This window comes from Hibiscus syriacus, unplaced genomic scaffold (genome assembly GCF_006381635.1).
Source record: "Hibiscus syriacus cultivar Baekdansim isolate YM2019G1 unplaced genomic scaffold, ASM638163v2 tig00110858_pilon, whole genome shotgun sequence".
NCBI classification, from domain to species: Eukaryota; Viridiplantae; Streptophyta; class Magnoliopsida; order Malvales; family Malvaceae; genus Hibiscus; species Hibiscus syriacus.
In genome coordinates, this window is record NW_024062890.1 from 964,244 (window position 1) to 1,032,051 (window position 67,808).

Consider the following 67,808-nt stretch of genomic DNA (forward strand, 5'->3'; position numbering starts at 1 on the left):
GTTGCTTTTATGGTTATGAGCAAGGAATCAAATTTTATTCTTGAAGTTTTTGAGTATCAAGTAAGTTAAATATTCTTTTATTTTCTCAAGAATCATAAATCTTTGGCAAGTGGTAAAATTAGACCTTTCATATCCTATACAATGCCAGAAATACAATTACTTGATCTATTTTGACCCTTACCAAATCCTAACCCTACATTTATCTGAGGATCTGACGTAATGTCTCTACCTGTTTTTTGAGACACCAAATCCAGATGCTTACCTTCTTGGGTAGAGTTGATTGGTTCTCTACCATATACACGACTAAAAAGTCACATATTTGTTCTTTATACTGGTGAAACCAACAGACCTCAAAAAACCAAACTTTTGATTGTCCGTGAATCTTCCTGCAAGAAGAAATGAGATGGGGCATCATGGACCAACTTGTCGATGAAAATTTCGGGTAATTGGGGCATGGTCGAAGTAAAAAGAAGAAAAAAAGATTGATTTAAATAATTATATCATGCATTAATTGCATTGTTTTCATATAAATAAAAGTTAATCCTAAATATTCATCCATTGGGGATACTTTTTTTTACATAGACTTCTGTGTATGAAATGATGAACGACATTCTTTCATTTATCCATTTGTAAAAGGAGAAAAAATATCTTTAGTTGTCCCCATTTGAGCCTGAATGATTTTTCTTCTGATTCAACCCTAACCAAGGATCACCCTCCACATTGGGGGGCAAGGTGAAGGATATCTGCTCACATGAATAAAAATTGTCAATCCAGTTTTATTACGAAGACAAATCTCTATGAAGTAAAGAGAGTTTTGAACCACAAGGCATGTCAAATATGAGGTGCTTGAATATCAAATCCAGTCAAGAATAACCAATGCAAGAGTAAAAGGAGATACTCAAAGCAATTGAAGTCTTATACTCATCCATCAAAAAAGAAAAAGAAGAAAAAAAGAAAAAAAAAGCGAAAAAAAAGAAAAAAAAAAAAAAAGAAAAAAAGAAAAAAAAAAAAAAAAGAAAAGAAAAGAAATAAAATAAAATTGAATCAAGATGGATGATTCATTGAACCTCAAGTTTTAAGGTTGATCAAGTTCAAAGATTCATATTCAACAAGAAGCGCAAGAAATGCTGGAAATATAACAAAATTAGCAGTCTAGAGGGATCCAGAAAAAGAAATGATGAAATACAAGTAACAAAGCAGATCCAAGTCAAGCAAGACAAGATTGAAGGCATCAGAATGAATTGATCCTTGGTTCAATTACTCTTAAACACTTGTTTGGGCATTTTTATTCATTTCTTTCATAACCATGAGCCCTGGCCTACGTTACGTCCCTGAAAAGTCCATTCTAATTGTACATGGATTTCTAAGTAAAAGAGACTATCTTCAGATTTTATTCCGCTTCTTAGGATTAATTTTTATTTATAAAAATTAGTTTTTTAAAAATCTTTAATGCATGATATTATAAAAGGGGGGTTCAATATATAAATTTTGAATAATGTCTTGAAACCAAAGGAGGATTCGAGTTGAAAACCTGAAAAGACGACTCGAATATTGAATGGTGCAACAACGACATAAAAGACGATCTTAAATTCTTGATGAAGAACCACGCATCCCAAAGATGTTCCTGAGAGTATAGAACCAAGAAGTATCTCTACGAGATGAACAATCATTTCTTCAAAATTATTGGACGCTCAAAAGGACATATATGCTGGACCAACCTGAGAGACCTTACTTTACCATAATTAACCTACACATTAAATTAGTCAATAATTTTGACATTTTGCCATAGGACTATGAGTTTTGAATGATTTAAAATAGTAGTTGATTTATTTGATATCATTGAACTCATTGTTTATGATTTGATTCAATTGTGAACCTAGAAGAAGCAATACTTTACAAAATTATTTCATTTTTTGATAAAGAAAGGAGGAAAAACATTTTCAAACAGGACGTTCTCAATTTGAAAAAGGTCCTTGAAGCAAGATGATTTCTATTCTACCTCTATTGGAAAAAAAGAATGAGCGATGCCAAAATGAGGAATCACTTCACATTCTTGAAAGCAAGTGGTCCGAAAGATCAGGAAGGCTGGAGGATAGAACTTGTAACACTCTCTTGTGACATTATCAGCAACCTGACAAGAAGATGATGATTATCTTGTTTGAAAAAAGGAGCACAAGAATGCGACCATCCAAGCAGAAGATGGCCACCTTACTCAGAAGAAGCACATATCTCAGTCATTTCTGTTAGAAAGATTGATCACTTCTTAAGTTTGTGATAATATAAAGATATTCCCTCGAAGTTACTTGACAACACTATTTTTTAGTAACACCAGAATGAGAGCATTCAAGATAAACAAATTTGAGCACAAATAAAACCATAATGATCCACAAGTGGGGAATTATCAAATTTGTACCTTGTTGGAATCATGAGATTTAAATTCAATGGACATTGAGAGTGAACCTTTTGACTTGAAGGTTGGATGTATTTTTTAAGGTCCATATTATTCATGTGAGGCATATTGAAGGCTCACATCAGCATGAAAACACAAAAGTAATCCAAGTGGGGCATCTTGAAGGCTCACATCAGCATGAGGCATCTTGAAGGCTCACACTAGCATGAAAAGGTTGGGATATTTTGAAGGTCTATTTCAACCAGAAATAGAATGTTGGGGCATTTTGAAGGCCCATTTCAGACAAAAATAATTCATGTGGGGGTATTTTGAAAGTTCATTTTGAAGGCTCATATCAGCAAGAAACAATTTTGAATGCATTTTGAACGTTCATATTAGCAAATGTTGGGGCATGTTGAAGGCCCATATCATCATGTGTCAAGATCATTGATTTGAGCAAATATTTCCAATGAGATAAAAAGATATGAAGAATGAAAATGATAAATCAGTGACAGTGGAGCTAACAATACATAATTGTTTTGTTCATCAGGAAGTTGTATTATTCTGGTGATTTGATGTTGGCAGTTAAAGTATCCTATTTGCGGTCTCACTGAGCTTTGTTCTTAAGTGATGTCCTACAAAAGATCCAAACACTATGCAAAGAGTATCAATGATTGAGAAATCTGAGTAGAAGCTACAGGAAATGATGAATGTGTTGTCAAATGCTTTACGAACCAATGATTATGGTGCTGAACCAATGTTGCGATCATTTGGTGTTTCTATTTATGAAGTTTTTCTTTTTCAACCCCAAGGTTAGAAGTGAGATATGATGAAGATTTCTTTCCATGAAAGAGGTGATAAAATCTTAACAGCAAGAGACTAGTGGTATCAACTAAGGCTGAAAGATGGGTTGTTGTTAAAAACGAGCCTCATTTGATGTGTGACTAGATGCGGTGACATGAAATTTGGATAAGTCCTCCTGATGTCGAGTTTCAAGAGTCAAATCATAATTGACACAACTCTCCTTTTGATCTTTACAGAGTTTGGCATAGTCATACGCATAGTCTTTGAAAATAGGGCAACACAGTCATATTTCTGATCGTAGCAAGAAGTTGAGAAAGAAAATGTTTTCTCCGAAATGAAGACAGAAAACGAAGATGACAAGAAGAGAGAAGAGATTAGATGGATCTTCAAAAATGAAAGTTGGAAATTATGAGTTGTTGCATGAATATTTGAGTAGACTTTGGGAATAAGTGATCAAGTAGAAGAAGACCGAGATATCCACTTTGAAGTTAAATGAAGATTGCATCAACATTTTTTGCATTCATAAAAACATCATTTGCATATAAAAAAAAGTCATGCATTACATGTTGCATTCATCTACATTTTTGCAGATCTTTCGAGAGAAGATGAGATTAAAAGACAATAAGACATTCTCAGCAAGAGAGAGCAATCATCTTCAGATTCAATATTTCCAGACAAATTTTGTCTCGCTTGAGACAATCTCATTTAATATAGAGGATTTATCTCACTGAAGATTGTTTTTCCTTGAAACAGAAGATTTTATCTCATTCAAGATTGTTTTTCCTTGAAACAGAAGATTTTATTTCATTCAAGATTGTTTTTCCTCGAAACAGAAGATTTTATTTCATTCAAGATTGTTTTTCCTTGAAACAAAAGATTTTATCTCACTCAAGATTGTTTTTCCTTGAAACAGAAGATTTTATCTCACTCAAGATTGTTTTTTCTTGAAACAGAAGATTTTATCTCACTCAAGATTGTTTTTCCTTGAAACATAAGATTTTATCTCGCTCAAGATTATTTTCCTTGAAACAGAAGATTTTATCTCGCTCAAGATTGTTTTTCCTTGAAACAGAAGATTTTATCTCGCTCAAGATTGTTTTTCCCTGAAACAGAAGATTTTATCTCGCTCAAGATTGTTTTTCCTTGAAACAGAAGATTTTATCTCTCTCAAGATTGTTTTTCCTTAAAACAAAAGATTTTATCTCGCTTGAGATAGTTTCCCTCGAAATAAAAGATTTTATCTCGCTTGAGATAGTTTCCCTTGAAATAAATTTTGTCTCACTTGAGATAGTTTCCCTTGAAACAAGTTTTGTCTCCCTTGAAATAGTTTCTCTTGAAAATTTTGAGAACATTTCCCTTGAAACGAATTTTGTCTCCCTTGAGACAGTTTCTCTTGAAACAGAGTTTTGTCTCCCTTAAGATGTTTTTCTTAAAACCAAATTTGTCTCACTTGAGATGGTTTTTCTAAAAATCCCTTGAGACAATTTTCCTTTGAAACAAGTTTTTGAGATAGTTTCTCTTGAAACAAGTTTTTGAGACAATTTTCCTTCGAAACAAAATTTATCTCAATTGAGATGGTTTTTCTTAAAACCCTTGAGATAGTTTTCCTTTGAAACAAAATTTATCTCGATTGAGATGGTTTTTCTTAAAACCCTTGAGACGGTTTTCCTTTGAAACAAAATTTATCTCATTTGAGATGGTTTTTCTTAAAACCTTGAGACAATTTTCCTTCGAGGCAAAATTTATCTCACTTGAGAGAGCTTCTCTTAAAACAAGTTTCTTATTAATTTTCATCAAGTGTTAAATATTTGACAGAAATTCAAAGAGTCAACAAAGATTTCGTTTCATGACTTCAGCAAAGAATCAATCCATATTTTTCACCATTGAAAGAAATGGATCTCAACAATTCGAGAACTTTTGGGTCAATACCTTCGGGTACTTCAAACACAATTATTACTGACACATGATAATCTCTTACAGGTCTGAAAATTTTCAAAGAGAAGATAAACATATCGACATTTCCAGTATAGAGTTCATAATGAGAATAACTCGTCTAACGAGGAAGAAGAAGTTCATAATGAGAAGAACTTGTTCGAACTCACATTAGTGTTTCCAATGGAGAGTTCATAATGAGAAGAATTCATCCAATAGAGGGAGAAGAAGTTCATAATGAGAAGAGCTTGTTTGACCTATCACTCGATTCACGGCATTTCGAATCAGTGATATCTCGCTTGAGGGATTGATATTTCCAATTGAGAGTTCATAATGAGAAGAACTCATCCGACAGAGGGGGAAGAAGTTCATAATGAGAATAGCTTGTTCGACCTATCACTCGATTCACGGCATTTCGAATCAGTGACGCCTCGTTAGAGGGATTGACATTTCCAAAAGAGTTCATAATGAGAATAACTCATCTTAAAGGAGAAAGTTCATAATGAGAAGAACTTGTTCCTTTCAAGTCCACCACAGAAATAGGTGACTCAACATTTTCAGTTGAGAGTTCATAATGAGAAGAAATCATCCAACGAGGAAGAAGAAGTTCGTAATGAGAAGAACTTGTTCAACCTTGCATCAGTATTTCCAGGGAAGAGTTCATAATAAGAAGAACTCATCTAAAGAGAAAGAAGAAGTTCATAATGAGAAGAACTTGTTCAATCCAATGCTTTACAACGAAGGATATCCAAATCAAACGCTAAACAAAAAAGATGACCGAACAAAAACTGGTTGTCTTTTTCATCTTTGCCCTATTATTGTCAACACAAGAATGTGCAAAGAGGGGCAACTATAGACACCTGTTTTTATCCGGGTCAAAAAAATATATTATTAAATTATTATTATTATTATTATTATTAATACAAATTTATATTTTTGCAGGCTACATTACAGACAATACAAGCCCAAGTGGAGATAGAACCAGCAATCTACCACTACAACATCAACCCAAACCCAATTAGGATTTTACCCTAATTGTAGCTGCCAGCGCCACCTTGCCTTAGCCATTGGATTTGGACCCATCCAATGGTCCAGATCGCTCAAAGGATAGGGTTTTAAAATACTAAATATCTTTAACAGCCATCAACACATGTTCAGCTTCCAGCCGTGAATGTAAGCCGCGCCGTCGACTCCTGAGCCATTGTCGAACACGTCCGAATCATCACCATCACTCATGTCGGCCATCGAACAGCAAAAAAACAAACAAACAATATCAGCAAAGTCAAAAGCATATCACCTAAATCATACCTAACCTGTCAATATCCTACCAAAAACAAAGAAAATGCAGATACATCCAAGGAGATTCGGTGAATATATCAACCATAAAATACGCAGAGGATGGGGAGAGAGGAGGAGCATTGGGAAAGAGGAGTAAAAATGGGGGAAATCATTCAGAAAACAGAGAGTATTCGAAAGGGGGATCGGGGAAGAAAAAAAACAAGAAAAAGAACTGAAATCGAAAAGAAGAAACTTTTGTTGTAATCGGGTATTTTGAAAACCCACATAAACAATTTGTAACAAGGGTCTTTCTCTATTCTCTTCAAAAGCAAGATCAATTGAGGTATTCTTCTGAATTTATTTATTTTTAGTGTGTCACTGTGTGCATGTTGATTTCAAAGTAAAAAACCAAAATAGATTAATCCTAACAACATGAGTAGAAAATTAAACAACCATAAATACAATAAAAAATATTCAACCTTCGATAGTTAACCCAAGGAAATCAGTGCTTTTCAAATCAAAGCAAAGTATAGAGAATATAAGAGAATGAAGCGTTTACCTCGTTGATTTGAGTCCTGTCGCCAAAGGAAAGAATTTGATGTTAGTAAATAAAATTCCTTAAATCAAATTAAGAATAGATGTGAAGCTTTTAGGATGTCTAGACCTTTGGGGGTGGTTCTTCGACCATTTTCGTTGAATATTGGTGCCAAAGAACACTGGAGTACGGCGAAAGCCATGGTGATTTTGGGTTTTAGCGTTCTTGACCGAACAAATGGAAGAATCGAGAGGTGACCGTATGGGTTTGAAGGTTTAGAGAACGGCGTGTTCATGGAAGCTTTATGAACGATGGCTTGCAGGCGATGTTGAGAAAGAGCTTTGAAGCTCTCGAATGAAAAAGAAAATTAGGGGAGAAAGAAGATAAGTTGCGCAGGAAAGGGGTAAAGGTTTAGGTTTGATAGAGTGTTGTTTTGTTTTTTAGATTAAAATTTAGGTTTTAGTTAGTACATCAAAACGGTGGCATTTTGAGTAAGGGTGATTGGTCTCTTGCCAAGTTGGGAGTAAATTGTGAGAGAACTCTGTGTAGTTTTAATTTGATACAGTTTAGTCCTCAGATTAATTTTTTTTAATTTTTTTTTTAATTTTACCTTTACATTTCACACGTCTTCATTTTAATTCTACTTGCATTTATGGGCTTATATCAATTTAAGTACATAAAATGTGATTAATTTTGTTTTATGACTTGAACTCTGTTTAATTTATGAATTTAACCTTAACTTTATTTGTTTATTTATTTTAGTCATTATGTTGCTTTTATATTTTCATTATAATATATGTATATTAGTACGAAATTTAGTGTTTACGATTAAACATGTGTTTAACTTATATATATATATATATATATATATATATTCTATATTACAGGTGTATGTAATTTATGTTATGCGTTTTTTTATTTTTGAACACTAGTTCATAAGTATTATATATATATATATATATATATATATATATATATATATATATATATATATATATTGAATATGCTTTGTTATTATAATTGTATGATGTTTCTATGTATTTTATATTACATGTGTTTAACTTTTTATATATATATATATGAATATGTTACTTTGCATAATAGCTATTTGTGTATTCTTCAATGTATATGTGATCGTATGACATTTTTTACATAAATTGTATGACGTCCTTTACATAAATTGTATGACATCCTCATGTGCATAACTCGACTCCTATTACATAATTTGATTTCTGTTACTTTTATTTTTATCATATAAGGATTTTATATATTTATTATCTTTATAATTTGGTCTATGTCGTTTATATATATTCATATTATTCATATATGTGTGTATATATATATATATATAAATTAATTTACCCTTTATATTTATATATATTACTAACGTCTATTTTATTTTGTTTGACTTTATTTATTTATTTCATTTTATAAGATGATTAATTTATATTCGAATTGCATTTTTTAATCAATGAGGAGGTAATATTCTTTATGGATAAGAAATAGTTGAAATAGTTTTTCCAATAGAGAATTGCTAATCTCAAAATTTCTTTTCAAGTTAAAGAATTTTCCCTAATATTTAATTCGAAGCAAGTTAATTAACATTCAATAAATGGATCATATTTTAATTTTGTATTTGATTCAGGGTTTCCATTGTTACGATAACGTATAAGCGACACAGTACCAATTTTGGGCGTTGTGGGGGTGCTAATCCTTCCTCACGCGTAACCGACTCCCGAACCCATTTTAATCGAATCTTTGGTAAACGCATACCAACTTTTGTCTTAAAAATGATTTTTCTAAAAATTATTTTTAAAAGACGTTTTTAGGTATTCGACCTACCTAACCCAAAGGTTGATGGCGACTCTATCAAATTTTATCCAATTTAATTCTAAACCTACCAAATTTTCCAAATTAAAAGTCGTAACAGTTTTTTAAAACAATAAACGATTATCCCACCGGAAAACGGTTACGACACATATATATTGTATAATTGAGAACTTGAGTATACAAGGTACTTTTATAAACTTAAACATGATGTGCGCATAATTATATGGCTGCCCAATTGTACTCGATTACATTTTTTAACCGAATTCATCGAGGGGTCCCAGTGATTAAAAAGAGTGTTGTTAATTTTTAAGATCTTGGGCTCGAGTAGTTGAGTCTGTAGGGTATATATGTGTTGTCAACGATTAAGAAAAATTATGAACATATACTACCTTATAATCAACCAAAACTATTAAAAAACTATATTCCTTACCAACAACAATGGTCATTAAATATTTAACTTGAAGTAGCATTTGAATATAACATGTTATACTTGTTCACAATTCTTGATCAAACCATTGTGCATGAATTTGCATCATGTATCATTTATGTTTCGTAACATGAAGCACTTTATTATAACATCATATCTTTATAATTAATGCATCATGAATACATACACACATGCTTATTTGAAATTCATACTTGAGAAGGTTTAGACTTGTAAATCATAACTTGAAAAGAATGATATATTTTCAAAAAATTTACAATAATTACATGCATCAAATCTTTATAAACATAAAAAAACCCAAAATTTTAAGCTTGACGGATCAAAAAATCAGGTCTCAAAATTAAAAAAAAAATTGAGAACAAAATCGTCGTCAACTATTGATAATTTTATCAATTATTAAAATATTTATCCATCTCTTTATCTCCATCTCTCTCGTATTTTTTCAACAAGATTATTTCCCTAATTCAACCCAATATTCAATTAAAACAATCCTAGATTTGATTTCTGTATTCTTTTCCTTTATAAAAAAATAAATCATCGTTAGAAAAATCTGGTCATGTTTGACTATATCACCTGTCTCATCGTAGTAATAATTTCAAAGGTTTTTCTTCCATGTGGTCTCATGTGTTTTATTTCACAGTGAACTTTTATTATTATTATTATTATTATTATTATGCAAAAATATGGTCAAAGTAGGGTTGATGACGGTGAAGAATTATTTCACGTTCTTCCTACAAATTCTCTGTTGCACATTAAGATCTGATTCTCCCCCTACAGTTATTATAGTTATTTTTCTAATTTGTTACAGTTATTATAGTTAAGAGTTTAGTTGGTTGGACCATATTTTATTTTGTTTTGAATGTCCCATCAAAATGAATTAAAAATAAACAAATTATGCAGCTTCTCTTTTTCCTAAAAAATTATCATACATGAACCCAATTTGACTTTCTAATGTAATTAAGTACTTTTAATTACAATCACATGGCATGGTCTTAATGATTAATTAATTAAAAATTTGGAGGGTCATGATCACAATCATCCATTGCCTTACTTCTCTCTCAAAACCTTGAGCGCCCTTGGATAAAGCTATGTCACGTGCAAGTAAAAAAAACACACACATTAATGCATTAGTATTTGAAAAAGAATATAAATATTTATGGAAATTTTTATCATTTATGGAATAATAATAATATTCTGAAAAATAAAGATAATTAAGGGTTAATTAAATTAATTAGGTTAAATACTGATAATCAATTGGTTTAGTGAGATGAAGTACTAGATTTCTTAAGTAAGGTCAGTGATTCAAATCTTAGTGTTTGCAAATGGAGCAAACTGGGTTTAAATATCACCCACATATTAGACCTCTGTAATACGTCTGGATTATTCGATTAATAGATCGGATATCAGTAGTTATAAAAAATTAACTAGGTATTTAGGTTTAAGAAGATGTGATTACTTATCATAGGGGTTAGGGAGGTGGGAATGTGCATGAATCTTTGATTGATTGCTAAAACAACCACGTTCCCTACATTTCCCTTACAACTCTGAGATTCTCCATCATTAATTTAAGGGTTTAGGATCCGATGATTTAATCCTTAATAAATGTTCAAATTGTACATTAAACAATTTACTAAGAGGAACAGTTTCACATGCAAGCATTTGGTTGTGCCAGGTGCAATGCCCCTAACGTGTTCACGTCCTAAAAACATATACAGACAAACAAAACCATCATAAATTAGGAGAGATATTACTTCCATTTTAATTAATTAATTTCAAATTTTGTTTTTACTGACCTCATCAACCATCGAATAGGTTTTACTATTTCATTCATTTAATTCATTAATTAGTGCGTATGTTTATTAAGTAATATGTCAGTGGTATTGTAATATAATCTAAATTACATATTATCAGACAAATTTAAAGTACGAAGAATTTAATTGTAAAAAAATTGAATTGAATTATATATAACTGAAATTTATATAGAAATAGATTATTTTATGGTCATATCAAACACTATCGAATCAAACACAATGTTTTGTTGAGGCATGTGTGAATAGTATCCTTAAGATAAATTTATTGTCTCCTTAAAAAAATCCGTCATCTCTCATGTGCTTGAGAACATTAAACGATTATCTCCCAAGATACAACAACAAACGTTCACCCTTCAACAACATGATCTTGATGAATAATCGAACTCAATCTTGTCTTCTTTTATCACCAGAAAAATACTTTCGAATTTGATGTTTTTTTCCATATTATTTTAAATTCGAAAGTATTTTTCTTATGCATCACTTAACCGTTTGAGTAAATATATTATTTTAAATGTCTCATGGAGTATAATATAAATCAATAATTTATTATTCAAACCTCTAGTTTATCAATAAAATAATATGTCTCAAAATTTCAAAATATTAATTATTTCCCATCAAAATATAGTTAAATTTTGTATTAATGTTAAATAATTCTATATATTTTTAATATTATTAGGTGGTTTGTAATTTAAGTGAAATGTCATGATATTTGGTGTTAGATTTTGTTTCAAGAAGTGAGTAATACTAAAGACAATTAAAATCATGAACTATGGAAATAAATCTCTCCTAACAAAAAAATACTACATAAAATAATATTATTTTAAGTGCCAAACATTTTTATTAATATTTTTGTTCTCTAAAATATTCCAAAAGCACATGTAAGAAAATATTCCAACATAAATTATTTTATTGCAGTTTATGAGCGAGTGAGATGGAAACAAAACAAAGAAAAATAAATACAGAGGAATTTTTTTTAATACAAGAAGATCTTTCTAAGCTTTTATTCCCTATTTAATGGAAATTACATAATTTAAAATAGAAAAGGCTATATTATATGTAGTCATATAGATTTCTTTATGAGATTTTATTTTTGCTGTTTAATTGGAATTAATTTATGATTTTTTTTTCAAAAGCTCTTATGCTGCCATGTGCCCTTGTTCTTTTACCTTGTAATTTATAAAATGTATGTAATTGAAATTTGGTATCTTGTTAAAATAATTTGCTAAGACCAAACCCATTTAGAATTTAATTAGGCAGAAGTTGATTATTTAATAATGACATTCACTCTAAAATCACATATCAATTTGTCAGACAGAGAATCTAACAAGTATGTTGAGGTGTTTTTAGCCATTTTTTAAATTTTAAATTGAAGTGTAAATTACTTTAAATACTACCCAACTTTAGGTTCGGGCTCGTTTATGTCATTAACGTTTTATTTTTGTCAATTATAACACTAACGTGTAAGTTTAACTGCAATTATGTCACTCCGCCGTTAATAGCTTAACAATACGATGACATGGTCTCTGCGCCGTGACGTTGCTGACGTGGCTCCCTCACCAAAACGACGTCGTTTTGGCATGACTATGTTTAGTGCTAAAAACCCCAAAACGACGTAGTTTTATTTGAGAAAAATTAGTAAAATTATACATTTGAAGAAATTTGAACTCAATACCTTTTAAAACAAAGGTTAAGACTTAACCACTATGCAAACTTAAATTTCTGATATAATATTGCAAACATAATATACATAACATGAGTTAGCATTTCAAAAGTTACTTTATTAAAAACACATAAAATTATTAAAAATTCCAAAAAAAAAAACCTTAAATTTCAAAAAATATCAAAAAACTCCTAAATTCCTAAAATTCTCAAAACCCATAAATTCTAAATTGTAATCCCTAAATGATTCATTTTTTAGACTGAATTTAGGGATTATGGTTTAGAGTTTTTGAGATTTTTTTTGGGATTTAAAGTGTGTGTTTTTGGGAGAAATTTTAATAATTCCATAGGTTTTTTAGAAAGTAACTTTTGAAATGTTGATTCATGTCTTTTATATTATATTTGTAAGATTATATTAAAAATTTTCAAGTTTAGATTATTTCAATAATTTCATGGGTTTAATTATATAATCTTGGGGTTAACTGAAACAATTCATCTTTGTCCCATTAACATGAAATTCTAAAAAGTTTAATTTGATTTTAAGCACTAAAATTTTAATTTAAAATTACAATATATTTAGATAAAACTAGAAAATGATAAATTTAGAGAAAAAAAACTAATAAAATTCAAACCTGTTATTTTTTAAGTTTTATGATTTTCTTAAAAATTATCTTATTCATAAGTTATATAAATTTCAGTTTATGCAAGTCTGTCTATCTTAGTGATACATATCCTATTTAGGGTTAAGAATTTAAGATTTATTATTAAGATTTTAAATTTAGAATTAAAGATTAAAATAGATAAATTTATTTTACAATAACTTTTATACAATAAATATATAATATAATAATAATAATTTCTTATTTATAATTATGGGAACCTCTTAGTGGCATATGGAAGTTACGTTTATATATATATATATATATATAATGATGAAGGTGTAAAAATGAAAGTAGTGGGTATGCATAAATAGTTTATACATTAGAAAATGGGAGAGAAAGGGAGATACCAATTTCTAACGAAGAACAATTATGGAAATTACAACTTCTTGCAATCTTTTGGGGCCCTCTCTTAATCATGAATTGTACCCAACCTTTTGGAATTTTATTAAATCTATATTCTTCAAATTAATATAAATAAAATACAGATATACGTTTAGTTATAGTTCTGATTTTAGTTACAAAATATTTTTTAATAGTTATAGAGATATACGGTTGGAATACAGAATAACATATTATATATGTTCATAATAAAGATTAAAAGAGTAATCAAAAATTAGTTGGTCTAGTGGGATGAGGCACTAGGTCCCTTAAACAAAGTCAGGGGTTTGAATCCTGACGTTTACGAATGAAGCAAACTGGGTTGAGAAGGTCACCCTCGCCTCTGCAATGCCTGATCTGGATTAGTCAGTCAATAATTAATCGGTTAATAGATCAAATACTAATGATTAATTCAAAAAAAAAGGTAAATAAAGAGCAAGTAGTTAGCCATTGAAATTTGATCCGTCACATTCACTCCATATAACGTGCTCTTAATAAATATCTCTCGGTCATTACTGTTGTATAGGAGTCAACATTCGATCGAGTCAAAAGATTTTGAGTTATTCAATTGATGGGTCTTATTTTCTAATTCTAATTTTTATTTAAATTTTTTTGAGTTAAGTTTAAAATATCAATTTTCGAAATGAGTTTTGCTCACCCCTACCGACTACTATGAATAGACATAGACCTGAATCCAACGAGTTTCGACCCAATTCAATCTTATAAGATCATTTTTTTTTTAAAAAAATTGAATTTAAAATGAATCAAGTTTTTTGAAAGATAAGATCAAATTGAGTTCGAGTTTAAAGTAAAAAAAATAGATACAATTTAAGATAATAGTATAATAATCTCTTATATATTTAGATATAATTATAATAATATATCCCTATATACATTTCCAATTATGTCCCTATTTTATCTAATAAAAAATGAGAGTTATATGTGTGTGTATGGGTCGAATCGAATATAGATTTTATCCTAAAAATTGAATCAGATTTCAAGTCAGATAGAGCTTATCTAAACTTAAACCGGATTAAGTGATAAATGAAAAAATAAAATACTCAAATCAAATTCAAATCAACCAAAAACTCAATAAGAACCAACTCATGTTTATCCCACAGCATTAATCATTAGTAAGTGGTTCTCAAATCCTTCATATGCATAATAATATATATGTAATTTTGATAGGAGCCGAAAAGTAGAGAGAATGCATGCATGTATTATACGCCACAAATTAACTAAAGGCAAGGGGATCATAATATCTATTCATTATAAATACCAAACTGCCAACCTTTCATCACGCCTGATTAGCTTTTTGGGTTTGGTGATATTTCTTTTTCTAATTTAGATTTTATTTATTTTATAATAGGGTTGACATAACATATATACCTGTAATGCTTAATTTTGATATGTATTGGGTGTAATGGTTTTAAAAGAATATGTGATTCCCAACCCTAAAAGTAGAAAACGTTGGGTGGTGATGATCGAACAATGCCATGCAGTGCAAGGCTGTTCACTTTGGTGTTTGGGAGCCTATGGCTATGGATTAAGGAAATAAGTAAAATTTCAATAACATGCTGCTCTCTCATGCATGGGTGGACTAAGGGCCGACAAGACCGTCATCTTCTTTACAAATTTAAAATTCACATATATTTTAGATTTTTTAATATTTTTTATTAATAATTTATTTTCGTCTCTAAAATATTATAAATTTGTCTTCTAACTAGTGGCGGATGCAAGTGTGTTTTAGGGTAGACAAGTGGCCATCTTGAAATTTGATTATTTATGTTAGTTATTCATTTTATTGATGGTGTCCATCTTATACAAAAAATTTATTGTTAATACATTTATATCCACCTTAAAAAATATTTTTAGATCCATCACTATCCTTAACATAAAATATTGTGTTCGTTCATGCTCTCATGCATGCCTTATGCATGACTATGATTAAATTTTCCAAAATATTTTTTTATATATTTCTATATTAGAATGATTTTAATTTTATGTACTTCAATATATATATATATATATACATATGTCTCTTCTAGAGTTTTATTATTAGTTATGTCTTGAGTCTCTTCAGGAGCTCCCACCTCCATTATGATCACCTTAATTATAACACTACTAATTTTTTACGAGAATTTTAACATTTGGAACCAATTCAACTATCATGTTTCATGAATGGTTTATATTTATTCGCCTTAACATCTTATCCTTATATTTGAACACTTGAAAAAAATTAATATCTAACTAATATGAGACCCACATTGGGTAGATATTTAAGACCTAATGGTATCTAAAACTCTCAAAAAAATTTTAAAAATATTTTTTATGCGACTCCTTAAACTCTCAAACTTGTAAAAATTAATGTGACTCCTGAATATTTTATGCACTCAATGTGACCTTTAAACTGAGAAAAAAAATTAATTTTATCCTTTGATAAATCAAACGTTAATCATTATGATGTTGATGTGATAATCTCTAATACTGATGTGATCCACGATGATTAATAATGTGACATAAAAGCTAAAATGATTTTTTTGTCAAGTCCGATGGTCAAATTGATTTTTTAAGGATTAAAATCTTAATTTTAAAAAAAATATTTAAAATATAAAATATAAAAATATTCATATATTCAAAAAATAATTACTAAAATACTAAAATAAAAATTAAATTATTAAAATTTTAAAAAATACTAAAACAATATTAGAAAATTTAAGAATTTTTTTTGAAAAAACATATAGTATATACATATCATGTACATGTAACCAATAGACACAAAACTAACTTAATCATATTCATATAATTGAATTAACAAAATCAATATGATTTTCATTTCATCTGCATATCGACCATAACTATAAATGTCATACGCTTTTATATTTACAGGTATACATACAAAACTTGATTCTAAATATTGTACAATCATATAATTAACACTTAACAATATTCTTATTGGACTAGTTGAGACATACGAATTTTGTATTTAAATATAGTTAGGAAGAGCTATTCATATCAATACACACATCTAATCATATTTTAAATAATTCTAAGGCTTTTCATAAACTCTTACACATCATCAATACTTAACATAAAAATGCACATTATGATGACGATACATTGATTAATTATCATAACTCGTGACTTATTTTTTGTGAATGCTAGTGCTTATCAATAAAAGAGGGCACATCTAATATGAGAGACAATGTTAAATTCAACCTTAAAAAAATATATGTGCTACAATAATAGATTAAAACAAACATGTAACAAGAACAAATAAATCATTAACTATTTTTTTTAACAAATTCTAAGTCTAATCCTAATTCTACCTAAAGGATTTAGAACCCATGACCGAAGGGAATGGAAGAGAACAAAGATGAGCAGCTTAGCCTATCGACCAAATGTGCTTGTTCGATAAATCATTAACCATACAAAAGAGAAATATTAATTAAATAAAATTATGTAACTTAGATATGTTAAACAAAAACACAATATTTTTTATGGTAAACTCCAAATAAGGAAAGAAGGAGAAAGGGGAAAAAGACAAATAAAATTTAAAGGAAAAGTCAACCGTCGATGATCAGATTAAATTGATGTTGTCAATGATAACATAAAATTATAGTAAATTAAAGAGAAATTATTGGAGAAAAAAATAGAATTTTAATGATTTAAAAAATATTATTTTATTGAAATAGATAGTTATAATAATTAACTATGATTATACATTATTATTTAAATCTTTCTTTTCATATAACATATGGTATAATGCTTTCGAATTTCACTTACCATCATACAATAATTGATAAACAATAATGTGGAATCTCAAGCACATTTGATGTTGGCCATCAAAATCATTGAAACCATCTATATAATCTCATTCACAACCTCATATTTCATCATATAATAATTTCCTCCAAAAAAAAGTTATTACTAATAATAAAATGAAAGTTATATATATAAGTATATTCACATCTTTCAAATAATAAATTAAAAAAAGAACTTTATAAGCGAGAGAGAGAATAAATAGTTCCCAAGAAAAAATATATAAATCTTAACAATTATTTTAAAAGCAAAATATTAAGATCTATTAAAATATTGCATAAACTAATAAAAGGTTATGATTTGGAACTGAGCCTTTGGAGCTATCACATGGTCCTTTTCATGCCACCCTCCCTTATTTAAGCACTCCATTGATTCATTCTTCTCTTCAAACAATCAACATTCAATTCTCTCTTCTCAATACCTTGAAAATACTCTTTTTCTTTTAACCGCCTTTACCATTAATTTTGTATCGCAATGGGGAATTTGTTTCGCCTTGTTGATCAAGATCAAGGTTTCTTTCAACGTAAATGGACTTTGGTCAATGGTCCGGTCATCATTGGTGCCGGACCATCGGGGCTAGCCACTGCCGCTTGTCTCAGGGAACAAGGGGTGCCGTTTGTGGTCCTTGAAAGAGCCGAATGCATCGCATCGTTGTGGCAAAAACGCACCTACGATAGGCTAAAGCTTCATCTTCCTAAACAATTCTGCCAACTCCCTAAAATGCCTTTCCCTGAGGATTTCCCTGAGTATCCGACTAAGGGACAGTTCATTGAGTACCTTGAGTCATACGCTAAGCATTTCGATATCAGCCCCAAGTTCAACGAGGGCGTGCAGTCGGCTAGGTACGATGAGACCAGTGGTTTCTGGAGGGTCAAGACCATTGTCACGAGTGGCTCGAACAAGACGGAGTTCGAGTACATTTGCCGTTGGCTCGTGGTGGCCACAGGTGAAAATGCCGAGCGCGTGGTGCCTGATATTGACGGATTGGATGAGTTTGGCGGTGAAATTATCCATGCTTGTGATTACAAGTCCGGGGAAAAATTCCAGGGCAAGAAAGTGCTCGTCGTCGGCTGCGGCAACTCCGGCATGGAAGTTTCTCTTGATCTTTGCAACCATAATGCTTCACCTTCAATGGTGGTTCGCAGCTCGGTAAGTCATCAGAACATTAAACATACATCAACATATACTGCTTAAAGAGAACTATGATCCTAACTCTCTTTTTCATTTCAACAGGTTCATGTTCTGCCAAGAAATTTTTGGGAAATCAACGTACGAATTAGCCTTTTGATGCTGAAATGGCTACCCATTTGGCTTGTTGACAAGCTGCTGTTGATTTTAGCCTGGTCGGTACTCGGAAACATTGAGAAATATGGACTGAAAAGGCCATCAATGGGTCCATTAGAGCTGAAGAACACTAAAGGGAAAACCCCTGTACTGGACATTGGTGCATTAGAGAAAATCAGATCAGGTGACATTAATGTTGTCCCCGGAATCAAGCGGTTCTCACGTGGACAAGTCGAGCTCTTTAACGGCGAAAAGGTTGATTTCGATTCGATCGTGCTCGCCACCGGATACCGTAGCAACGTTCCTTGTTGGCTTCAGGAAGGTGAATTCTTCTCTAAAAATGGGTTCCCAAAGGCTCATTTCCCGAATGGATGGAAAGGAAATGGTGGATTGTACGCTGTTGGGTTCACAAGGAGAGGGCTCTCTGGTGCTTCATCGGATGCCATCAACATTGCTAAAGATATCGGCATGGTTTGGAAACAGGAAACTAAGCAGCACACTAAGAGGACTGTTGCTTGCCACAGACGATGCATTTCACAGTTCTAAAAAAAAGGGATTATTGATCAGCATATAGGAAATCATCTTGTTCTTTCTATTTTTTTTTTATGTAAAAATAAAAATATTATACTATATACACTAAAAAAAAGTAGTGCAGGCTGACAGAGCCCTCTCCAATGGCCCAACTTTGATTTTCTTTGGGCATTTCGTAAACTTAGAGGATGACGAGGCTTCCTTTCTTTATATTGTTTGTACCATATTCAGATATCAAATTAAATGATACAGTTTTTAAGATTTTATTCTTAGAATTTGTTCTTACCATTAACAAATTCATGACTTTTTTATATATAACTACAACTTATTGAGTGATTTTATTGATAAAAGAAAATATTGTTATTTTTAAAGAATTCGAATTTGAGTAACTACGTTTATAAGATGTTTATATATTAACCTCTGATACATGAATCTAATTTCTTCAAATCCATGGTTCTTATTTCTTGGATTCTTGCTACTTAAGTCCTTAACCATAAGTTTTTTTACACAAATTGATACATGATACATGTCATATGCTTACAAATAACCCATCAAAAACCAAAGGGTAAAAGATCCTCTTGTTTCCGATGGTTTTTGAGACATGGAAGTTGTGTAGGACACATGACCCATAAGGCTCAATGGAAGCTATGACCCACAACACCCACCACTATCACTTTTTTTAAAAAAAATAAAAAAAAAATTATCTTTGTGGATAGCCAAGCTCCAAGATGGGGTAGGCACACACCAATATTCCCTTAAATATTATTTTCTTTTATTTTCATTGACCAACTTACTCAAATAATATGAGGCTTGGGAAAAGTCCGATGCCCTTGCACATGGATAAGGAAGAGCCTTCAAAGATTTTCATATACCCTAAGAAGTCACATTAGAATCAAATCGAAACTTGGAGACTATAAATCAATTGCAAAATAACAACATCAATTGTAATCGGAACATCACTGATATTTGGACATCACTGCTAACGACAGTGAAAATAACCACATGGGACGGCTCCCAAAATCACTCTACAAGGGACCTCATCATCATCTTCATCTTGTACAGAAACACCATAGGCTGCGATTCAGAGTTTGTTCCTTCACATGTTACTGTCCTCTACGGACTCCGGCGAGGAGGACCTGAAACGAGCAATGAATGGTTCAATCCCTTTACAGCTTGACCTTTTTTTTTCCTGATCATTGAATTGAATTGGCTTTAAATTCATATGTTTCTTATAGGTAAAAAGTCTAAGAGGATTTGCTCATATGAGCCGAAGATGAACTACTCTTTTCAGTACTGATTTCTCAACATGGTGAAAGGTTACCCGAAAGCCTCGAATTTCCGACTGCGATAGCTACAAGAGCCTCCAGCTCGATCGAGTTTGAAAGATCAGAAACCCATATTCCATGGAAACAGAACAAGAAGTTGGTTTGTCATATATCCAGGGAATGAAAAACAGCCAAACCTTCAGTTCCATGATGAGTTAGTCCAAATCTATACAGTTTTTTGAGTTTAACGCACACTGTGTAGCTAGATATGGTACAATGAGAAACTGACCTGACAAGCTTATCAGGACATGATAATATGTTGTGTTTCTAGTTTGATTGAACTTTATCAAGCGGCAGAAATTTCAAAAGTTTAAGACAAACAAAAGTGGAGAAAAGCTACAAATTCAGATGTGATAGCTAAACTGTTGATGGATTCCATATGTAAGGGCAAAAAACAAGAATGATTTACAAAACAATCAACTCCGAGAACAAATAATGTGTGCATTTTATTCTTGAACTTACAATAAAGTTCGAATTTTCAAATTTATAAAATCAAACATGATAAATAAAGAATATAAATTAAATGTTGAAATTTTATTTAAGTACAAATGAAAGATATATTAAGTGAACTAATGAAATTTAAGGTTTTTTTTAATAATTTAAAAAATGGACTTCTTAATTTCAAGTGTTGGATGTTGTTGTCAAAAAAATAATGTGGTAATAAGTAGTCAATAGAAGGACCAAATGTAATTTTACCCAAGTATCCCCTTAGATTATGTCGAATTTTCTTTAGAACATCCATCATTTGATGTTTCGAAAAAGCTATCTCTCATTTTGTTTGCAAAAACCTTAGCTTGAGTCTTTAGCATGTGATTCTTGTGATTGTGCAAAATATACTAAGATATCGCCATCTTATTAATGATTAAATTTATTAATTTTTAATTAAAATTAAGATCAAATAGAAGGATGTACAAGTATTGAGATCAAATGGGGTAATACAAGAATCTTTAATTTCCATTCAACAACTCCGTTAACGATAGATGGATTAAATTATTTTAATAATTAATGATCTAATTGATAAAATGTATAGTTTAATGACCAAAATAGAATCACTTCAATAGCTTGGTGACGTACAAAGTAATTTACCCAGTCTATCAATGATTTGAAGAATATTGATTTTATATATATATTTGATAAATCTTAAATTTAATATTAATTTTACTTAGAGGGAAGGGGAAAGAGTGACACTAGGGAAGGAATGACAGTACTCCTAGTAGGGTTAGAACTTATGATGTAAGGGAGTAAAAGGAAATAAAGATAAATAATTTGACCAACCGTCAAATGTATTTATTCACTATTTATTATATTTTTAAGTATTTTTTGTGGTATTATGTAGTATATGTTATGTTCTTTATTCAAATAAATTGATACACACCACCTAAAAACCCTTTACCACTGGAATCAACAAGATGTATTGAGTTTTTAGGTTACCTTATTTGCGTATCTAAATAACATGATAATGATGGATAAATCCCGAATTTCAGTACAGGAGAGGGACTAAGACCATAAAAGAAGTGGAGAAAATAGTGGTAGCATCTAAGAGGTTGCAGCTGCTGCAATGAATTCCTCCCTCCGGGACTTGAAATGAATCAACATTTGATCAGGGTCGGGAAGGTTGTCCTTGATCAATGGGACTTGCTTGAAGTTTTCAGCCCATTGGTGCAACCGAGGGAACCTTTCAAGTCGTAGAAGTTCAACACCGGCTGCTTCAGCCAACACATCGAGCCAACAAGCGATCCATCCATAGGCTAAGTCGGTTAATCCGAGCTCTTCACCCCAAAGAATTTCTTATCTCCCAGACCATGCTCTTGTATAGTTTGCAGCACCTCCTCAGCTTCTTTTGTTGCCTCGGCTTGCTCGTCTCCAACAGTATGAAAGAACTTGTAAAATATAGGAGCCTTTCACCATTGAAAACCAAAATTTAGATGGCCCAAATGAGTTCTTAAAAGGCTTAATGAAATACAAGTGTGTAAATTATATCATTTATTCATTTTAAGTGTTTAAAATAAGTATTTAAAATATTTTCATTTGAAGTATGTGTCTAACATTTCTCTGTCACTTTTAAAATATCTACAACTGTTATCTAATATGTGTCGTATTTATATTTTTTGAAATTTTTCTCTAGAAAAACTTTAATTATCTAAAATTATAAAAAAAACACACACACACTCAAATCTCTAAAGAATTCTTAACTCTAATTTCATCCCTCCTTGCTGGTCACCGTTGTTGATGCCTTTACCATCTCCTTGTCGTGGATCACTTCATCAACACATTGTCGTCATCCTTAATCTAATTTAGGGTTTGAGAAAAAAAACTATAGTTCGTTGCTCTTAAGGAAGAAAAGGATTTGATGTCGCCTTAGTTGTCATCCTACTTGACCATCAAGGCAGTGACATTGGTGAAAGCAGCGACGTAGGTGGTTTTGACTGGTCGGCACCATTGATGACACTCGACAATGGTAGAGAAATAGAAATTAGGTATTTTATAATTTTAGGTTTTTTTTAAATACATAATTTTAAGTTTTATTTTTAAAATAAAAATTTTCAAAAAGATATAAACTATATATTAGATAACCGTTTTTTTTAACAGCCATGATAGATCAAGACAGAAAAAAGTATCGTTGAAATATTAAACACTTATTTTGAACTAAAAAAAATTAAATACCAGAAGTGAGAAATAGTAGAATTGGCCTTATCTTCTCCGAACTTGATCCAGAAGCGAGCCACGGCCCTTTGATGAGGATGTTGAGGAAGCAAAGGGTTTTGGGGCCAAATCTCATCGATGTATTCCAGTATAACAACGGATTCTGCTATGGGTTTCCCACCATGAACCAGCACTGGGATCTTCTTGTGGATTGGATTATAGCTAAGCAGCAATTCGCTCTTGTTCAAAACATCCTCTTCTATATACTCAAATTCAATCCCCTTGTATTTAAGACCCCATAAAACTCTGTAACTAAATGGACTGTTCCAATTCCAGCAACTTCACTTCCTCCATTTTCTGAAAGATTTCAAGATTTACTGCAATTCCAGTGCCAGGACCTTTTATGGCAGAATACTTTCTTGCCCCAATTCTAAAGTCAAAAGTTTCCTGCTTTTTTTTTCACTTGGACTAATTGAATACAATATTATTTATTGTCTATCGTGAAATGGTCAACGGTTTGATCTTGTCAATTTTTAAAAAACAATGCAGATGAAAATACTAACAACTATCTATGCAGTTTGGTATATAGATAATAATCCAAAAAAAATTAAATTTCAGAATGAGTACATGTCTATCTTCAAGAAGTTATCGATCTGCCCTAGAATACATGTATGATACAATACAAACATATCAACACGATAATTCTTAAAGTAAGAATACGATACGGTAGGATATGGAATAAAAATTATTTTGTTTATTTTATTATATAATATTTAATATAGATATTAATGCCTCTCATTATTAACTTAGCTATAATTTTTTTGATACAATTACCTATTCTGATCTAACAAACATTTAATTAGGTTAAAGAACCTAACTAATTAAAACCCAATTACCATTTACATTCAAGGGCTTTAATTATTTTCAGGCCCAATGTGCGGTATTCCTGCACAAGCTACAGAACAGATTTTAAGATTTGATTTAATTAAGGATAAACTACATTAGTAGTTCCCGAAGTTTAGAAGTTATCTAATTTAAGTCATTAAACTATTAAAAGTGTCATATCACCCTTAAAATTTTAAATTATTTTCTTAAAGGAAAAAAATAGATCGTTAAATTATCAGGTTTACTCAAACTTTTAAGAAAAAATAATGTGACCCTTGAACTTATTTTTCACATAATATGACCCTTAAATCAAAGAAAAAATCAATCGAATTTTTTGACCAACGAAAACTATCGTTGACCATTAGAGATGGCAAGGGGTCAAGTTAGGTCAATTTTTTTTACCAATTTGACCCAAAATATATATCATCCATCCAAACTCACTCTGACCTAAATAATATAATATAATCTACTCGATTTGACATGATCTGATATTAATAAAACTTAATTTGAAATATATATAAATAAAAAATATGATAATAATTATCGTTAAATTTATAAAAATTACTATATTTTTCCTGAGTTTGAGGCTTTTCACCCTCTACCTAAACCTAATATATTTTTATATATAAATTCTAAATAGAGGAATAAATTCTAAACGTAGGACAAAAATAGACAAATGTAGCGCTAAAATTCCTGACTATTGCATGGTAACATGTTCATCTCAAAGTATTTTTCCTTTTCCTTTTCAATATTTTTCTATGGAGCTTCCCTCGTTACTTATATAGAGTTTTTTTTTTAAAAAAAATTTGATCTTTCAACTCTCTCACTAGAAAACAACCATCTTTTCTAACTCAACTCCTAGAGTTACTGTGGTCGTCATCTATGTTTATCTAGCATCACCTTCCACCAACGAGACTGTAAAATATTTGCAACACTTTGTGTTGATTTGTGAACCATTTTTTGTTTAGAGAAACATAAACTCACTGCTTATGTTAGAAGATTAACTGTAATTAGTTAATCATTAGATAATTCGTTAAGTTCGGTAATAATTAGTTATGGGTTTGGGGACATGATTCAGGGTTTTTCTTAAGCAAAAGATGGGTTCACAAATGAACATAAATATTTTGATTTACGTTCCTATATTGCAGACTGCTATCTTTAACTCTGTTGTGCAATTCCAGTGCCAGGACCTTTTATGGCAGAATACTTTCTTGCCCCAATTCTAAAGTCAAAAGTTTCCTGCTTTTTTTTCACTTGGACTAATTGAATACAATATTATTTATTGTCTATCGTGAAAATGGTCAACGGTTTGATCTTGTCAATTTTTAAAAACAATGCAGATGAAAATACTAACAACTATCTATGCAGTTTGGTATATATATAAATAATCCAAAAAAAAATTAAATTTCAGAATGAGTACATGTCTATCTTCAAGAAGTTATCGATCTGCCCTAGAATACATGTATGACATACAAACATATCAACACGATAATTCTTAAAAGTAAGAATACGATACGGTAGGATATGGAAATAAAATTATTTGTTTATTTTATTATATAATATTTAATATAGAATATTAATGCCTCTCATTATTAACTTAGCTATAATTTTTTTGATACAATTACCTATATCTGATCTAACAAAACATTTAATTAGGTTAAAGAACCTAACTAATTAAAACCCAATTACCATTTACATTCAACATGGGCTTTAAGTATTATTTTCAGGCCCAATGTGCGGTATTCCTGCACAAGCTACAGAACAGATTTAAGATTTGATTTAATTAGGATAACTACATTAGTAGTTCCCGAAGTTTAGAAGTTATCTAATTTAAGTCATTAAACTATTAAAAGTGTCAATATCACCCTTAAAATTTTAATTATTTTCTTAAAGGAAAAAAATAGATCGTTAAATTATCAAGGTTTACTCAAACTTTTAAAAAAAATAATGTGACCCTTGAACTTATTTTTCACATAATATGACCCTTAAATCGAAGAAAAAATCAATCGAATTTTTGACCAACGAAAACTATCGTTGACCATTAGAGATGGCAAGGGGTCAAGTTAGGTCAATTTTTTTTACCAATTTGACCCAAAATATATATCATCCATCCAAACTCACTCTGACCTAATAATATATATATATAATCTACTCGATTTGACATGATCTGATATTAAAAAAACTTAATTTGAAATATATAAATAAAAAAATATGATAATAATTATCGTTAAATTTATATAAAAATTACTATATTTTTCCTGAGTTTGAGGCTTTTCACCCTCTACCTAAACCTAATATAATTTTTATATATAAATTCTAAATAGAGGAATAAATTCTAAACGTAGGACAAAAATAATAGACAAATGTAGCGCTAAAATTCCTGACTATTGCATGGTAACATGTTCATCTCAAAGTATTTTTCCTTTTCCTTTTCAATATTTTCTATTGGAGCTTCCCTCGTTACTTATATAGAGGAAGTTTTTTTTTTAAAAAAAATTTGATCTTTCAACTCTCTCACTAGAAAACAACCATCTTTTCTAACAACTCCTAGAGTTACTGTGGTCGTCATCTATGTTGTATCTAGCATCACCCTTCCACCAACGAGACTGTAAATATTTGCAACACTTTGTGTTGATTTGTGAACCATTTTTTGTTTTAGAGAAACATAAACTCACTGCTTATGTTAGAAGATTAACTGTAATTAGTTAATCAATTAGATAATTCGTTAAGTTCGGTAATAATTAGTTATGGGTTTGGGGACATGATTCAGGGTTTTTCTTAAGCAAAAGATGGGTTCACAAATGAACATAAATATTTTGATTTACGTTCCTATATTGCAGACTGCTATTCTTAACTCTGTTGAAGTTATAATATTTTTAAAAGACAAGTAATTTATGTCTAAATATAATTACAACCTTTTATTTTCATAATAATTTGAGTACAAGTACAATTTATTCAAGCTCAGTAACACTCTGAGCCTTTAAAGTTTGCTAGTAATGTTAATATTACGCACTTTAGATGGTTTGGGGGAAGAATCTTTGGGAGCGACAATGGTGAGGACACCGTGTTCCACTTGGGCCTTGATCTGGTCAACCTTCACATTTTCCGGCAATTCAATTTCCCGAGAAAATTCAGCCCTCCCCGTACCTCTCTCCGCAACATGCCAAACAGTATCTTTGGCTTGGTTGTCCTCTTTATTCCCTCTCCTTTTATTTGCATAATGTTTCCGTCTTGTACCTGCACTTTTATGTCCCTCTATTGTATCCTATATATTACAAATCACCAAATCAAACAATAATTTCAGTTTTAGACTTTGAATTTTGGTGGAGGAAATTGCTAAAAACCACCTAAAAGAACAGAGATAAATAAGATTAAAAGAGGAAATGAAACTGGGACGTTGATCTTGAAGATGTGAGCAGTTGGGGATTTGAGCCAATCCATGAGGGCCGTTGATCCACCATTCACGGAAGATCGGGGGCTCAAAAGAGGCGTCTGAAAGGGTGGCCAATATACCGTCAGCCATTAACTGTGTTGCCTAAGCTCATGACTGTCGAATGGAGGGGAAGGTAATAGGGTTGAGTTATAAATACCAAAGTGTTGAAAGGATGCATATTAGAGTATATCAACTTCAGCTTGTAATATTTATAGCTTATATTGATTAGTTATCAGCTTGTAGTTAGTTAGTGATTTGTTAGCAGTTGTATTTTGGTTAGTTAGTTAACTTTATAGTTGTATATAAACTAGTCTTGTAATCCTTCTCAATGCAAGAAAGTATTATTCATTATAGCTTCTTCGATCGTTATATGGTATCAGAAGTTTGTTTCTCTTCTCGCACGCTTCATCATGGTTGAGTCATTGAATGATAGTTTCGACAATGGGGCAAATCCCTATTACTTGCATCAGTCTGACAATCCTGGCATGATATTGGTTAGTCAGTTGCTTTCCAATGATATTTTTCACAGCTGAAAAAGGTCAATGATGTTTGCCTTATCTGCAAGAACAAGCTTGGATTTGTTGGTTCAATTAAAGCTCATGATCCTTCTATGGTAAACCAGTTCAACGCCTGGACAAGAGCCAATAATTTGGTCAATTCTTGGCTTCTCAATTCAGTCTCCAAAGACATAACTGCAAATTTGTTGTATCACACAACTGCTGCTGAGATATGGAAAGATTTGGTTGATCGTTTCCAGCAAGCAAATGGACCACGTTTATTTCACTTAAAGAAACGATTATGCGAGCTCGTGCAAGATAAATTGTCTGTAAGCAATTACTATACTCAGTTAAAATTGTTTGGGATGAACTGTTTTCAATTCGACAGTTATGCAGTTATCTCCAATAGAATTGTGGAGGGTGCAACACATGCTTGCTGAACAGTAGCAAGAACAGTAATTCAATTCTTAATGGGGTTAAATGAGTCTTATGCTTATATAAGGGACAAATTCTTTTAATGGATCCTCTTTCTCCATTTCAAAAGTTTCTCTTTGATTGTTCAAGAAGAAAATCAACGAAATATAATCTTCTCATCCTATTTCCAAGCCAACCTTTGCTGTTAAGTCTCATCCTGGTACTAATGCTCGCAAAAATAGACCCTTGTGCAACCATTGTAACCTCCTTGGTCATACAAAAGACATGTGTTACAAACTGATATGTTATCCACCTGGTTACAATTCCAAGAATTGGTCCTCTTTCGACTTCTTCTCGTGGTAAGAGTTCTCAAGCCATTCATACCAACTCTATTGTATCTCAGCAAAGCTCTTCTACTGTTACTGAAGCTTTTACTCCTGAGCAATGTCAGCAATGATTGCCATGCTCACTTCCCAGTTACAATTCGCATCATCCTTGGATATTCTTGCTACTTCGATCAATACTGCCATGCAAGGTAAGATTATATCACACTAATGCTTCTGGTGTTGGAATATCTGACTATTGATTTTGGACTCGGGAGCTTCAAGACATATATGTCATTCAAGAAACAATTTTGAATCATTACTTACTATAACTAGCTGCTCAGTCACCTTACCTAATGGATCCATCATCCAGTCAGTTTTGCAGGCACAATTTGATTTTCATCTGATTTTGTTTTCATGATGTGTTGTTTCCAGAATTTCAATTCAATTTGCTTTCAGTCAGTGCATTGCTGAAATTCTCTGACCTTAGTGTGATGTTTTATAAAAATGAACTGCCTAATTCAGGACCTTCATCGAGTGTTGGGAAGGGTGAGCTGGTTCAGGACTTTACTTGCTGCAGATGTCTTTATTTAGATCTAATATTTCTTGTAATAATGTGTAACGGTTTATTTAGATTGGCATAACATATTGGGCCATCATAGTCTCCATGTCATGCATCTTCTCAAGGATGTTTTGCTTTTAAAAAATGTAAGATGAAAGAATCTTGTCAAGTTTGTCCTTGGCCAAGCAATAAAGGTTGTCATTTCCAGTCTCTTCTTCTTATATACACGATTGTTTGAGTTAGTTCATTGTGATATTGGGGGACCTTACAAGCACAAAACATATTCTGTACAGGCTTCATTTCTAACCTTGGTTGATGATTTCTGAGATCTACCTGGTTTTATTTCCTGCAGCATAATCTAATGTCAACATCATTATACCTGCCTTTATATCAATGGTTAAGAAACAATTCGAAATTGACATAAAATCATTCAGGTCTGATAATGCTCCTGAGTTAAAATTCACTGAATTGTTCACTAACTTGGGTATAATGCATCAGTTTTCATGCGTGGAAACACCCCAACAAAACTCTATCGTTGAAAGAAAACATCAACATGTTGGCTATGCTCGTGTTTTGTATTTCCAGTCAAAGGTGCCAATCAAATTTTGGGGTGGATTGCTTACTTACTGCAACATATCTAATCAATAGACTTCCATCACCTGCCTTGAGCAACAAATCCCCTTATGAAGTTTTAATGGTCATATACTAGAGTTACAACAGGATTCGAGCCTTTGGTTGCCTTTGCTTTGTTTCCACTTTGAAGTCTCAACGGGACATATTTCAGCTCGAGCTTTACTGGGTATTTTTTGGATATCCTCAAGGTGTAAGGGATATCGCGTTTATGTGTTACAAAGTCATAAGATTGTTATTTCTAGAAACGTGGTATTTCTATGAAGGGTTATTTCTTTTTCGAAATGCAAGATTGTCTGACAATTCTGTTGACATTTTTCAGGACTTTTGTCTGCCAAAGGTTGTAAATAACGTTCAATACTCCACACGTGCATGAATTCAACAAATTCCTCTTGAATATGCTGACTTGATGGTGGAGCTTATATTGGCTCTAATAGCTCAACTGGTGATGCTCCCTTGGGCTCTACTGATTCAAATAACAATGTTTTTCTTAGCATACTGAATCACGTGAATATTTCTTTAGAACCTACTGCCTCGACTGATGAGATTTCAACACCAGTCGACGTTCCTCCGCACCATTCAGAAACCTTCCTACCTTCAGCACTATTATTGCAATAATGCTTCCTCAAAATGTCTATATCCATCAAAAATTTTGTTTATTCTTCAAAACTTTCCACCGAGTATGGGCATTCGTTGCAAATATCTCGATGTTGCGAGCCCTCTTATTACCATCAAGTTGTTAAGTTTTCAACTTGAAAAAATGCTATGAGTGATGAACTTCGAGCCATGGAAGAACTTGGAACATGTACCATTGTTCCATTACCTACTGGAATCGATTGTCCGGTGTAAAGCAGACTGGTTTGCTAAGGGCTTCACACAAGTTGAAGGCATTGACTACATGGACCATTTTCACCTGTTACAAAATGACCTCATTTCGATTATTCTTTCCCTTGCAGCAACACGCAACTGGCACTTGTTGCAATTAGATGTAACAATGCCTTTCTAAATGACACATTAGATGAGGAAGTTTCATGAAACTACCTCTTGGATACAAGTCTGAGCTCAATCATCTAACATGGTTTGCAAGTTTCACAAATCCATTTACGGTCTGAAGCAAGTATCCAGACAATGGTTCATTGCATTCTCGAACGTTGTTATTCAACTTGGCTTTCAACAATCTCCATTTGAATCTTCTTTGTTCACAAAGGGTTGTGGCAGTGGATTCATTGCTCTTCTCGTCTATGTAGATGACATCGTTTTGGCCGGGGAAGATCTACAAGCTCTCCATAAAATACAAGCATGTTAAAAGGCATTTCAAACTAAAGGAGTTGGGGCCCCTGCGTTATTTCCTAGGATTTGAAATTGCTAGAATAGCTCTGGAATCATCATATCCCAGAGGAAATATGCATTACAGTTACTAGCAGATACATGATATTGGGTACTAAGCCAGCCGAATCACCAATGTTTTTATCCTCGAAGTTGAGTGCAAATGAAGGAGAATTACTTCCTGATTCCCAGGAGTCGTCGATTGATAGGCGTTTGTTGTACTTGACTAATACTAGGCCATATTGTTCATATTGTACATTGCTGAGCCAATTTGTGCTCATCTCCTCGCCGCCTCATAAGATTGCCTTAAAGCATCTTTCTGACATATATTAAAAGTCCTCCTGGTCTTGGTTTGTTTTCTAGGTCAATCCACTAACACTTGAGCATATTTGTTTACTCAAACTATAGTTCCTTCCCGATACAACGCTCTACAACAGTTTTATGCCTTTTTTTTGTAATAATTGGTATCCTGGAAATCAAAGAAACAAGCTGTCGTTAGCCGATCTTCATGCGAGGCTGAATATCGAGCTATGACCATGGCTACATGTGAATTAGTTTGGCTCGTTTCTTTGTCTCTTCATTTATGGATGTTGCATTTGCAAGATTATATTGCGATAATCAGGCTGCAATCAACCTTGCAACTAATCAAGTATTTCATGAAAGAACAAAGCATATAGAAGTGATTGTCATTTTGTACGAGACAAGGTCATTGCCAAGTGGGTCTCTTTAACATACATGCACCATTCAGCTTGAGGGTATTAGAGTATATCAACTTCAGCTTGTAATCTTTATAGCTTATAGTTGATTAGTTAGCTTGTAGTTAGTTTGTTTTGTTATCAGTTAGTTAGCTGATTTGTTAGCAGTTGTATTTTGGTTAGTTCATTAATTTTATAGTTGTATATAAACCAGTCTTGTAATCATTCTTCAATGCAAGAAACATTATTCATTTACAGCTTCTTCGATCGTTATATGCACGAAGACTCGAGAATATCCAGAATGTTCTCGTGCCTTGGGCTTCTTTTTTATTCTTTTGAATAAGGATTCAATGATGTCGATGACATATATAAAAAATAGCTCAAATGATTCTGGAATTAAATTTATCATATCTTAATCAATATGTATACGTTTAGTTCAGATGATCATCAATTTTTTAAATTAAAAGACAAGTTTAAAACATATAATAATGATTATATTTTTTCCTTTTTATGGGAATATTTTTAATTTTATATGTTCCAATTTACGCTCGCATTTTCTAACATCTTATGGCATTTTACCTAAAAATCACCCTGACAAAATTAATTATCTGTCAGACACTGTTTCAGAAAATTTTACCGATCTAGCACCTTTTCTGACAAGTCGCAAATGATGATTCACGCCTTTCGCTAACGTGGCGCCATCAGGTAAGGTGCGAATGATGAATCGAGTCAAAAAATTGAGTTATTCTCTCTCATATTTTACTCACTTCTTTCAATTTTTTTAATTTACTCTTTAACTTTTGAATTACTCATGTTTTGATCACTTTGATTTATTTTATTATTATTTTGTATGATGTGGTTTTTTATTATTAATATAAAATAAATAGAAGGTGGTCGGATGCTATCGCTGACCGTCGTGGAAGGTGATTGTTCGATCTCAAATTTTATGGGTCGCTTCATCTCGACACCCTAAGTCTGTATCAATCCTCCATTTTGTCGAAACTTGCTTTATGTCCACGGATTGGAGATCGAAAGTAGTTAAGCATAAACATTTCAGTCGAAATTCATTGGTTTGGGACATTTTCTGGTGAAACAACCATCAGATGGCCTTAGGGGTCGAGACGAACCGACCCATGAAATATAGGACCGACCGACCACCATCTACGACGGTCGATGGCTGAGGTGAATTCCGACAATCTTATGTTTTTTATATTTTTAATTATTTTATATTAAATAATAATAAAAAGCCATGTCATATAAAATAATAATAAAATAAAGTGATCAAAACAAGAGTAATTTAAAAGTTCAGTGAGTAAATTAAAATAATTAAAAGTACAGTGAGTAAAATAGTAGATAGAGTATAATCAGTAAGGAATGGTGTATTTTACCCTAAAACTATAGATAATTTTATTTAAACTCTTTGAAAAAGTTTATTTTAAATATATTTAGATTTTTAATATTATTTTAAAATTTAAATTTTAATATATGTCTTAATTCAACAATATAAAGCTTATGGAATTTTTTCTTTTTTTTTTATTATCTTGATTTGATCATTATAATAAGATAAATATTTTCTAATTATTAAATTTATAATTTTTATCAAATTTGACTTTTAATTTTAAAAGCGAAATAAAAAATGTCTGTGATTAATAAATTTTACTTTTCTATAATTAATGTCAACAATTAGGGGGTGAGTGTTTCGATCTAGTTGAATCGAGTCAAAAATTTTTAAGTTATTCGAGTTGACGAGTCCTATTTTACAACTCAATCTTGATTTGAACTTTTATGGAGTCAAGTTGAGTTTTATAAATTCAAGTCAATCGAATTGGGTCGAGTTATTTGAATTTCTGTTTAAATTTAATTGTGAATATTTTAAATTATGATAGTATTTGCTTCAAATTTAAATGATTTTCTATAACCATATACAACATATATATATTTTAATATTCTTTTCATATGTCATATACATGTATCATATCGAGTTGAAAGACTCAACTCAAACTTGAAAACCAATCTACTAATTATTAAAAAAATTGAGTTATTCGAGTTACTATTTGAATTGTATTTTATAACTCAATTTGAACTTGAATTTTTTTTCGAGTTGAGTTTTTTTCGAGTTGAGTCGAGATTTACTCATCCCTATCAACAATTAATAATAAAAATGTAGTTAATCTGTAAAATTTTCAATAAAAAAATATAAACATCAATATTTTACAATTAAAATTTCTATTTTATTTTATTTCTGAAAAAAAATTAAAGTATAGAGATGTGTAACATATTCAAACCTTTTAAATATTAAAACAAAGATTTCTGCAAATTTATACTTTTGGTATTTTTTTATATATTCTACAAATCAACTAACCTAAGTTTAAGTTCAGTAATAAATGATAACATATCCTAGAATTAAATGTGATATATCTGAAATTCAAGAGCTCTCATCGATTCATAATCTACATCATGCATATGGGTAAGAGGGTGATACGTCAAGGATCGTCATTCGTTAAAACGTGGTTATCAACGCCAGAGGAACTTCATGGCATGATTGAATCCCATAAAACTTAAACCGTAATAGAGTCTACAGCTTAGTCATGAACATTAGTGCGAAAGTTTAGCAAATGCGACACGAAAGCCAGTAATAATCAAAACTACTAATAAAACATTACAACTTTAAATTGACAAAAGGCTTTGTACTATTAGTTATTACTAAAATCTAAAATAAATCAAGAATCTGCGTAATAATTAGCGTATATTTGCAAGGGTCCTTTAAGATTTTATGCAGTTACTTTTTGGACAAGCTCATTGGCCATTACTATGTTTCCATCATGCTGAACAAAGTGTCAATATAATACATGCATTACTATTAAAATGAGTTTAATTTTATTTTGTCTTTCTTCTGCACTCGCAAAGTGTTCTTAAAACCTGACTCAAGTTTTTAAGAAATTCTGTCCGCAATAAATATTTAATTTTATGAAAATTGATTTCAGCAAACAGAGGACCTCCCAATTCGATTCTTTTATATATTCTTCTTTTTTCACCATTAGTTTTCCAAATTTCATCATTTATTGGAATGTAATTTCTTAAGCTTAAATGTGCACTGTTGAGGTCTCACTAATTTCTCGTGCTTTTCTATATTTTTTTTGAAAGATTGAGTTTTCCTTGAGGTTTAGATAGAGATAACCTTCTATTGAACCAAAAAAGAAAATTTATATAAATTAAATATTTATATCGATCAAATTAATTTAAATTTACTTGAGTTGAGTTAAATAAAATGAAACTTCAAGGAATGGAGAGGTATGGAATAAGTGGAAAAGAATATATCTCTCGATATTCGTAAAAACACACATTTTTAAGTTAACTAATTGTATATGATTTATTGATATATTAATTCAGATCGGGATACGCAGATGCGATAGCAACAATTCTAATCCAATTTGTTTCATTGTCAAACGTCAAGATTCAAACCTCTAATTTTGTTTAAAGAATCTAGTGTTTCATCCTACTACACCAACTAGCCGTTGGTATAAAAACACACATTTGGCATAATAAAAATAGTTTTAAAGAATAATGGAAGGTTTTAAAGTAATATTCCAATAAAAAATTACTGAATTCACTTCTTGAAACATTTTGAGTTTAATTAAAAATTACTTTGACAAGGATTAAATATTAGTCGGAAGACATTCATTCATTCATTGCATGAGAATGCAAAGGTCAAAGATTATCATACAAGAGAATGCGAAGAAAAGATTGATGAAAATAATGATTAATAAAATTTGATTACATGATATTATTTTATTAAGTCTCTTAATTATTAAAAGTTATAAAATGGTATGTTAATTATAGGATGTTGTTTTGTTGAGTATTTGACGGTTAAAAAGTTACAAAATGATCACTCGACTATTCATATGTTTCAAACTATTCCTTTTCCGTTAAAATATTGACGATCATCTGAACATGACGTTAACCTATTGATTATGATATGGTAAAATATGATTTCATAACCATTTGAGTTGTATTTTGTGGATTGAGTCTCCGTTTATATTATGTCATTGAGTATACTGTCCAACTAATGCTTGAAAGCAACGGAGGTGTTAATAAAAATCATTAAAACATGATTTTATTGTATCTCAAGTCAACATGTTAACGTTCAGCTCATACAACCATCAAAATTTTAGCGGAAGAGAACGAATTTAAAATTAATGAATAATTAGGTGACCATTTTAAAACTTTTAATAGTTAAATGACTTAATAACATAATATTCTGTAATCGAGAAACCATTATGTAGTCAACATAACATTTAACACCATAAAAAGCTACTTTCTCTTTTCCTTTCTTTTATAAATTGGATTTATTTCTAAAAGAATTATTGAAGGTCCATTAAATAAAAAAGGGAAAAAAGATTCAATTACTTGTATAACGTTGAAAAGAAACATATACCATTCATTCTACATTATTCCGCAATAAATTTTTTAAAACCTTTTAACCCCACCATCATTGAATATATATATATCAATGTTTAGAATTTACATTTTATTGTGGGGTTTAAGAGTAAATTCTGAAAAGTTTCCTTATTTCTGGTTTCTCATTCTCATGCACTTATTTAAGCTTTATTGAAAAGGGATCGAATCATTATACCTAGAGTTATATGTATAATTAATACGTAAAATATATCTTTGAAATCTTGTTGAGATCGTAATTTACTCTCAAAGTATTTTTTTAGGTATATTAGTCCACTGCAAAAATTACTAGTATTAACTCCTACTTATACCATGCTTTTGCTATGTGTCCGCAAGCAATCATATAAAGGCTCACCTACTTGGGCACTTGCATCAAGAGCAATGCACTCTCAACAATTTGAATGATGAAAAAGGAAGAAGACATAAACAATTGGACGAAACCAAACTACATCTAGAAAAAAGGACATTTAGTGGTGTCCAGCCTTCTGCATTGGAAACCTTCCCTTCTGTCTTAAAGACTGCAAAAATGAAGATTAAATGTATGTTACTGTAGTTTTGTTTCTGAGCTTCAGGTGTACCTCCTCCTTCCCTAATCTAATGTATGGTCGTTTCCATTTTTTTTTGTTATGATGCAGTCTTTGATTAAGTAGGAAAAAAGTATTATTTTAATGGTGGTGGAATCATGACCGTTTGTTTATTCATATTCAAATACCTCTCAAGTCTCAACTTTCCCAAAAGAAAACCCTTCTTTCCTCGTTGAAAACTCCACTAAACAACATTGATCTTTGCACCTTCTTCTTTGGGCTCTCCGTGGCACTTTCATGGAGTTCTTCAAACTTACTCTCTTTGCATTTTCGTATTCTCTCCTTTTCTTGACCAAAGGCCTATCTTCAACACACAATGGTTCATTAGCTTCTTCTTCTTCTTCTTCTTCTTCTTCTTCACCTGATGTTGTGTTCTATTGGGAAAGATCAAAGCTTCAATGCAAGGTAACACTGATAACTTACTGTTATCTTCATGGAACTCTTCGGTTCCACTTTGCCAATGGAGAGGGCTTAAATGGGTCTTCTCCAATGGGACTCCTCTTTCTTGCAGTGACCTTTCTTCACCACAATGGACTAACCTCTCTCTTTCCAAGGAAACATCTTTACACCTTGTTTCACTTCAGCTCCCTCTGCTAACCTTACTGGTTCTTTGCCTAGGGAGCTTGGGGGGTTCTCTATGCTTCAAAGCCTTTACCTTAACTTCAACTCACTGAGGGGACTATCCCTCTTGAGCTTGGTTACAGCTCGTCATTATCTGATGTTGATTTGAGTGACAACTTGCTCACTGGGGCTTTAGGTCCATCAATCTGGAACTTGTGTGATAGACTTGTTTCTCTTAAGATTCATGGTAATTCACTATCTGGGTCTATCCCTGAACCAGCATTACCAAATCCCACCTGTAAGAATCTCAAGTCCCTTGATTTGGGTAACAACAAGTTTTTAGGGGTTTTCCCAGAGTTTATAACTAGGTTTCAAGCTCTTAAAGAGCTTGATCTTCGGGTAACATGCTTTCTGGTCAAATTCCACATAGTTTAGCCACTTTAAGCCTTGAAAAATTGGACCTTTCCCACAATAACTTCACTGGAATGTTACCTGTTTTTGCTCAAAGAAAGTTTGGTCCGGAGGCTTTTGAAGGTAACAATCCAGGGCTATGTGGATTGCCTTTAAATAGTTGTAGTGGCAGGTCACAACTGAGTCCAGGGGCAATTGCTGGCATCGTGATCGGTCTAATGACCGGAGTAGTACTCTTAGCATCATTGTTCATTGGCTATATGCAAAACAGGAAGAGGAGCACCGGTGGAGATAGTGAAGAGGACCTGGAGGAAGGCGAGGAAGATGAAGACGGTGTCGGCATCGGGGGAGTTAAGGCCGAGAGCAAGCTTATTTATTCCAAGGCGGTGAGCATTTGACGTTAGAAGATGTACTGAATGCACTGGTCAAGTCATGGAGAAAACAAATTATGGGACTGTTTATAAGGCAAGCTTGCTGATGGTGGAAATATAGCTTTGAGGTTGCTGAGCGAAGGCAGTTGCAAGGACCGGAGTTCGTGTCTGCCGGTTATAAGGCAGCTCGGAAAGGTTAGACATGAGAATTTGGTTCCACTGAGAGCTTCTATCAAGGGAAGAGAGGGAGAAGCTTCTTATTTATGACTATCTGCCAAATAGAAGCCTGCATGACTTTTTACATGGTATGCATATGTTAAGCTTTGTTTGAGGTTTCAAAATATTTATGTCATTAATATCGATATAAATGTATCTGTAAAATGTTGAATTAAATTGTGCCATCACTAGATGAATTCATTGGTAATCGATCGCAAATTCAACGAATTCTTAGTGTACGTTTGTGATTAAATGCAGAATCAAGAGCAGGAAAGCCAGTTCTGAACTGGGCTCGGCGGCACAGATTGCATTGGGCATAGCCAAAGGATTAGCACATCTTCATACAGGTATTGAGACGCCGATCACCCATGGGAATGTTCGGTCAAAAAATGTGCTGGTAGATGACTTCTTTGTGGCTAGGCTGACTGAGTATGGACTCGACAAGCTAATGATCCCGGCTGTAGCTGATGAAATGGTGGCCATTGCAAAGACAGAAGGTTACAAGGCACCAGAACTTCAAAGCATGAAGAAATGCAACACCAGAACAGATGTTTATGCATTTGGGATACTGTTATTGGAGATTTTGATCGGCAAGAAGCCCGGGAAAAATGGGAGAGGCCACGATGCTGGGATTTGCCTTCAATTGTTAAAGCAGCAGTTTTGGAAGAGACAACAATGGAGGTTTTCGACGTAGAAGTGTTGAAAGGTATCCGGAGTCCAATGGAAGATGGATTAGTTCAGGCACTAAGCTTGCAATGGGATGCTGTGCCCCTGTAGCTTCGGTGAGACCCTCCATGGATGAGGTTGTGAAGCAGCTGGAAGAAAACAGACCAAGGAACAGATCAGCTCTATATAGCCCCACAGAAACAAGGAGTGAGTTGACACCCCATTCTGAGCTTTGTTCATCAAATTATCACCTTTGATTTGCCTTACTGGTATTAATATCTTCTTGTCTAGCAGGAAGTGGTAGTGAATGATTAATGATCTAATGTTTCATGACAAAGCTTATACTTGATCTCCTAAAGGCTCTTTGTGGATTCTTCTTTTAGTCCGAAATTCGAAACCGGCGAGTGATGCAGGGCTTGGCTTCGAGTTGATTGCATAATCCAATGTGTATTAAAAAGTAAGCAACAATTCGAAACATTAAACTTGCATAATCCAATGTTTTTTTCTTCTTCTTAAAATGCTGATTAATCAAAGTATACAAGGGCCAAAGTGAGAAACTGTTGAAAGGGAGGTACATAATTACAAAGAGAAGCAACATAGAAATGAACAACACTACGGTACCTTAAAGAGGCCGAGGTCGATCAATGGCATTTTATGACAAGTGAGATAAAGTACACTTGTCAAGAGGATTAAGCAGAAACATATAGAGAATACTACGAACTATATGGAACGATATATATATATATGGGAAGAAAAATGAATTGTTTTTCATCTACTTTTGCTTGGATTTTCGGTTGGGGTGATGAGAATTAACACATGCGGCCATTGCGGCAGGCAAGGGCGCCACCGCTTGAAGTAATCATGCCGACCAAGGAAGACGATTTCGCACCTAAGCTTGAGGCCCTGGCATAGCTGGTGGCTGCTGCAGCACCAGACGGAGTAAAATAAGCTCCGTTTAACAACAGATCTCCTTCCGACCTCCAATTCCAACGTTTCCATTCACCATTCCATCCACCTTCTCTCTTTGTAACCTAAACGATATCGAATTTAACAAAATCAGTCAGCATAATTTACCACTTCTAAATGGGGGGACAATTCACATTTCGTTGGTTTTGATTTATCTAGATATACCTCCTTAGCAAAGGGGTTATTAGGGGCAAGGAAACGGTTGCCTTGGCTGTTAATGGTGGGACTGGCACTTCCACCGATAGCATACATTTCCCAGTGTGTATAGTCATTGTTCACTACATGGAAATATCCATGTCGACACCTGCAAGATTACGGTAAAGATGATTCGAGTTGATTTTATGAAAAAGGGAAAGCAGAGATTACAGTAGGCATCATCTTGTTCTTACCTCGGCATGCGCTGATAAGGCCCTCGCCGAAGTGATTATAAGCAATGGTGACTTGCATCTGTTTGTCTCTTACATAAGAGTCGCTATGTCCCAACAGCATAACCTGCCATCACATGGAATGAATTCGTTCAAGTCTTTCCAAAAGCATAATTTAACCTTAAGAAATGTAAAAGATGTGTGAGGAATTCTGTTATGCATTTGATTCTGACCTCATTGTGATGGGTGAAGTAGTTGTTCGAGATTGTAATCGCCGTGGATCCCATTACTGCATCGATAAGTCCATCGGCACAATTAGACAGTGAATTGTGGACTCGCTCCGAAAATCGAAATGCCATCCCCATCAGCCATGGTTCTCCATCCGTAATGAGACGGGGTGCTTCGAACCATATCATTCCCTGTGGGCTTGCAGTCATGAATGTGGAGTCCGTGGATGATAATGTTGGTGACAAACTGGATGGTAATGCATGCCCCGTAAGCGATATGCACGTTGACGCCGCGAGCGTCAATCGTCTTAAAACTGTTCATTATCAGCTCTTGCTTCAACGTGATCACCATGTCACGCTTGAACACAATCCAAAGAGGCCGGTCTTGGATAACAGCATGTCGAAGAGTGCCTGGTTTGGGGTTCACAGGGTTATCATCACCAGGGTCACTCACAACATAGTACCTTCCATCCCGACCGCCAATGGCGTTGCGTCCGAACCCGATGCCACAGTTTGCGAGGCGTCTTCGCCTACGGTACATAGCCTGTCACACCGCCAACAGTCGTCGATAGGATTCCCTGTCCCACACGAGAAATATCCCAAGTTTCTCCGTTCCGTACTATTTCTTATGCTCCTGAAAAATATTACAATAAAATTATAATTTTAAAATTATAATAATTTAAAATTTTCAAAAAACGACCATACTAATTATCCCTCGAATCATCGCTCGATAAAAGGCATAAAATAAATATATAAAAGTCACAAAGAACAATGGGAAAAAACATTTAGGGGCTGTTTGTTTGGCTCTGAATAGAATAATTCGGCTCTGAATGGAAGAATTCAGCGCTGAATGCTGAATCGTTCAGCTTTCAGACTGTTTGTTTCTCACCTTTGAATGATTTAGTGCTGACTGATTCAGCAAAATAGTATTGAATGATTCAGTACAGAAGTACATCCTGAATGATTCAGAACTATTATCAAACAACATGTTACATTCAGAGCTAATTCATACAGAACCTCTGAATCATTTGACATTTAATCATCCTGGAGTAAATAAACAACCCCTTGGAATTATACTGGATAAGGAAGGAATAATAGGACAGCAAATAAAAAATCAAAAACGAGATGCGCGGATCTCGGGACACGGGCATGTGCGTCATCTGGCTAACAAGTTTCAAAAAGAATTAAAGTAGGCCAGCGAAGAACATGGCAATGGATTCCTCAAGATAATTTTTCTACAAGCTACAGTCACGAATTAAGAACATAAACGGTAAAGTAAAAATCGAAACTTAAAACAAAAACATAGAACTATCTCAAGAGTCTACCCTTAAGTTTTAAGTGGATCCAGCGATGGATATTATTAATAAAAAATAAAAAGAAAATATCTAAAGTTTTAAGTACATTTTGACTATCCTAGTAAAAAAAGTAGCCAGGGAAGACAGACAGGTGAAAAGGAATCTTTGTCACAAACTGCAGATCTTGGCAAGTGGGGGATTCTAAGTAGAGGACTATTCATGTGGAATCAGCCCTCTTATTTCAAAGAACCAACTATTAAATCGATCACTATTAATGAAATCCCAAAGCTTTTTATTATAACTAGGAATTAATTAATTATGCTAAAGTAAGTTAAAGTTGAGATGATCCGATCAGTTGTTGGAATGATAAAGAGACTCACATATCAACCATTGAAGCAATTTCCTCAGGATTGTCCACTGCATGCTCATTTCTCCATTTTCATCATCCAACCTGAAAACAAATCCATATGATGCAATGAACTTTCAAAGAGTAGATAACATGATCTATAAGATTCAATCTCAATGGCTTATAATTATAAGCTTCCCCGGATTCATAGGTTTTCACGTGAAAATAAAATAGCTGAAATATTTTACTTACCCGTCTGCCATGGATGAGTTTTTCAAGCCCTGCAATTTGTTTTCCTCGGCAAGCCTGCACATGACAAACACGATGAAGGAATGTTTTCCTGTGATTGGAAAAGATAAAAGATGACGAACAGTAGCTGATTGTTTCCCGAGAAAGTGGAGAAGAATCTACTGGAGTTCAGCTCTGTTTTCTCTGGTGAGGCACCGACACAAACGGACAACATTATGAGTAGCAATGTAAATGAAGAGAGGAGTTTGTGAGAAATCCCCATCGCTGATCCTCTCTTTCTCTCTATGTTACAATTCTGAATGCTTATTCAAATTCAAGTGTTTGGAAGAAATTGAAAAACTCCAATGCCGCAGTCTCTTTTATAGGGGAAGAGATAGAACACATTGGATCGTAAAAAACACAGTTAAAACCTTGGTTAAGTCAAATTAACCACTTAAATGTTTTTAACCTCCCTAACCGCCACCAACTTAAAAGAAATTTAACGCCACCGCCACGCGTCGACGTGGCGGTGGCTCAGGCTCCACTGCGATTTCACGTCTGGCACTTTGGCTGCTCCCCTTTGGTCCAAATTTTCCACGTCATCTTGCTGATTTTTTTTACTGGATGAGAAGGTTTCCATTTCCTACTCGCAGTAGACTGCGGTGTGCTGTACTCGCTTTATGACCGAAGCCACGTGACCACATGGTCGACGTGGAAGGATAAGTAAATATAATACGTAAAGTGTACGAACTGTAGGATGTATAGAAAAGCGTCGATGGACAGGTGTCCTTCCTTAAACACCGTACAGGTACGCTTAAATGAAAGACTGTATTACCGTACAAAACCTGCTGTTTTGCCTCAAATTGTGATTTTGAACTTTGCCTTATCTGTAATTACATGCAAATTGGTATGAAGATAGACTTTATGAACTCAAATTAAATACATGTAATATCATTAATTAAACGCATGTAAAAATATTAATAATATATGTTTTTAGTTGGTTAACTAACAGATTTTATTCAATATGAACTATTTTAATCAAAATTAAAAATATTAGAGTTAAAATATTCCAAAAAATAAGGACCGAAACTACAATTTATACAAACATTAAGAGCTAATTTTATCGTTAAGCCTTTATCAAAATATCTAATATCATAAATGAACTACCATTCTATGTATTCATGAATTAACACGGTTAGAAAGTGTTGTACTAGAATTATCATTCCATGTATTATTATGATACTTGGATCACATTGTTAGTGAATGTCAAATCAGTCAATGAAAATCCACATGTACTATATAATAATAGAATGATCATTCAAGTACCATATTAGATAATTTATCAAAATGTATGTATCATGTCAGAATATAATAACTAAATATGAAATTATACCATTTAAATTGTGTGAAGGTATATTTCGATAGATAAATAAAAATTTGTTTAATTTCCACTGATTTATACATATTCTCTCTTTTTTATGTATATTATTGGTTGCGAGAGCCAAAAATGTGAAGATCCCATCTGCTCAAGCCTTTTCTTTTGTATCTGTATATAGAGTTTTCACATTTTTCACAAAAGCACACACACTCCTTCAGAATAATGACAGGAAGAGCAACAAGAAGCACATGGTATAAAGAAGTGTACATGTTATCTTAGTTGTAGATCTCAAAACAGAACATGGTAACGAACCCACAACATGCCTTGTAAGATGATACAAGTCAAACAAAATTATTATATTCTTTCTCAATATATTTTAGGTACCAAACCGAAGAGATGTATCCATAGAAGCACATAAACAAAATTTACACATTGAAAAAATAAATGTGATGAATAAATCTAAACTCGACTCACATCATTGATGTTGTAACATATAAGAATATATATATTTAAATATATAATAATCTTTGAATTATATGTAAAAAATATGAATAATTTAAATATTGGATAAAATACATATATTGTGCTACAATATAATTTTATGTCATTGTAAGAATATGGTAGAAAAATATATGTATGCCATTTTACGTAGGAGACGTGTATTTTCTTTTGGGTTTTAAAGTAAAATATTTTATTATCCAAAAGAATATAGAATCCATTTCTTTTTACTGAATCAATGAATATAAAAAATAAGATAATGCAAAAACTGAGTGGGAGACACATCTATCTGTCCATAACTTGCATGAGGACAGCCCTTCATGCAAGTATCATAATTTTTGGGTAACCTACATATTTAATGCCTAAACTATTATTTTTGTTTTATTTTGATATTTAAATTTTATTTTTTTCCAAAATTATACACAGTGTTTAATTTATATTTCAATTTGGTATTCGCCATTAAAAAATTAACAGAACTATTGATATGACGATTTTTTTTTACTTTTTTTCGGTGAGGACATGACATTATCTTATAGTGATACGTCAACATCACCGTTAAGTTTTTTTTAACGACAGAGTATCAAAATAAAACCTAAACTAAACGTTAAGTATATTTATTTAAAAAAAAACGTAAATTGTGAGTAGCAAAACTGAACAAATGTAATAGTTTTTGTATGAAACATATAATTTACCCTTATTTTAAAATTCTAAAATCAATAAGTTAATTATATTTATAATTTTGTGTGTGTACGTATGTATGTTTATCCAATATGAGAATCTAAATTATAGGCTGAAAATTCTGCTTGATTTCAGCCATTGGAAGAGGTCTGCATGATTAGAATTTGTACATAATTAATAAGATAGAATAAAGAATGGGATTTTATTATTTTTGTAGAAGATGCTGATTAATTAGCAAATTAAAGTAATTGAAACACAGCCTATTTATCCCAATACCAAATTGCAACCATCGCAAATTAAAAGCTTGTTTGATTGCTTAGCAAATTTGTACATGATTTCTCACATGTTTTGTTTTCGCCATTCAGAAACATCAAATAAAAACGACACTAACTCTTGGCCGAATCTGTCTGGTAAGAAAGAAAGTGAATTGGTTGTGAAGATACTAATTTTTTTTTTATCCATATTATTATTATTAATATTATTATTATCCTTATTATTATTAATATTATTATTATTATTATTATTATTATATTACTATTATCATTATTATTATATTATTATTATATTATTATTATTATTATTATATTATTATTACTATTATTATTATTATATAAAATATATTAAAATATAAAATAAATAATATAATAAAAAATAATAAAAATATAATTACAGGCCCAATTACAATTGGACCGGCCCAGTTACAAACCAACCAGAGCCGGTCCAAATCCAACCAGAACCCTAAATATTTGGGTTTCCAGTTAGGGTTTCCTAACCCTAATCTAGCCAGCCGCCATCTTCAATCTCAACCGTTGGATCTGGTTTGATCCAACGGTCCACCATTTGCCAGAGGAAACCCTAGGGTATCTATACCCTAGGGACACGTCCCAGCGCCGCTGCTGCTGCTTCCAGAAGCCCTCACCGCCTCCGCCGCTGCCACGTCCCGAATGAAGGCTCCAGAAGATCATATACCAGCCGTCCATGCAAGGCTACGGGGTGAGTCACCACTGGTAGTCCGGTGACTCACGAGAGCCTTCTTCGGACCGGTCCGACGGCTACAACGGTGGTGGCTATAAAAGCCACCACCCATCTGCAAGAAAAAAGGAGAGAGACGAAACTAGAGACAGAGACAGAGAAGAAAAAAAAAACAGAGAAAGAAAAAAAAAAAATATACCAACGATCTCAGTCAACATCAACGCAGCAAGGAAAAAAAGAAAAGAGAGGAAAGAAGCTTACCCTGTCAACGGAGAACCACAGCCGTCACCAGATCTCACCAAAAATTTCGAAAAGCCGAAGGTATTATTTTAGATCTGCTCCGATTGGGAGCCGTTTAACGGAAAAAAACATCGGAACCGTCATTAGGACGGTCCGATCTACATTTAGGGTAAAAAAAATTTTTTCCGGCCACCGAAGATGGTGGCCGGCGGCGGTGGTTGACGGCGGATGAACGCCGGCTAACGGCTGCCGGCCGGCTGGGTTTCTCTCTATTTTAGAGAGAAGCGAGAGAAACTTCTCTCTCTCAGAGAAGAGAGAGAGAAGGAAGAAATGAAATGAAATGGCTGGCCCTTCGGGCCAGCCGGTTTGGACCATTTATAGTCCTTCCCGAACGACGTCGTTTCGGGAAGGACTATGCGTGTAATTATGAAATAGTTAAACCCCGTCCGCAGTCCCTCGTATTTGTAAATTTTACATTTTGGTCACTAAACTGAATTTATAATAATTTTAATTTAGTCTTTGAATTTTAATTTTATTCATTTTAGTCCTTTTTATTAAAATAATATATTTAGGATAAATGACAGATTTAATCCCTTAATTTTAATAAATAATTTTTTATCCCTAGTTCATATTTTAATTAATTTTATTATAAAATTTGAATTTTAGATAATTCATTTTGGTCACTAAATTATTAAATTAGAAAATAAATATTTGATCCCTATAATTTCAATTAATTAGTAATTAGATTTAATTTTAGTTTTATAATTTAGTTATTTATATGTTTTCATTTTACTGCCTAAAATATATGTTTAGTAATATATTTATTTTTATATTGTTAAAATTTTATAGATTCATAATATACATATAATAAATAGTAATTTTTAAATATTTATTTTTAATATCGAAGAAAAGGACAGTCTTAATACAACTGGATGTCCTATTCTGATATTTTAAAATTAAAAAGTAAACAATATTATTTAAATTAATATTTATCAATATCAAAGAAAAGAGCTGTCTTAAGGCACCTAGAAGTTCTTTTCAGATATTTTTAAATAAATATAATTTTGAAAATAATAGAATTATAAATTAAATATATTTTTGAATTTTTTAAATTTTAATAATAGAGACAATTTATAATTGAAAAGTACCAATTTTGGGCGTTGTAGGGGTGCTAATCCTTCCCTAAACGTAACCGACCACGAATCCCTTTTTATTACTAAAAAGAACGAATTTTTGGTTATAAACGCAGATCAGTTTAATTTTTTTTTAATTGATGTTTTCTTAAACTCTTTTAAAAGATTTTTTAGGTATTCGACCTACCTGACCCAAAAGGCCGATGGCGACTCTCAAATTATTTTCAAAATTATTTATTCACATCAATTTTCCCGCCAAATTTAATATTTCGTGCCCGGACGAAAACCGGTTACGACAGCTTGGCGACTCCGCTGGGGACCGGTCAAACTTTAAAATCAATTATAAATTGTCTCTATTAATTAAAAATTAAAAGTTCATATATTTAATTTTTTTCTTTCTTTTCAAATTTTTTATTTATTTATTATTTTTAATATGTTTTATTTTATTTTATTTCAGTATTTATTTTTCTGTCAAAGGTTTGAACATTTCTCCTCACACACAACACTTGCATTGCATAACATAAAGCTCTATAATTGAGTTGTCCCTGTTAAGTGGGAGTGAAAGCGACGTCTTCGTGAGAATTTATTCTCCGTGTCAGACCTAGCAAGTAACTTCCGGGGTTCATATGCTCTATGTCTTCGTGAGAATTTATTCTCCGTGTCAGATATAGAGAAATGTATCCCCTCGAATTGAACTCGATCCACTTTAGTCTGTGATGGACTAGGATTGAGGGTTAGCAACCAAGGGGGTACTAACAGGACAATTCGGGTACCTTGATTCTTAGATCTGAAAACCCTGCATAAAGAACCTTAGAAACTCTTCCGATCAGAAGTCATGCCGAAATTTTGTCCAAAATAGGTGTACACACAGGAGAAATGAATTCTGACTTTCTTGTTAATTTATTTATTAATTAAATTACATGTTTATTTAAATTATTTAAATTTAGAAAAGCATGTTTAAATAAAGAATATTTATGTAAATGTTATTATTAAATTTCTTTATTATGTAAACTAATTTATTTTCTTTTTGTGTGTTCTTTATTTTTCTGTTTGCATTGCATCATACAGGATAAAAGACATTGATCCTTGTGTTAATTGTCTCATTGGAAAGCCTTCATCTATGGATAAAAAGTGTTCAAATCAAGTAATTCTAAACTCAGAAGTAAGACAGTGGGCTGAGGACTTACAAAGACGAGAAGGAGACAGTCTGCAGGATGATTTATGTATCTGGCTTGGCCAGTTATGCTTCAATTTCACTAAAAAGAAATGATATGCAAGATTTGCGAAGCATTTGGGAAAGTTGGGATTCAAACAAAAAATTGCAGTTTTATCAGACTTACGGAGACATCCCATATTTGCTCTATGTAGAAGTTGATGATGAATTACTCCGAGCCCTAATTCAATTCTGGAATCCAGGGTACAATTGCTTCACTCTCAATAAGGAAGACTTGGTCCCTACTATTGAAGAATACACAACTTTGCTACATATCGAAGGGGCTTTGGATAATCGAATCTATTCAAAGTCAATTAAAACTCAACCCTTTCGAGTTAAATTAGCAAAGATTGCCGGGGTACGAGAAGAATGGGTAGCAGCCCGTACAAAACAAAAAGGCGAAAGCGAAGGCATTGCTTGGACCAACATTAGAGAACTTATTCAGAGCCATCCAGATATTAAAGTACGATTCGATTTATTTGCTCTGGGTATATATGGTATGGTCATCTTCCCAAAAGTATTGGGATATGTTGAAGCTGCAGTGGTAGATTTGTTTGAACAGCTACTGAAAAAAGACTAATCCTGCTTCTGCAATTCTAGCAGAGACCTTCAGATCGTTAAATGCTTGTAGAAAGTTAGGAGGTGGACGATTCTCAGGGTGTACCCAGTTGTTATATGTTTGGATCCGTAGTCATTTCTGGAAGACAGAAAAGGTTTCATACCGACGCTTTAATACGGATTACTCACCATTAAAAGAATTTCTGGAGCAGGAATGGCCGAAAGAAATTAAGAAGGATATGTGGATTAATGCCTTTAGAAATCTGCAAAGCAATGACATTGTTTGGCGAGCCCCGTGGCAAATACAAAGGGAATTTATTTACAAATGTGGAGATTATAACTGGATAATGCTGCTCGGATTATGGGGAGGAATTGGATATGCACCACTTCTGGTTATAAGACAGTATGAAGGTCATCAATTTGTACCTATCACTACTGGATTACAGTCATCTGAGTTCGCATTCCACAGCAAAAATTATAAAAGAAACATCATGGAAGCCGTTACAGCTTGGAAAACAACTTTTTGTATCCGAGCTAAAGCAGCAAAAGAAATGCTAACTCCTGATTATGAAGAATGGAGATCTGTCAGAAAAAATGAAAATATTCCTCTACCAGATCAAAATGAGGATATCTCTATGGAAGATCGCATTAAGGTGGTTCCATCAGAGATTGAAATCTTGAGAGTTGAGTTTGAAGCAGAAAGAGAAGGCTGGTCGAAAGAGTTAGAGCAAATGAGACAAGATAAAGCTATGTTGGGGGTTGACATTGACTTTCATTCATCACAATGTGCAATGTTGAAAAGATAAAGAAAAAGGTGAGGATGAGTACAGAGCCTTACAGAAAAATTACCAGGAGTTATATAAATCCCGAAAAGCATCAGGACCCAGCCAAGCGACAATACAGATGACCAGAGAATTGAACATCGAGAAAAGACGAGTTGAAGATCTGAAAGGAAAGAATAGCCGTCTACTCAAAAGCCTTGAGAAAGGAAAGCAAAAAAATGGAAGATTATGAGGTCGACAGAAGAGAGCGAATTATAAAACACAAGGCTGAACACCGCGAGATCATGAATGAAATGCATAGAGAAAGGGATCGAGCCAAAGATTAGAAGAGATGAAGAATGACATCTTTAATAAGTTTGAAGGTGAGAAAAATAGCATGTTCAAGGGATTTGAATCTGAAATGAACCAGTTGATTGCTGAACTTGAAGTCAGAGGCCAAAAGATGGAAGAATCCAATATTGAAAAGGAAAAATGGGAATTAGAAAGAAAAAATTTCAACACCAGACTTGAGGTAGAACAAGAGTGGCTAGCAATTGGATGCAAAGATGCAGAAACAAAGATGTTCAAATCCAGAAGCTTAATCAAAGAACGCAAGAAGCACGAACAAAACTTGAAGAGGATCTGGATCAGTCTAGAACAAAAACTCAGAGTTTAATGCTTACATTTTGCAACTTGAGGAATCGTTGTTTCAAGAAAAGGTTCGTCTAGGGCTAATGACCTCAAAGAAAGTAATGAGGAAAATGCTTCACTGCGAAGACGCATTAGAGATCTTGAAAAAATTCTGCACAATTGTCAAGTCAGAATCACTGAGTTAGAGCAAACTCTTGGAGAAATGAATGAACAGTGGCAAAAGTCAACTGAGTTCTATGTGGAAAGAAGTGAAGAAAGAAGTAATATGGTGTTCGAGGCCATGGTTCAATGAGCGAAGTTGCTAGATATGTTGGGGAACTAGCTGTTGAAGCCAAAATAATTGAGCATCATGTTGATCCAGTTTCTAAGTGCGGAAAGAAGGTGTCATGGTTAATGAAATAAATTATAGAGCTTAATAGGAAAGCTACGCCTTATCTGTAGTTATGAACTATTATAAAGAAACTTTTGTATGCCGATGAAAGTTGTTCTATGACAGTTAACTTTTTGGGATCAATGTTTTTACATACATGCATTTTGCATACATTCATCATTCATTTCATAATTTTCGCTATGAATTATTATTTATTTATTAAGTTAAAATTCATTAATTAAAATTTGAAAAAATAATATTAAAAGATTTTTCAATCGCAGTTACTCTGGCCGAAAGAGAAATACTACATCACTGCGGTACTAGACAAGCTACTAAGAGAATTATGGAGGATAAAATACAGCGTATTGAGGAACAGCATCATAAAGAACAAGAAGAAATGAGAATGAAGTTGGAAAAAATTGAAGCCAGTATTGCAAATTCACAAGACAGTATGATGAAGAAAATAGAGGATATGTTTAAAAGGCATGCTATCAGTGGAAAAATGCATGAAAATCCTGTATCTTTTGACCAAGATCCCATATATCCTCTAGGTTTTCCACCAGAACCAATTTATCATTCTGGTACTACACCTATACAAATCAATGCTCGTACATCTGCATTACAAGAAGTCAAACCACATGAAGATCAACAAGTGGATCCTGCGTCTTCAAGCAAAAATCCGCTTATATCAGATGTGAAAATAGGGGATCTTAATACTGATCATTTGATCCCGGATTTGAATGAGCTGAATGAGAAACAAAAAGTAAATGAAGAATTGACCAGACAGATCAAGAGCTTAGAAGAACGAATGAAATCTGTGGAAATAACTGAATCATTCTATGGGTTTGACGCTAGTGAGTTGAGTTTGGTTCCAGATCTAATCCTTCCCATCAAGTTCAAAGCTCCTGAATTTGATAAATATGATGGTACTACATGCCCTTCATCCCACATTACTATGTTTTGTCGAAGAATGGCAGGATATGTGAAGGACGAGAAATTGTTAATTCACTACTTCCAGGATAGTTTGACAGGACCGGCTTTAAAATGGTATACTCAATTGACCAAAGCCAACATTAGATCCTGGAAAGATTTGGCTAAAGCATTTTTAGAGCAGTATCGCCATGTAATAGACATGGTTCCTGATAGATGGACTCTCCAAAATTTGGAGAAAAAGAATAATGAAACATTCAGACAGTATGCCCAGAGATGGCGTGACACTGCGGCCCAAGTTCAACCACCTTTGTCAGAAAAAGAGGCCACAGTAATGTTTGTCCATACATTAAAGGCTCCTTATTTAAACCATCTAATGGGGAATGCAACCAGAAATTTTGCAGATTTGGTTATTTCTGGAGAACTCATTGAAAATATCTTGAAAAGTGGCAAGATTGAATCAAATGATGGGTCTAGTTCCAAAAGACCTATTTACCGGAAAAAGGAGAATGAAGTCAACAATGCCAATTCTTACAGCAAGGATTCATCGAAAAGTGTTACAATAACCCAGCCAAGGGTTAAGAAAGAGGAAACAAACACTAATTGAGCAGATTCTAGAGGATCTCGAAAAGAAAATGAAAGGTTGTCTTTTACACCATTACCAGTACCATATGCGGAGATCTATGATTCGCTGTTAAAAGCAGATGTTATACGGCCTTATCCCTTGGTTCCCATGCAACCACCATTCCCTCCTTGGTATGATACAAAGGCACACTGTGTTTACCATGAAGGAATTACGGGTCATTCCATTGAAAACTGTTTAGCATTCAAAAGGGTGGTTCAAAATTTGATCAACACTGGGAAGTTGGAATTCAATACACCATCTGCATCAAATCATCCATTGCCAAATCATGGAGATAAAAACGTGAATGTAATTCAGGAAGAGAACAGAAAGAAAGCAAAAACTGACATTTCTGAAATTAAATCTCCGTTTGTTTGGGTATTCCAACAACTCTCTTTAGCCGGTATAATTTCACAACAATTCAGGCCAAAGAAGAATGAAGGCAAGAATTATTGTGAATATCATCAGGAGCAAGGGCATAAAATTCAACTATGTCCTGAGTTTAGGGATTTGGTGCAAAAATTGATGAACAACAGAGAAATAGAATTCTTTGAAGAAGAACCAGAAAAAAAAGAAGATGATGTTTGCTCGTCAGAGGATTCTAAACCAAGTCAAAGAATAAATGATCCTGTGATCATTAATGTGAAATCATCTACGGCGGTTCCTACACCAATAAGGCTGAAAGTAGTTATCACCACTCCTCTACCATTTCCATATAAAGATACCCGCAGGGTACCTTGGAATTATACTACCAATGTTTCAATGGTAGGAGGATCTGTTTCTCTAGAAAAAACAGAAGAGAAAATAAAAAATCTGAATACCACATCGACGTCTGAAGCAGTGAGCGAGGTCGGTTTCTTTACAAGAAGTGGGAAATGTTACTCTCCCGAAACATCCAATGCTTCAGAACAAGTGAAAGCAAAAGGAAAAGCCATGGCAATACCTCAGAAGGTATTTGAGGATGAATCCCTTCCAACATTCAACGAGCCTGTGACAGAAAAACAAGCTCAAGAATTTTTGAAATTTTTGAAACATAGTGAGTATAGTGTGGTTGAACAACTACACAAACAACAAGCGAGAATTTCTATTCTTGATCTATTGATGAATTCAGAAGCACATAGAAATGCTTTGATGAAAATTCTCAATCAAACATTTATCCCTGAAGATATATCCCTCAATAAACTTGACAGAATTGTGGGACATATAGCCGCTGACAATTACATAACGTTCACAGATGATGAAATACCGGAAGGCGGAATGGGGTCAGTAAAAGCTTTGAACATCACGACACATTGTCATGGTCATGTGTTGCCAGGAGTATTGATTGACAATGGATCTGCTCTCAACTTGATGCCTCTAGTTACACTTCAAAGAATGCCTCTGGATCAATCACACATGAAGAGTTATCATAATGTGGTACGAGCATTTGATGGTACTCAAAAAGAAGTGCTTGGGAAAATGGAATACGTTGTTAATCGGCCCAGTCGTGTACAATATTGACTTTGTGGTGATGGACATCCACCCACATATAATTGTCTATTAGGGAGGCCATGGATTCATTCAGCAGGAGCCGTTCCTTCTTCATTACATCAGAAATTGAAATTTGTTGTTGATGGACAACTAATATGCGTCAGTGCTGAAGAAGAAATCATTGCGTCTGTAACAAGCGATGTTCCATATATCGACACCAATGATGAAGCTCTTGAATGCTCTTTTCGAGCTCTTGAATTTGTAAATGCAACCTTTATTGTAGAAGGAAGCAAAATTCCATATCCCAGATTGTCTGATTGCACCAAGATGACGGTACAACAAACTTTAGGCATCGGAGCTAAAGCTGGGAGAGGTCTAGGAAAGAATCTTCAAGGGATTTCAGTTCCTATCAGTATAAAGATGAAAAAAGACCGTTTTGGGCTAGGGTTTAAGCCCAATCTTCAGCAAAAGAACAAAGAGATGAAAAGAAGATGTGAAGACAGAAAGGCAAAATTGAAAGGGGGGGAAATCTTTGGAAACACATGTCTTTCCCACAGTTGAAGACCACATTCAGATCAGGGGGAACAATTAATGTGGAACAGCAGCTTGTTGAAGCCTTTAAAGAAGAAAAGTTGACGAAAGATCAAGACATAGTTGAAGAAGCTATGAATGGATTATTTATCAACATGATCATGAATGACAACAAAACTGGCAAATACTTGGATAGGATTCGCCCATGTCTTCCTGGAGAAACACTCACCAATTGGACCGCTGAAGATCTTCCTATAGTTTTTAATATTAATACAGAGTAATATTCAGAACTAATCTTTATGTTTAGCTCAAAAATATGAAAACTTTTTGTTATCTTGTAAAAGAAATTATGTTAAATATAAGGAACTTTCTTTAAAATTTTCAGATGGCAATCATTCTTTACATTTTCTTTACATTTTACATTTTTATTTCATAAATTTACTATATTCTTTCGGAAATATGTCCGACTTAAATTTGCAGGTGTCACAGTGTTAATAGCATGTTTATTCCTAGATTTAATCCAGTGATAAATTTAGAGCAGCCTATATGTCTGGAAGAAATCAATGGTTGTGAAGATGAACTGGAATGTGATGTTCCTACTGAATTATTAAGATTGGTAGAAAAAGAGGACAAACAAATTCTACCACACAAAGAAGAGGTTGAGACTGTGAATTTGGGAACAGATGAAGAAAGAAAAGAGGTGAAAATTGGCACTACTCTGACAATCCAGATAAAGCAAGAATTGATAAATCTCCTTCAAGAGTTCAAAGATATCTTTGCCTGGTCTTATCAAGATATGCCTGGTTTGAGCACAGATATAGTGATACACAAGCTTCCAATCAATCCAGAATATAAACCGGTTCAACAAAAGCTCAGAAGAATGAGGCCAGAAATGTTGTTGCAAATCAAAGAAGAAGTGATGAAACAAATCAATGCAGGTTTCCTACAGGCATCTAAATACCCAGAATGGGTAGCCAACATTGTTCCCGTACCAAAGAAAAATGGAAAAGTTCGAATGTGTGTGGATTACAGAGATCTCAACAAAGCTAGTCCGAAAGATAGCTTTCCCTTACCCCACATAGACACATTGGTGGACAATACTGCAGGGCATGCATGGTTTTCATTTATGGATGGCTTTTCAGGATATAATCAGATAAAAATGAATCCTGAAGACATGGAAAAAACAACATTTATAACCATGTGGGGCACATTCTGTTATAAAGTGATGCCATTTGGATTGAAAAATGCCAGGGCAACGTATCAAAGAGCCATGGTAACTTTGTTTCATGACATGATGCACAAAGAGATTGAAGTATATGTAGATGACATGATTGTCAAATCCCGAACTGAAGAAGAACATATTCAAAATCTGAGAAAGCTTTTCCAGAGATTGAGGAGATATCAATTAAAGCTCAACCCCGCAAAATGCACTTTTGGGGTAACTTCTGGGAAACTTTTGGGATTTGTGGTCAGCAAAAAAGGAATCGAGATTGATCCAGATAAAGTCAAAGCAATTCAAGATCTTCCACCACCCAATACAAAAAAAGAAGTTCGAGGCTTTTTGGGAAGATTAAATTATATATCTCGGTTCATTTCTCAATTAACTGACAAATGTGATCCAGTGTTCAAATTACTTCGAAAGAACAATCCTGAAGTCTGGAATGAAGAATGTCAAGAAACTTTGGATATTATTAAGAAATATTTATCCAATGCCCCAATTTTAGTATCACCAATGCCTGATAGACCATTAATTCTCTACTTGACGGTCTTCGAAAATTCGATGGGATGTGTACTAGGACAGCATGATGAATCTGGAAGAAAAGAAAAAGCTATTTATTATCTGAGCAAGAAATTTACTGATTGTGAAATTCGATATCCACCAATACAAAAATTATGTTGTGCCTTGGTGTGGACTACTCGAAGACTCAGATAATATATGTTATACCATACTACTTGGTTGATATCAAAACTTGATCCTTTGAAATTCTTAATGGAATCACCAGCTTTGACAGGCAGATGGCTAGATGGCAGATGTTATTATCTGAGTTTGATATTATATATGTCAACCAAAAAGCGATAAAAGGAAGTGTTTTCTGATTTTCTGGCCAGTCGTGTATCAAATGATTTGCTTCTTCAATTTTCCCGATGAAGATTTGTTGTGCATATCCATGAATGAAGAAGTCAGAACAAATGATGAATTTGCAATTTGGAAGCTTTATTTTGACGGAGCATCTAATGCTTTGGGACGAGGAATCGGGGCAGTGTTGATTTCTCCAGAAAATGTTTATTATCCCTTTACAAGTAGACTGGAGTTCTTTTGCACCAATAACATGGCGGAATATGAAGCTTGTGTCATGGGATTGAAAGCAGCTATAGAAAGAAAAATCAAATTTCTCAAGATATATGGAGATTCATCTTTGGTGGTGTATCAATTGCGAGGAGAATGGGAAACAAAAGATCCCAAATTGTTGGAATACAGAAATTTTACCCTTGAATTAGTGAAGGAATTTGAGAAAGTTACCTTCAATTATCTCCCTCGAGAAGAAAATCAAATGGCAGATGCTTTGGCTACATTAGCTGCTATGTTTCAAGCAACTAAGAAGGTTGATATGATGCCAATCAAAATGCAAGTATATGAAATTCATGCACATTGTTATATTGTGGAAGAAGAGGTAGATGGTAAACCATGGTATCATGATATTCTGCAATATATCAAAAATCAAAGTTATCCACCAAATGCATCGGAAATTGATAAAAGAACCTTGAGAAGAATGGATGCTGGATATTTTCTTGATGGAGAGATTATGTATAGAAGAAGCAGTGATCAAATGCTATTGAGATGTTTAAATACTAGCGAAGCTCGAAATGTCATTGAAGAAGTACATAGTGGAATATGTGGAACACATGCAAATGGTCTTTCCATGGCCAGAAAGATAATGAGATATGGATACTATTGGGCTACTATGTACACAGATTGCATTGATTATGCAAGGAAATGTCATAAATGCCAGATATATGCAGACAAGATTCATGTACCCCCATCTCCTTTACATGTAATGACAGCACCCTGGCCATTTTCTATGTGGGGAATAGATGTCATTGGAGCAATCACACCAAAGGCATCGAATGGACATTGTTTCATCCTTGTGGCAATTGATTATTTTACCAAATGGGTTGAAGCTGCTTCATACACTAATATTAAGAGGTCCACAGTCTGCAAATTCATAAAGAAAGAGATAGTTTGTCGGTATGGCCTACCAGAAAGGATCATTACAGATAATGCTCTGAACCTGAACAACAAAATGATGACCGAACTTTGTGCACAGTTTAAGATCAAACATGCAAATTCAGTGGCCTATCGTCCAAAGATGAATGGGGCAGTTGAAGCAGCAAATAAGAACATCAAGAGAATCATTACAAAGACCACTGAAACTTACAAAGATTGGCACGAGAAGTTATCTTTTGCTCTATATGCATACCGAACTACTGTTCGAACATCTACTGGGGCAACGCCGTTTTCTCTAGTCTACGGAATGGAAGCAGTCTTACCAATTGAAGTTGAGATTCCATCACTCCGAATATTGAGAGAAATAAAATTGGATGAATCTGAATGGATCCAAGCTAGATTTGATCAATTGAACCTTATTGAAGAGAAAAGATTGAAAGCTATTTGCCATGGACAGATGTATCAAAAACGGATGATGAAGTCTCATGATAAGAAAGTACATCCAAGAGAATTCCAAGAGGGTGATCTAGTACTAAAAAAAATCTTGCCTATACATAAAGATTTCCGTGGGAAATGGATGCCTAATTGGGAAGGGCCATACGTTGTGAAAAAGGCCTTTTCCGGAGGAGAGTTGATCTTGGCAGAAATGGATGGAAAAATTCTGAAAAATCCAATAAACTCGGATTCTGTCAAGAAATATTATGCTTGAAGAAAAAAAAAAGAAAAAAAAAAGAAAAAAAAAAGGAAAAAAGAAAAAGGGGGTCAAGGTGAAAACCCGCAAAGGGCATCTTGTAATCAAAGGAAGGATTTGAGTTGAAAACCTGAAAAGGCGGCTCAAATGCAGGTTGATATTAGGCATCTGGCAATCGAACTCTCTTAAGATTTTGACAGTTTGGAAGAAACTTCACATCTACAAGCATTTCAACAACGTTTGAAATCTTCCAGACAAAAGCTTACATCATCTCTAAATTGTGTCAACTTGATTAATTTAGAAATACTTATGCTTATAATTTGTTGAGACATTTGAATTTTTATCATTCTTATGATTGCCATAACTTTGAATACAATTCTATCTATTTCAAGTTCAATTTATTGGAGATTCAATTTATTTTTGGAAATTCAATTTATTCTTTTCTATTGAATTAACATAATTTTGAAATAATTTAAAAATTTCTGAATATCACTTTATGTTAATACTTTTAAATACATGGAATACAAAGTAGGCAAATCATCACTAGCTTAAAGCCATGAACATCAAGATTGTTACAAGTGGTGCTACCGACAACAAGGTCGAATCCGCCAAATCTACTCATCAATGGCTCCAACCGATCACCATTCAGTTCTTGCACATCTGTTTTCAAAGATATACTAAGATAATAGAAGGCGATCTTTGCAATACTGATTCCAGCAAAAAGAAACAAGACATTGATATCACTGGGAAATATGTCTCTAAACAGATCCTTATGTATGGTTTTTAAGGAAACCTAGAAGTATTTCCACCTCATCAGGTTCAAGTGGAGCAACTTTATTCCTTTCAACCCATACTAGATTCCATTTTCAGCATTCATTAAGAACATACTTCTGGACACTCTAAGGTGGCTCATTGTCATAAGCTTCAAGAACCTTACAGATCCTTTCTGTCAACTTGGCACTTCCTGTACATGTTTATAAACAGTTTAACTTTATTCTTGGATTCCAAGAAGGCCATCATTTCTTTGTCAATAGAAAAACATCAGCACATGAAAGAAGCAGAATAAGAGAAACTCTGTTCTTAATTGGCAGATTATGAATATAGCCTATTTTCAGTGTGACAGCATGAAAATGCTTCGAATCTACAAATTCTGGCTTTACATCGAATAAGTACTGTGATATCCCAGTCCAAACATTAAATAGAACAAATGAATTTGCCAATAGCATCTTCTGGAAGTGTTCTTTGAGTTATCTGATCTGGTTAGACAGAATAGCATCTTCTGGAAGTGTTCTTTGAGTTATCTGATCTGATTGGACAGAATCAAGCATCTTCTAGAAGTGTTATTTGAGTTATCTGATCTGGTTAGACAGAATAGCATCTTCTGGAAGTGTTCTTTGAGTTATCTGATCTGATTGGACAGAATCAAGCATCTTCTGGAAGTGTTCTTTGAGTTATCTGATCTGATTGGACAGAATCAAGCATCTTCTGGAAGTGTTCTTTGAGTTATCTGATCTGATTGGACAGAATCAAGCATCTTCTGGAAGTGTTCTTTGAGTTATCTGATCTGATTGGACAGAATCAAGCATCTTCTGGAAGTGTTCTTTGAGTTATCTGATCTGATTGGACAGAATCAAGCATCTTCTGGAAGTGTTCTTTGAGTTATCTGATCTGGTTGGACAGAATCAAGCATTGAATTTAGAAGATGAATTTGCCAATAGCATCTTCTGGAAGTGTTCTTTGAGTTATTTGATCTGATTATATAGAATCAAGCATTGAATTTGGAAGATGAATTTGCCAATAGCATCTTCTGGAAGTGTTCTTTGAGTTATCTGATTTGGTTGGACAGAACAATCATTGAATTTGGAAGATGAATTTGCTCATAGTAAAAATAAGGATACTCAATAGCATCTTCTGGAAGTGTTCTTTGAGTTATTTGATCTGAAGAAGTGCATCAGCAGCCTTAGTCATTTGAGCAGCATATAAAATTTGCCAATTCTGCAATTAATGAATTTGGACCACACATCTCTACATGGCTATTGAAGCTTCAGCCTTTGAGAATCCCATTTTTGTCAAATATAACAGTTTATTCTCCTCATCAGAATCAGAATTCAAGATTTCTCGGTATTAGAAGAACTATCGATATCTGTGAAATCATCTTGAAAGGTTACTTCATAATCAGATGAGTTGTTATCAGACTCAACATGTTGCCTGAATGCAAGCTTTTCAAGAGCCTATACTATTGAGTTTTATTCTCAAGAGGTTTTGTGACATTATATCTACATCTACATTTGTCAAAGATGATAGATTCTTTGATTTGAAGAAGACAGATATATTGGGTTTTTACAATTGAAGAAATACTCAATTCACCCGTCTAAAATCAAACAACTTAATATTCATGCATCATATTTAGGCATTTGCAAAAATAGATGCATTTTCATTCATTTTTGTTGAATTTCTAACAGGAATTTCAAAGATTTTAGCAAAGATTCAAATCCATCATTTGATGGAGCAGCTTTTCCAGAGAAGGTTCATAATGAGAAGAACTCATCTGAAGAAGGAAGAAGAAATTCATAATGAGAAGAATTTGTTCAACCTTTTACCTGAATCCATCATTTGATGGAGCAGCTTTTCCAGAGAAGGTTCATAATGAGAAGAACTCATCTGAAGAAGGAAGAAGAAATTCATAATGAGAAGAATTTGTTCAACCTTTTACCTGAATCCATCATTTGGTGGATCATCTTTTCCAGAGAAAGTTCATAATGAGAAGAACTCATCTGAAGAAGGAAGAAGAAGTTCATAATGAGAAGAATTTGTTCAACCTTTTGCTTGAATTCATCATTTAATGGATCAACATTGCCAGGTAAAGTTCATAATGAGAAGAACTCATCTGAAGAAGGAAGAAAAAGTTCATAATGAGAAGAACTCATCAAGAGCTTATTCAACCTTTTGAATGACTCTATCACAAAAAGGAGGTCATCATCATCCCCAGCAGAAAGTTCATAATAAGAAGAACTTATTTGGAGAAAAAGAAGAATTTATTCAATATCTCCATAATGATCAAAGTAAAGTCAAATGGATAAAAAATTTTATTATCTTTTCATCTTTGCCCTATTCTTGTTAACACAAGAATGAGCAAAGAGGGGCAGCTGAAGATACTAAATTTTTTTTTATCCATATTATTATTATTATTATTATTATTATTATCCTTATTATTATTAATATTATTATTATTATTATTATTATTATTATTACTATTATCATTATTATTATTATTATTATTATTATTATTATTATTATTATTATTATTATTATTACTATTATTATTAAATATATTAAATACATATAAATATTATTAAAAATAAATAAATAATAAAAAATATAATTACAGGCCCAATTACAATTGGACCGGCCCAGTTACAAACCAACCAGAGCCGGTCCAAATCCAACCAGAAACCCTAAATATTTGGGTTTCCAGTTAGGGTTTCCTAACCCTAATCTAGCCAGCCACCATCTTCAATCTCAACCGTTGGATCTGGTTTGATCCAACGGTCCACCATTTGCCAGAGGAAACCCTAGGGTATCTATACCCTAGGGACACGTCCCAGCGCCGCCGCTGCTGCTTCCAGAAGCCCTCACCGCCTCCGCCGCTGCCACGTCCCGAATGAAGGCTCCAGAAGATCATATACCAGCCGTCCATGCAAGGCTACGGGGTGAGTCACCACTGGTAGTCCGGTGACTCACCGAGAGCCCTTCTTCGGACCGGTCCGACGGCTACAACGGTGGTGGCTATAAAAGCCACCACCCCATCTGCAAGAAAAAAGGAGAGAGACAGAAACTAGAGACAGAGACAGAGAAGAAAAAAAAACAGAGAAAAGAAAAAAAAACAAATATACCAACGATCTCAGTCAACATCAACGCAGCAAGGAAAAAAAAGAAAAGAGAGGAAAGAAGCTTACCCTGTCAACGGAGAACCACAGCCGTCGCCGGATCTCACCAAAAATTTCGAAAAGCCGAAGGTATTATTTTAGATCTGCTCCGATTGGGAGCCGTTTAACGGAAAAAAACATCGGAACCGTCATTAGGACGGTCCGATCTACATTTAGGGTAAAAAAAATTTTTCCGGCCACCGAAGACGGTGGCCGGCGGCGGTGGTTGACGGCGGATGAACGCCGGCTAACGGCTGCCGGCCGGCTGGGTTTCTCTCTATTTTAGAGAGAAGCGAGAGAAACTTCTCTCTCTCAGAGAAGAGAGAGAGAAGGAAGAAAAGAAATGAAATGGCTGGCCCTTCGGGCCAGTCGGTTTGGACCATTTATAGTCCTTCCCGAACGACGTCGTTTCGGGAAGGACTATGCGTGTAATTATGAAATAGTTAAACCCCGTCTGCAGTCCCTCGTATTTGTAAATTTTACATTTTGGTCACTAAACTGAATTTATAATAATTTTAATTCAGTCTTTGAATTTTAATTTTATTCATTTTAGTCCTTTTTTATTAAAATAATATATTTAGGATAAATGACAGATTTAATCCCTTAATTTTAATAAATAAATTTTTTTATCCCTAGTTCATATTTTTAATTAATTTTATTATAAAATTTGAATTTTAGATAAATTCATTTTGGTCACTAAATTATTAAATTAGAAAATAAAATATTTGATCCCTATAATTTCAATTAATTAGTAATTAGATTTAATTTTAGTTTTATAATTTAGTTATTTATATGTTTTCATTTTACTGCCTAAAATATATTGTTTTAGTAATATATTTATTTTTATTATATTGTTAAAATTTTTATAGATTCATAAATATACATATAATAAATAGTAATTTTTTAAATATTTATTTTTAATATCGAAGAAAAGGACAGTCTTAATACAACTGGATGTCCTATTCTGATATTTTAAAATTAAAAAGTAAACAATATTATTTAAATTAATATTTATCAATATCAAAGAAAAGAGCTGTCTTAAGGCACCTAGAAGTTCTTTTCAGATATTTTTAAATAAATATAATTTTGAAAATAATAGAATTATAAATTAAATATATTTTTGAATTTTTTAAATTTTTAATAATAGAGACAATTTATAATTGAAAAGTACCAATTTTGGGCGTTGTAGGGGTGCTAATCCTTCCCTAAACGTAACCGACCACGAATCCATTTTTATTACTAAAAAGAACGAATTTTTGGTTATAAACGCAGATCAGTTTAATTTTTTTTTTAATTGATGTTTTCTTAAAACTCTTTTAAAAGATATTTTTTAGGTATTCGACCTACCTGACCCAAAAGGCCGATGGCGACTCTCAAATTATTTTCAAAATTATTTATTCACATCAATTTTCCCGCCAAATTTAATATTTCGTGCCCGGACGAAAACCGGTTACGACAGGTTGAGCCAATTTTAGACAAAGATATTTATTAGTGAATTTAAAATTTTCCATCAATCCTCTCGATCCACCCATTCTCCCGTGGTAGATGAATGTCCAACAAGAAGTCAAATTCTTGTGAAATATAGCAATTACAGCTAGACGAAATACCCAATCATTTCGTTCAATAATAAAACAAAAAAGAAGACAGATGCCATGCACCAATCCATGTGACGGTGTGCTTTCAAGCCCAAACCATGCAAAATGGAAATTAAAACTCATAATTGTGGCATAACGAGGGAGATTAATTAAAAATTAGTATCAGTTTTCCTCAACCATGGTTTCTTTTTATTGGTACAAATACGTTATTCGTCTGCACGTGACGAGGGTCTATAGTCAGGGATGGATCGAGAGATAGTAGGAGACAATAGTCGATTTCTTAAAAATTTTATATTACATATATTTTAAAATGATTTATATATTTTTATTTAAAATTTATTTTTATTTTTTTAAATTTTATAAGTTCACTTTTCATGTAATTTTAAAATTTATTCCCTTAACGTAAAATTTTACGTTGAAGTGTGTATATAATCTTCGATTATCAACTCAAAAGTTGGGGTTTCACCCATTGTATTTTGATAGATTTCATCGGAAAATTGAACCAAACATATGAAGAAGAATTCTGTTTACCCAAACAACATAAACATATTTTAATCAATCAGCCGACACAGGAGGGCATGACAGTTGGGGATTCTATCATCCGACGCACAAAATAAAATAATAAAATAAACGAAATAATGCAATAATATTATCCAAATGCAAGGTATCAAATAGGGATAGCAACATGACACGAACCCGACGGGGAAATTCAAATATCGGTAAAGTTCGGGTCGGGCCGGGTTGAATGATATCGGGTCAGGTCAGGCATCAGAGATTTTTTTGGGTTGGGTTCGGGTTCGGGGCAAGGTATCCCCGTCCCGCCCCGATTATATATATTTTTTATATTTTATATTTTTTATATATAATATTTTATATATTTTATATTAATTATATATAAAATATTTTCGAGTTCGAGTTTGGGTATAATATTTCGGGTCAGGTTCGGGGACAGGGCAAAAAAAATCCCCGACGGGACGCCCCGATAAAAAATCCGTCGGGGATCGGGTCAGAGTCGGGGACGGAGATTAATTTCGAGTTCGGGGACGGGGCGAGCAAAATCCGCCCCGAACCCGACGTGTTACCATTCCTAGTATCAAACAGAGATTACATTTCATCCCAGCACGTAGCCAGTAGTACTTAAAAAATTTAATATTTTTTTAACAAAATATGTATGTATTTTTTATTACTTTATCCTTTTTTAATATAAGAAACTATATTTAAATAATTATTTAAACTAATATATATATATATATATATATATTTGACCCCTAAAGAGAGCCAAGTACATTTGCCCTTAAGTGGAGGCTAATTATATATATATATATATAGCTTATAATTTTGTACACAAACATTATTCTTTATATTTTTATTATTAAGATTACTATATGGTATTAATTAATATTTTAATTGAATAAAATTTATTTATTGTTAGATAATAAACTCGATTAATATATAAATAATTTTAAATTTAAGATTTAAATATTAAAGTTGAAGATAAGGTTATGTTGAAAAGGTAAAGAAAGCTGCATTATTTTGTGCAGTCTTTTCAACATCCTTGGTTGTTTTAATGGCTGACCTGTTACACATAAATAAATATATAGAGTTGGGGACAATCTGCCAACGTGTTGTAAGCTAAGCTTATCTACCGGTATATCATTGGTGAGAGATACATATAAATAATTTTATATTAAAAATAACGAATATATACAATTTTAAAAATATATAAAAGTTAAAAAAATTAGAGAGGACGATAGTTTTCGCTAAATACCTCTCTATCCATTTTCGATGCCTGTGAAGGAGTGGCAACAGCTAATTGAGTCCCCCTATAATAACCATGCAGCTTAGACGTAGACACGTGTACTATTATCTTTCATTGCCTATACTACATCATGATTGGACCCCATTGCCAAACGTTTGTCTTACATTTCTATTGTTTATGATTATAACATACCAAATGAATCTTATATAATTCACACATCATATTTTATATTTTGAATATTCGATTTTCACATTTTTTAGATATTATAATTTGTAAATATATATATATATATATATATTAAGTAAATAGCTATATCTACAAAGGTTAATCTATATTAAGATGATCTAATACAATTAAGTTTAATAAATTTCAGTAGTTAAATAATATATGTATCACATATGCACATATACTCAAATAATAAATATTTTAATCTTCACAAAATATTCAGTTATCAAACTAAAAAACAATCTGATTCAAAAAATCGAAAATATTACATGTGTAAAATGATGTAATAAACATGTAAGAGGATGGGTTCAAATTTGAGGGATCTATTGGGCCTGTTAGTGTTGAATAATATGTTATTGAGCTGAATGGTATATTTTCTTCATTTTTATATCATAATCATAAGATTATTATTCACTTTTCTTTTCTTGTTAGGCCTTTTGCTTGACAGGTGTCTACTTATGGCCTGATTTTTAGTAATATGTACTAAGTTAAAGTTTATTCTTTAGGGACGAATAAAATTAGATTTGTTTAGTTTTTAAAAATGAAGTTTAGGTTAATAAATTAATCTAAACTCGTATAAAAAATTATATATGAGTAAATAAATTTTTATTATTCTAAAATGAATACAAGATAATATTTATTTAAAGACTCTCAATCATTTAATGTTGAACGTTTGTACCCTTGTACATGTAGTGCTCAAACCTACAACTTCAAGAGATAATGATAATCTCTTAATAACTAAGATCGCTTGATTTGTGTATATGAGTAAATAATTAATTTAACTAAATTAATCTAAACTCTAATTACATGTTACGCAATAGCAAATATAAATGTCATAGAAAATAACATAAATTTCAAAACACATTACTTTCTAGTTGATGTTATTCTTAGTTTGATCTTAAGTAACCTTTTCCCCTTATAAAAAAAATTAAATTTGGTTATCTCCTGATAATTTGAGTTTGAGAAATATAATCTATATGTGCGCGTAAATTTAGATCTAAATCTTAAAAAAATCAAATTTATACATACTAATTAAGCATGCCTAAATTATATCAATTTATGTACTTAAAAGACTTCAATAATAATAATAATAATAATAATAATAATAATATCTTTCATTATTTTATTCATGATGATAGTCATGGATAAACATATAATTTTTAATAGATGTAATCGTCGTAAACATCCCTATATTAATATGCGGCGATAATTGTTTGAACATTATCTATAGAATTTACATGCAATAATCTTATTTTTTTTAATAATATGAGATTATTATAAGGTAATATTTGTTCAGAATTTTTTTAACCAATTGACAACGCACACACCATATAAACGCACTCACATTATATAGACGCAACTGCTCGAACACAATAACTTTAATTAGCGGTTGTTCGTAAACTTTAATGATTATATACATTCTGGTAAATATAAAAAGAAAGGTTTGGTAGGCTTTTCATGTTCACATTTTCAGTTTAATATTTACAAAGCCAAAAGCACAACTTCCACGTGAAGCTTTTCGACTCCAAATGGTTTGCAAAATTATTTTCAGATAATAAATGACACTCGAGGAGAAAGCTTTTGAATCTTAATTTGT

At 32.8% G+C, this 67,808-nt stretch overlaps 1 protein-coding gene and 4 pseudogenes across 1 annotated transcript; 2 read left to right on the forward strand and 3 right to left on the reverse strand.

Moving 5' to 3' along the window:
• Positions 1-17,979: 17,979 nt before the first annotated feature.
• Positions 17,980-19,400, forward strand: LOC120143507 (probable indole-3-pyruvate monooxygenase YUCCA8). The gene is made up of 2 exons (XM_039157814.1): positions 17,980-18,694; positions 18,779-19,400. The coding sequence occupies exons 1-2, from the start codon at positions 18,020-18,022 to the stop codon at positions 19,373-19,375; spliced, it is 1,272 nt and encodes a 423-aa protein (XP_039013745.1). The 5' UTR covers positions 17,980-18,019; the 3' UTR covers positions 19,376-19,400.
• A 2,777-nt stretch (positions 19,401-22,177) lies between these two features.
• LOC120143516 lies at positions 22,178-23,682 on the reverse strand (annotated as a pseudogene).
• Positions 23,683-27,190: 3,508 nt separating this feature from the next.
• LOC120143597 lies at positions 27,191-27,735 on the reverse strand (annotated as a pseudogene).
• A 9,563-nt stretch (positions 27,736-37,298) lies between these two features.
• Positions 37,299-39,749, forward strand: LOC120143487 (annotated as a pseudogene).
• Positions 39,750-39,911: 162 nt separating this feature from the next.
• Positions 39,912-42,865, reverse strand: LOC120143488 (annotated as a pseudogene).
• Positions 42,866-67,808: the final 24,943 nt, after the last annotated feature.

Excerpts from the sequence above, each read along its gene's own strand:
- LOC120143507 (XM_039157814.1), top strand. The coding sequence starts at position 18,020 with ATGGGGAATTTGTTTCGCCTTGTTGATCAAGATCAAGGTTTCTTTCAA. Across the intron at positions 18,695-18,778 it reads CAATGGTGGTTCGCAGCTCG|GTTCATGTTCTGCCAAGAAA; the intron begins GTAAGTCATCAG and ends TCATTTCAACAG.